The sequence below is a fragment of the Adiantum capillus-veneris genome, chromosome 2 (assembly GCF_014529385.1).
Source record: "Adiantum capillus-veneris isolate H3 chromosome 2, ASM1452938v2, whole genome shotgun sequence".
NCBI lineage: Eukaryota > Viridiplantae > Streptophyta > Polypodiopsida > Polypodiales > Pteridaceae > Adiantum > Adiantum capillus-veneris.
The window spans coordinates 31,161,972-31,234,060 of NC_140932.1; positions in this window are offsets into that span (position 1 = coordinate 31,161,972).

Below are 72,089 nucleotides of genomic sequence, written 5' to 3' on the forward strand. Positions count from 1 at the left end.
CAACCATCGTTTCTTACCCCAAGGGCATTATAAGCACAAGGCTCCAACAAATGGGAGGCCCCTCTAAAGCTCATGATGGCAGATTGGGCAACCATTTGGGAAGAGCACCACAACAACAATCCGCCTCCGTGTCCTCTACCAAAAGATATGTCAAGGTATTCCATATTTTTAAGGATTCCATATTGGAAGGACTTAAAAATACAACACCTCTTGGATCCCATGCACACATTCAAGAATGTAGCCCAAACACTATGGGACCACATGATTGGCAAGAAGGACTCTTTGGATCCGAGGGAGGATTTGAGGCTTTTAAAACGTCTCCCCGTCTCTGCTACTCCATGTTGTGTCCCAAATGGAAATATTGTGCTTCATAAATCACCATGGATACTAGCCAAAAGAAGAATTAGACAAGGTGAAAGGTACCATTTCCTCTATTCGCACACCAATAGGATACATGAGGTCGTTAAAGGGAGCTCTCACAAAAGCAAAGAAAAGTGGAAGCGTTCAATTGTATGGGTTGAAGTCCCATGATTGGCACAAGATGCTTTAGATAATCTTCATACTCCCTATTCTATCTATAGTTTGTGTGTATGACTTTCACTGACTTTCACTTCCTCTGATTTACATTGTAGTTCATTCTGCCGCTGAGTATGTCTATATGTCAGGACAAGAAAGTCAGGGACGCTATTTTTAAACTAGGAGAGCTAGTAAGGTACACCACAAGACTCCACTCAACTACACCTTTTTTATATACACAATAATTGCAAGTAGCACTTAGTGTATCCTTGTTCTATTTCTTGCAGATTTGTGAGCTCCAATGAAATGGAAATAGATGTTATCCCTGCTGCTCAAACACTTACAACAGAAATTGTGTGTGCCATTGAAGATGCATTTCCGCGATTGGTCCTTCTTAGTCAAATTCACCTCTTGTTTGATGTGGTGGAGGAGATAGCTATATGTGGAGTAGTGCACGCATGATGGATGTTCTTCTTAGAGAGGTTTTTTAAGACTCTCAAAGATTTTGTGCGACTACGGTCTCAACCAGAGGCATGTATGGCCGAACGGTGGATCGTTCAAGAGGCATTTGTTTACATATCATAGTATTTGGTAGAAGTTGATCCTGTAATGTCTTGCATGTGGTTGGACGACAGTGTTGGGCAATATGAAAGTATGTTGCAAAGAGACTTAAAGGAAGATATCCCTCCTGCCTGCGACATGTCAAAATTAGAGGTTTGGGATAAATTGTGGGAGGAACAGAAGGTAAAGATGAAGCGAGTGAAAGCGTAGGACCTAGCAGCCTTACCCAAGAGATTAAAGATGGCCCAAGATGTGCAAGCAGCTCCGGGAGGTTGATCAAATGCCAACGGCAGCGGCACAATCATGCGCATAGCTTTGAATTCCAAGTACGCTCATCTTGTTGTCATCCCTCATGAGGCCTTGATAGAAGGTACGAAGGTTGGAGCAGGCTCTATTGGTATCTCTTTCTTTCCAGAACACATTACATATGAGGGAAAATGCTACAAGGGATGGATTGAGGCAAAATTTGACATCTTTCAGACAGAGCAAGGAATGCAAACACTTCACCCCTCGATTTTAAGATGCATTGGCTTTACCACCGAAGCTCCTTGGATCATAATATTTCCATACTACAATAGGGGTATCGTGGGGGACATGATGTGCTGCTTGCCATTTGCCCACGGATTGTTGAGATGCCACATGCACAGGCTACAACACGGTTGGAGGTCATTGCCTGTAGAAAATCTGGTTGTACAAGAGATAGACACGGAATGGATCAAAGTGGTGATCAAGAAGATGCCAGCCATTTGTCACACCTTACTCGATGGCATTGTGGTTGTCCACTTGGTTGGGATAGTGCACAATGACCTGCACCCGTTCAACATAATGTTGAACTTTACTCGTGCAAATAAACCATGTGTCGGCATCATTAATTGGGGAATGATTCTCATAACACCAGTTAAGCGCGCTTCAACTAATTATCTGCATCGAAGCGCACAGTCAAACTCTGCAGTTTTGGAGGCATAAAAAGCAAGGGATGCAGAGCTGGCTAGGCAACCGTGGATTGCTTGAGAAGTATACAATCCACGGTGCACAGATGCATACACAAAATTGAGAGACGTTTATGCATTGGGTTATCTATTCCACATGTTGATAAATTTTTGGAGTGCAGCCATAAAATTTTATTTCCTAGAAGAAGTTTTTTACCACCCCGACCAAGATGTTATGAGAGCCATTCAAATTAAAGTAGATTGTTGGATGAAGTTAAAAGAGCGAGAACAAAAAAGAAATGCATCTGACGTTTTGATATTTTTCAAAGAACATTTAAAGACAGACCCTAATCCTGTCCAACGACCGCTTGTTGAACTTGCACCATCTTTTTATCCAATCTAAATATTTTTAATGATATACATCTGTCTTGTCCCGGGTATTTCATTTTTATTGAAGTGTATTATTTGGTTTGGAGTGGTTCATCTCCTTGAGTCAACTATCTTTAGTCATTTTAAATTTGTCGTGTTATACCGAGTATTTCAAATTTGTCTTGTGGTACAATTGGGTCCAACAATTGTGATTTTGTTTAGTCGCTCATTTGTGGTTTGATTTAGTCGGCTATGACGTCTTATATAGTGGACGAGATGTTGCTACCTTGTGCATCTCTAAGACTATTGAATCGTGAGAATATATATTTGCCAATGATATTGAATATTTATTTATTTTTCCATTGCAGATCCAAGAGAAAATGAACAATGAAGGACAAGTTCGTGGCACCCAATCAGTGCTTGATGATCAACAGCAAGCAGCTGTTAATGCATGCAGAACCGAGATTATGGAGAAAGTTTCAATATCACTGACATGCGTATTCTATACAAATCGATCACTCTTTGTTGTTTCAAGATAAACGCGTTGTGTCAATTATTTTGGCGAACCATGTCGTTTCTTCACTAGTATACCAATCCTTCAGCACCAAGTTTAAGCTATGCGTTGTCGAGAAATTTGCGGTCTTGCCAGGAAAGCACCGGGCTTATGGCTGTGAGAGTTTGTGAGAGAACTCAACAAAAACTATATGAAGGAGTTAAACCATGGATGCCATGAAGACTAGGGTTTGGAAAGAAGTGCAATCAAAGAAGACTCACTCTTTCTCTCTTGCATTCACACACACAAACAAAGAACGCAAAAGAGAATGTCAAAACAATACTAAGATGAAAACATCAAGGCTATGGTCATATCGTATCATGGGTAATATGAAAGGGTTAATGGATGAGTTAATGGCATTCAATCTTGGCTGACCAAATAAGCTACGAATTGTTCTTTGGAATTGTAGTTTTGTGCTTACCATAATATATATATTTTGCCTAGTGATTGGGATTAATTGTGTGTACAAATCCTCTTGGTTCATAGCAAGATAACTACGCTTACATCAAAAGAAAAATTATAGTCTATGAGAGGTAGTATGATGGGATCCGGTGATAGAAGTATTTCATTGAGCCTTTCAGGGCCGAAGAGAAACACTATACGTTGTTGAAAGTGTATTTTACGGCTAATCCATACGTTAATTCTAATAGATCGTACAGAGTGAAAGCGATAGAAATGATCATCATGTGGGTTATTCATCTAGGATAGTATGTGAGAAATGTAGATACGAGAGAAGTGAAGAGATGAGAAGTTTCCCTCCCAAGCCCTATTCTTGCCCGTAGGCAATAAGGATACTGCGGGGAGAGATGTACCTGTAGCAAAGAGAACCTAGAGAGGATGAATTACTAAGAATGAGAGAGATAGGTTTGGTTAAGGAGATGAGATTAGGTACATATATATATGTTGGATTAGAGATGAAAATGAAAACAACAAGAAATCAAGAAAACATCAATGTAGAACACATCTTACTTGAAACCCTTCGGCACCATTATTGATGGGAGAGAGAAGAAGAGGGGAGAATTCAACGTTGATTGATACGCCAAGTACAACACCTTCTTTGATTAGAGTTGATCCTTCAAGGATGGCGTACAAGAATGACTAGTTTTCCTCTAGGAGAAAGTGTAGGCTTGGGCTTATGTTAATGGGGCTAAGTACAATTAGGCATTACTACTCACTCCCTCAAGAATTCCTCTCATCAATGGCTTGAATGCTTGAGTTCCTTCCAAGGAAGAAGAGGTCCCCTTTTATAGGTGAAGGGAACCCACAAGGGTTTACACAAAAAGAGAGGAGCCAGTGTGAACAGGAATTGGAAAAGTTGGAAATGAGCTGTCCCTGCATGATGTGGGTAGACTGGGGTCCAGTATTTTGATCATATCTCCTCAACCGTAGCTCCAAATAAAAAAGTAAAAATATGGGCAGAAACTTCAGCTCATTAGCTACGATTTTCATTTTAAAATCATTCTCCAATTCGGATTGGAACCTTGTGTAAAAAATTCATCAAAATAGAGTCCATTTCTGGCAGCAAAAGTCTTCATGTGGTCCCCTTAGCCTAAACTTTCATTTGATTCCAAAGGACACCTCATGCCATATGAAATCATGACATTGCTCCTTGACAAAGTTTTGTAATCATGCTTGCAATAATGCATTAAAATAAGTGTATCTTTGAAATCATGCCACCTAGTGTCCCACTAGGATTTGATTCTCTCCTAGTACCTATTTAAAAAGAAATATAAGAAAAGTATAAAAAATACATAGAATATATATATATTGGAGTTTACCCTAGATATAGGATCTAGCTAGGGTGTGAGATGATAATGAAATAGTAGAAATAAAGAATCAATGCTTTTTTGCCCCAAGTTAAAGAGGCGGAGCTATTGACATTTTTCCCATAGTATTTTTTTGATGGTAAAGTAAGAATACATTACCCTTGAGATAAATAATAAGATGAGATAGAAAGCTTATTTTTATACTTACATATGCATATGTACATTATAGGAAATATAATTATGTATCTAAAAAAAATACAAGATAGATTTTGTAGCATGCGTTCCCACTATGTACGTGTCACAGCACGACATCCACCCCCTCTAAACCTGCACATCCTCCGGTATGTGCCACATTGTCTCTTTGTAAGATTGTACATCTTCCTTGTCTTCTTCTTCAGTGGATGATTCCAGGGCTTCATGTTCACTTTGATCTTCACCTGTGTTTCTCTCTTCTTCCTCATCCATATCTTCGAGATCATTGTCTCCTCTTCTCTTAAACATTTTAATCCTTTTTCCTGCAATGGGAATCTTTACTTCTGTACCATCTAGTTCAGACAAGCTGTAAGTAGCATTTTCATGCACATGCTTTACAACATACGGTCCAAACCATCTTTTTGAGAACTTACGCATGATTGTATGCTGGTTATCAAGGCTACTATCATACACTAAAACCCAGTCACCTTTGTCAATTGCTTTGCTCCTGAGTCGATGTCGCTTATCAAAATAGTCCTTGTTTTTCAACCTTGCATTTTTGAGTCGTTCTTTTGCAGCTTCAATGTCTCCAGGTCTTCTCTCTAGCTGCCTTATACGCAGTGCAAGGAGATCTTCCCTACTAAGCCCCTCTTGCCAAGGTAGTACATTCCATGTAGGAATTGTATCTTCAATCGGCATCACTGGCTTTTGACCATACATTAGCTCCGCAGGCATGTAGCCAGTTACTGAGCTATGTGTTGTACGATCAGCCCATAAAGCACATGGTAACAGTTTTGGCCACTCACCAATTCTTCCTTCGCAAGCCTTGGCCAAAGCTTTGATGATAGGAGGATGCCCTCTTTCACTCTTTCCATTGCCTTCAGGGTTGTAAGCTGTAGTAAGAGAAAGCTTGATCCCTAATCTAGAAAAGAACTCCCTTGCTTCTTCGGCATCCAGTTCACCTCGATCTGCAGTGATTTTTCCCACACAACCATAACGGCAAATCACCTCATCAAGAAGGAATTTGCACACAGCTTCTGTGGTCTTAGCTCTTAATGCTCTTCCTTCAACCTGGTTAGTTAGGTCCTCTCGTGCAAGAACCAAGTATCTCATCTGCCAGAGTCCTAAAGGCATCGTGACTAGATCCACAACCCATTTATAGTGCATGGCTAGTGGATATGTAGGGTGCAATCCATCACGATGTGGAACATTTGAATACATTTGACAAGTTACACATGACTCTACAAACTGAGATACATTTTTATACATACCCTTCCACCAGTATTTTTCTTTCAACTTGGAGAAGGTTGCCCACACACCCCTGTGTCCAGCCCATAGACTCTCATGAAACTCTTGCATGAGCTTTACTTGAGTCTCTTTTTTACATATAACCCGTTGTGGTGTAGCACCCTTTTGTTTAGGATGCTTCCACAAGTAACCATCCCTTAAAAAGTACCCATATGCTTTCCTGCGTATTCTCTTGAATTCTTGTTCAGACCAATCATCCTGTTTTGTTAGAGTACTCAAGTACCTTCCAATAGAAAGCCAATCACCTTCATAAAGATCTTTCAAGAACAATTCAAGTGAATTAGTCATGCAGACATTGTTACCTTTGACATGAGAGATAGAATAGAATTTTGTGCCTACATCATCTCCCTCGTCAATCATTTGTGACTCATCTTCATACCTTGCCCTTGATAGCATATCTGCCACTGTATTGTCTTTACCTGCAATGTGCTTAAACTCGGGATTTAAGGACTTAATGTAGGCAATCCACCGCAACATAGCAATGTTTGGTGTTGAGCAGCTTGTAATCATCCCAAGAAGTGGTAGACAATCTGTTTCTACAACCACACATGCACCAATTAGGTACTCTTTCCCACTTTTCAAGGCTGTAACCATACCCCATAACTCTCTCTTTATCTGTGGATAGTTTCTTTGGCGAGCACTTAGTACCTTTGCTCCAAATCTTACCACATACCTGTGTCCTTCTTTGTCATCTTGCCCTATTGCCCATCCAATCCCTGTAGGACTGGTATCTACTGTCACAATCACTGGCCTTTGACACTCATAGTCTACCTTTCTTAAAGTCGTTGCTGACTGGAGTAACTCCTTTAGCTTTTTCATGGATTTTACATGTGCTTCTGTCCATTTAAACTTTTGATTCTTTCTAAGCAGCTGATAAAGAGGATCAGCTACATGTGCATAATGTGGAATCCAAATAACATAGAAGACACATGCTCCCAGAAACCTTCTAACCTCAGTGATGCTAGTGCATGTTTCTTTCATTCTTTGGATGGCATCTACCTTTGATGGACAAGGTTTCCTACCATATGGCCCGCACATGTGCCCCACAATGAGCACTTCTTTGACACCAAACATAGACTTTTTCCCTGACAATGTAAGATTCACTTCTTCCAACCTAGACAAAATTTTATCACAATCATTTATGTGATTTACCACAAACCTGCGACATCCCTTGAGATCCAAAGCTTCATCTTTGTCATTTTTTTCACATCCTTTGATAGGCAAATCATCAATGAAAGGCATTGTGATTTGAGGAATAAAGTCACGTAAGACCTTATTCATCCCATTCATCATATGTGCAACCGAGTTGGTTGCTCCCTGTGGCAAGGTACACATCCTTACCAAACCCAAAGGTGTCCTCATGGTTGTCAAGTCTCTGCTTTTGATTGCAAGCTGAAATTGATCATACCCTGAGTAGAGATCCCCCATTGAGTAGATTGCCCTCCCTGCAAACGCCTCTGCAAATTCATCCACAATTGGACCTGTTCCTACATTTCTAATTGTAACCTTGTTCACTGGTTGCATATCTTGGATGAAGCGTAGAGAACCATTCTTCTTTGGAACTGTGAACCACCTGTTTGAGTATGGAGCACAAGAAGGCTCCAAGATTCCCATTTTGATTTTCTCATTCAGTAGCTCTACCAACTTTGGCAAATGAGCCTTTGGAACCGGAATAGGCCGCAGATTCCAAGGCACATGAGGTATTGTGAAAATTACCATAGGAGCTACAATATAAGGATCAACACATCCTATCTCATGTGGCTCAAATGCAAAAGCCTTACCATGCTTTGAAAGCATTTCTTTGAAGCACTTTGTCTCCTCCTGTGTTAGAAACTCCTCGCAACCAATCTGCAACTCTTGAAAAGACTCCTTTGTGAAGGTATGCCCGATCTTTTTAGGATTCCGCAAACTTGGTTGTAAAGAAGCCTGTTCAATCTTTTCCCTGTTGTTGGGTGGTAAGGGTGAAGCTACTGGTTTCACCTTCTTTGCTACACTCTTGTATTTAGTTTCAACATGGACTTCTGGGCCTACTGTTTGGCTTTCTTTAAAGGCTTCTATTACTTGATACATTTCCATAGAGCAAACTTCCACAACTTCATTTTCAAGATGCAAACTAGACCTCATTATAGCATCAAGCTCACCCATAGTATCTACAAAAGAAACTTGTTCACACAAAACCAAAACATTTTCAGTAGGCTCTAGCAACCCACTCTTTTTCATGCACATTTGTACATTATGCACATATTGCTTATCACATCTCTTCAAATCTTCAAGTTTTGTAAAACATACTGATCCATTCTTTGTTACCAAGGAGCTCTTTGAAAATGCTTCACCTATTTTTGGATCAGGCGAGACCCTTTTTCTTTCTGTACCACTGCAATCCCGCTTTACAATGGTACTTGGCCAAAACCCATCATTTCTCTATGATCATGAAACTCTTTGCTCACCTTTGGTAGAGGGTGTTCTCTGAGATTGTCACGATTTCTTTCATGGTTTACACAAACTGTGAGAAATTGGACCGCACGTTTACCATCTTTGCTACGTATCCTAGCATATGCTAAACCATCGTCCATTACCTTTGTTTCCATTCGAACTCCCACAATGTAGGGCTGTCCAAGGATGAGATGATATGAAGATGTATCCTGTACAAAGAAGTTTTGGAAAATCTTTACATCACCTATTGTCACCTTCACACCTGGACATGCTGCATACAATTCACCGGATGAATTGTTTGCCACTTTTACCATCCAACCATGATCTGTGTCCATTGGCCATTTGCACTTGTTGTAGAGACTCTTTGACATTATGTTTATTTCTGAACCATGGTCAATCAAGGCAACAAATGGCTCTTCAAGATCACCTACCTTGACCAAAGTTTCTGTAGTAGCCCTTGCCCAGTGACTTCGTGAATAGTAACTCCTAGGAATATCTTCAACTTCTTCATCATCATTTGAGAAATGCACTTGCTTCACTCTCCCACTAGATTGGTAGCATCCTACCACAGCTCCATCATTCTCCTTATTTTGCAGTTGCATCCCTTGTGTCTTTGAGGTTTCCCCTTCAACCTGTGGACGAGAAACTTCAGCAAGGGTTTGCCTCTTTCTCTTGATGATGTCAATGATCTCCTCATGGAATTCACGCTTTGCAATGCCAAGAACTTCTCCCAAAGTAAACTCAATCTTGCTATTCAACATCCTTTCCTCCAAGACTTTCTTTAAATCTGTAGCAACCTCAATATCAGATTGTAGTTTATAAGTTGGGCCTTTTGTCTTACCTTTCGTTGGCTCTTTCTTCTTTCCTGTTGTAGACTCCTCCATGAGTACTTCAGGTGGAGATTCTCCTTGTGTTGAGGGTGTTTGAGAAGGCATTGAGTCGCTTCTTCCCCCACTTCTAGAAGCTCTTTTTGATGGTCCTTCATCAGCATTCTCACGTCTGCGCTTCTCTTCTACAATTGCCTCATTTTGTTGGCATTTTGTAATGTAGGCATGCACTGACAATGAGTCCACTGGATCATTCCATCCCGTTTCTAGACGTATGCAATCACCTGCTTCATGTAGAATCTCTTTTGTAAGCTTTCCCTTTTTAGCTAATTGCATGACATTTGGCCAAATTTGACCATGATGGTCACTCACCTCTTCATCACAAAAATGTTCAATTTTTACTCCATAAGTAGCTGCCTCAACTGAAGAGATGGCATGCTTGGTTGCCATATATTCAACTAAGGTTTGCATTCCCCCCTTCTCAAAGTTAGTTCTCAAGGGTAGACCTGTCTCTCTTAAGTGGATTTTACCATCCTTAAAAAAGACAACATCTTTTGACAAAGCATCACTAAAATCATCACAATCCCTTCTTACATGGTTTGTACTATCACACCAAATACATCTATTAACAAACCCTTCTTTGGGTTGTTGTCTTTGCCTAGGAAGTGGCCCTGATGGTTAGCCTTTTTCTTCAAGCTTTGCAAACTTCACCTTCAAGTCACGCATTCCCTTCACAAGCTCATCTAGCATGGACTCATCAAACTTAGGAGCGATAAAAGTAGGCTTTACCATTTTGTCAGAAGTTGAGGTGGAAGGACTTGTAGTGTTTACTACCATCTTGTCCCTTCTTCTTTGTCGTTTGGCAAGCAGTGAAACAACACCTTCAACCTCATTCCAGTCGGTCTTTAGTCCTTGCTCAGCATCTTTATCTTCAAGAAGAAGCTCCAAATTTTCTTGAAACTCTTTACCTGCAGCTTGTAAGAAAAGATCTGTCTTCTCTGCATCTAGTGTGGCCCTTTCTGTCCTAGTGAGTTGTGCATAGCGCCGCTCAAATTCCCTAAGTAGCTCTGTTATTGATAGTCCTTGCTTTGGCTTGACTACCCATTCTAAGAATGTCCTTTTGGTCACTCTCTCCGAGTCCTCCATGAAATATTCCTCCTTTAAAGCTACTTTGAGTTCTTCCCAATTTCTCCCATGCCCATTTTTAATTGCTCTAACATGCTCCCTAATTTCTGGAGCAACAACTAGCTCAAAGCTTTGAATCATCTCACCTTCTGACACGCGATGCAGCTCCATCTCCTTCACATACTCGCGTAAGTACTTGGTTATATCTTTGCCATTGAACTGATCCATTCTGTTGACGACCGCTTGTATGGACTTTGTTGCTGAAATCTCCCTTCTTTCAGTAGCATGTTGTTGTTGCATGAACATTGCAAATGCTCGAAACATTTGCATTGTTGCTGGGTCAAAATGCATACCCTGTTGCTCAACATGATCACCCATGGTTACCCACAAACTCTCACCCTAGCAGTTTCGCGTCGGGTTCACCAAAAATATGTCGAGAAATTTGCGGTCTTGCCAGGAAAGCACCGGGCTTATGGCTGTGAGAGTTTGTGAGAGAACTCAACAAAAACTATATGAAGGAGTTAAACCATGGATGCCATGAAGACTAGGGTTTGGAAAGAAGTGCAATCAAAGAAGACTCACTCTTTCTCTCTTGCATTCACACACACAAACAAAGAACGCAAAAGAGAATGTCAAAACAATACGAAGATGAAAACATCAAGGCTATGGTCATATCGTATCATGGGTAATATGAAAGGGTTAATGGATGAGTTAATGGCATTCAATCTTGGCTGACCAAATAAGCTACGAATTGTTCTTTGGAATTGTAGTTTTGTGCTTACCATAATATATATATTTTGCCTAGTGATTGGGATTAATTGTGTATACAAATCCTCTTGGTTCATAGCAAGATAACTACGCTTACATCAAAAGAAAAATTATAGTCTATGAGAGGTAGTATGATGGGATCCGGTGATAGAAGTATTTCATTGAGCCTTTCAGGGCCGAAGAGAAACACTATACGTTGTTGAAAGTGTATTTTACGGCTAATCCATACGTTAATTCTAATAGATCGTACAGAGTGAAAGCGATAGAAATGATCATCATGTGGGTTATTCATCTAGGATAGTATGTGAGAAATGTAGATACGAGAGAAGTGAAGAGATGAGAAGTTTCCCTCCCAAGCCCTATTCTTGCCCGTAGGCAATAAGGATACTGCGGGGAGAGATGTACCTGTAGCAAAGAGAACCTAGAGAGGATGAATTACTAAGAATGAGAGAGATAGGTTTGGTTAAGGAGATGAGATTAGGTACATATATATATGTTGGATTAGAGATGAAAATGAAAACAACAAGAAATCAAGAAAACATCAATGTAGAACACATCTTACTTGAAACCCTTCGGCACCATTATTGATGGGAGAGAGAAGAAGAGGGGAGAATTCAACGTTGATTGATACGCCAAGTACAACACCTTCTTTGATTAGAGTTGATCCTCCAAGGATGGCGTACAAGAATGACTAGTTTTCCTCTAGGAGAAAGTGTAGGCTTGGGCTTATGTTAATGGGGCTAAGTACAATTAGGCATTACTACTCACTCCCTCAAGAATTCCTCTCATCAATGGCTTGAATGCTTGAGTTCCTTCCAAGGAAGAAGAGGTCCCCTTTTATAGGTGAAGGGAACCCACAAGGGTTTACACAAGAAGAGAGGAGCCAGTGTGAACAGGAATTGGAAAAGTTGGAAATGAGCTGTCCCTGCATGATGTGGGCAGACTGGGGTCCAGTATTTTGATCATATCTCCTCAACCGTAGCTCCAAATAAAAAAGTAAAAATATGGGCAGAAACTTCAGCTCATTAGCTACGATTTTCATTTTAAAATCATTCTCCAATTCGGATTGGAACCTTGTGTAAAAAATTCATCAAAATAGGGTCCATTTCTGGCAGCAAAAGTCTTCATGTGGTCCCTTAGCCTAGACTTTCATTTGATTCCAAAGGACACCTCATGCCATATGAAATCATGACATTGCTCCTTGACAAAGTTTTGTAATCATGCTTGCAATAATGCATTAAAATAAGTGTATCTTTGAAATCATGCCACCTAGTGTCCCACTAGGATTTGATTCTCTCCTAGTACCTATTTAAAAAGAAATATAAGAAAAGTATAAAAAATACATAGAATATATATATATTGGAGTTTACCCTAGATATAGGATCTAGCTAGGGTGTGAGATGATAATGAAATAGTAGAAATAAAGAATCAATGCTTTTTTGCCCCAAGTTAAAGAGGCGGAGCTATAGACATTTTTCCCATAGTATTTTTTTGATGGTAAAGTAAGAATACATTACCCTTGAGATAAATAATAAGATGAGATAGAAAGCTTATTTTTATACTTACATATGCATATGTACATTATAGGAAATATAATTATGTATCTAAAAAAAATACAAGATAGATTTTGTAGCATGCGTTCCCACTATGTACGTGTCACAGCACGACAGCGTATTACAACCATTGGCAAAAATGTGTGGAAAGCACTTATTTATTAATCTACTAGCATTTTTACAACTCTTTGTGTTGTCCATGACTACTTGAACGACATGTTTAGGATCAATTTCTTTAATTATATTAATCAAGAGCTTAGAAATGTATTTGCCTCTTTTAATTGCACTAGAACTATCAATCGCCTTTATAAACGTTTCTCCCCTTGGACAAACCATCATTACATTGCTCAACGGTCTTCTTTGAACATTTGACCAGCCATCACTCACAATTGTGCATCCTGAAAGCAAAATATTCCCAAGTATTATTTTGTCAACACACTCTTTGACTTTGATGTAACGTTTGCCCAAGAAAACATTTCGTATCGTGTGATAAGAAGGAATTGAAAATCCTGGGCCAAACTCACCGATTTTCTTCCAAGGAGCCTTCCAATGATTGCTATCTACCATGACTAAAGCACTTCTAGTGAAGAATATTGCTTTGGCGAGTGCAGTTTATGCTTCTTCTAGAGACTACACTCGAAAGATTTGATGTAATGATTTTTGATGCATTTGACAAAGTCCACCTTCATTGTGACGCTTAAAATTTTATCCCCAGAGGATCAGCAGAGTTAATATTTGGTTCGGACAACTCTTGACTTACAGCCACAGAGCTATATATCTGTTGTCTCTTGCCACCCTTTTTGGCGAGATCTTCTCTCAAATGCTTTGCAATTGTAGGTGCCTGAGAATGTTCACATTTCTTACAACTCTTTTTAACGCTACCCAAAAAATAGTCCCTAATACATGGTGCACAGCCTGATTTTGTTGTGAGATAAAAATTTACATTGCCACTCCATATATTGACCGTATATGTTGTGAGCATAATCCCACTCTTTGTCAGAATCTTTTTATTCTTTGGCTTCTTCGTACCACTTGTGTCTGCATTTTGATCCATTGATTTTAGATTAAAACTAAAAACAAAAGAACTAGATGTTTAGTTTTTTTTAAAAAAATCTTATTTTCAATATATATTAAAAACCCATTCACTATGAAAGTAACCAAAATTGCATAATATGAGATTTTCAATGCACGCTAGTCAATCCACATATTGATCACCTATGTTGTGAGAAAACATACACACTGCAATGCACTCTATGCATGACATAATAACTACAGCAATGGTATGAATTTATCAATGCAATCATTATTATGATGATTATTTATTTGTCCACTTTGATTTGCAAACAATAAAACATATCTAATTTCAAATGCTATAAAGAATAATCAACTTCTACACTGAATGATGTTAGTTTCACTAATAATCTTTCATAATACATAACGCACTCTCTATATAAACCAATGCATAAACTAACGCAAATAAATCTTCAATATAATCACACGATAGAGGATTGCTTGTACCCAATGAAGGATTGTAACCTCCTTATGCAACCAATTCAATATATAAAAGCTATTTTCACCCAATTAAGGATTATAGCTCATATAATGTGGAGTGATAGTGTATATCAACTCAAATCTATGAGGGTGAAAAATGCAAGACATGAAGGATCTTTATATGCCCAGTACACTAGTACAGGACATCAAACCCTTGATTATCGACTCGTTATTTACATATGATCATCTTCTAAAACCAATATAGCCCTCATTTGGACCAATGGCTTCGTCGCAATGAGCGTGACTCTACAAATTTTCAATTGTTTTGGTTTCGTACCTTTATGTTCGGTAAATTAGAAATTAAATTCTTTTAGAGGTGGCTACCAAATCAAGAATCACGTTCGGCCCAAAAAATGAACATGTGACTCTGTAATATTAGGTCAATTCACAAGGAGATGACTATACCCAGCACTCAGATACACTCCTTAAAGATTTGCCTAGCTAAAGGTCCGTGATAAGCACATTGTTTACCATATATAATTACCATATTTATGAAAATTGTTGGAATTAGGGTTGCAGAGAAACACACACAGCTTGGAGAAGACGAAGGAAGCTCAAGGCACACGATAGAGAGTATGCTACTTAGTGTGCAATGAAAAGATAGATAGCCCTAGAGTGATGGGCGTATATACAATGCACGGGGGAAAAAACCTCCTAAAGAGGGAAAAAATGCCCCGGCGGTCCTAGTGTGTTCACACACATCACTACCACATGTATATGGTAACAAATCCCCCCTGGAGTGATGCGGTGAACGAGAGCTGGCACATGAGTAAACGGAAGTGCCATGCCCTGAGGACAGGATCAGTCCACAAAGGGTAGTAAGCCCAAAGCTTTGTGGAAAGCTTCAAGCTTCTCACGAGACAATGCCTTTGTGAAAAGATCTGCAAGGTTGTCCTGTGTTGGCACATAAGCCAAGCTGATCTCTCCTGCTGAGAGTCTCTCCCTGACATAGTGGTAATGCACCTCAATGTGCTTTGTGCGAGCATGAAAAACTGGGTTCCTCGCAACTGCCAATGCGCTCTCACTGTCAGTGTAGATAGTGTTGGCAGTGTCCTGTCCAACACCCAAGTCAGCCATAAGGCGTCTGAGCCATACACACTCAACCGTAGCTGTGAAGACTGCCCTGTACTCAGCCTCACAACTCGAAGTGGCCACAGTAGGTTGCTTCTTGCTCAACCATGATATACATGAACTGCCAAGCATGAAACAAAAACCACTTGTGGACACTCGCGTGTCAAAACAACCAGCCCAATCTGAGTCCGAAAAAGCATGTAAGTCTGGCAGCAATGATCCCCCCTTGGGATAAAACAAGCCAAGATGTAAAGTGCCACTAAGGTAGCGGAAAATCCTCTTGACAGCCTGCCAATGCTTAGACCCTGGGCTATGCATAAATCTGCTGACCTCCGAGACTGCAAACTGAATATCTGGCCTCGTGTTGCATACATAAATGAGGCAGCCAACAGCAGTTTGGTAAAGAGTGACATCAGCAGGATCGCCAGCATCATGTAGACTCAACTTCAAACCTGTTTCCATGGGAGTGTCAATAGGTTTGCAATCCTCAAGTCCAAACTTACATAGCAATGTCTCTATGTAACTTTTCTGACACAAGGCAATACCACCATCACACTGCTTAAACTGTATACCCAAGTAATGATGCAACAACCCCAAATCTTTCATCTTGAAAGTAGCATTCAAATCAGCCTTAAATTCAGTAATATGTCTCTCATTTGGTCCAGTGATCAGCAAATCATCAACATAAAGAACCACAATGAGAAATACATCATCCTCACGCTTTACATACAATGTGCTTTCTGTTGGACTGTTACGAAAGCCTCGTTTAACCAAATGAGTGTCAGCTTTCTCATACCAAGCACGAGGAGATTGCTTCAACCCATACAAAGCCTTCTTACATTTGCACACTTTGTCCTCTTGTCCTTTTATGACAAAACCGCGAGGCTGCGTTACATAAACTTCCTCAAATATGTCACCATTCAAGAAAGCAGTAACAATGTCTGATTGATGTACATCCCAACCAAAATGAGCTGCCAATGCACATAGAAAACGTACAGTAGTCATACGACAAGTGGGAGCAAAAGTCTCTTCATAATCTATGCCTTTTTGTTGTGCATAACCCTTTGCAACAAGTCGAGCCTTATGGCGATCGATCTCACCATCCGGCTTGCGTTTCAACTTGTAAACCCACTTCGTACCAATGGCCTTTTTGCCAGGAGGCAAATCACATAAAGTCCATGTGTCATTCTCTATAAGTGCATCATATTTTGATTTCATGGCAGCAATCCAATTTTCTGAATTCTGCGCTTCATCAAAAGACAGAGGCTCCTCAACATCATGTAAACTAGACACAGCCAAAGCATAACAATCTGATGCATAAGATGCATGGCGAGAGCCTGAACGAGTACGACTAGATAAAGGTGCATCCAATTTACTGTCACGCAAAGTGTGCACCAGCCATTTTGGCAGACCTCTAGCCTGCTCATTTTCAGCCCTTTCCTCATCAAGTACATCATGTACATCTGCATCAGTAATAGGCTGTTCTAAAACATTTTCAGAAACCCCCATAGGCTGTACATTTGCCTCATTGGAACTTACATTCGTATTTCCACCACTGAAAAGAGGCAACAAAGTGTCATAAATGTCCTGTGAGCTTACATTACTGTCTCTAGTACATGACAGCAAGGGCTGAACAGAATCTTCCACAAACACTACATCCCGTGAAACCAGAATACGTTTGGTTTGCGGATGATACAACCTGTAACCTTTGCTTTCAGCACTATAACCAACAAAAATACATTTGACAGCCTTATCATCCAATTTTCTGCGCTGCACTTGTGGCACCAAAGCATATGCCAAACAGCCAAAAACACGCATGTGCTCAATAGAAGGTTTTCTATCATGCCATGCTTCATATGGAGTAATAGATTGCAAAGCTTTCGTAGGACACCTGTTAAGTACATAAGTGGCACAGATGATGGCCTCAAGCCAAAAAGAATGCGGCAAAGCTTGACTTTTGACCATACATCGTGCCATTTCCGTTAGTGACCTGTTTTTCCTCTCAGCAACACCATTTTGCAGAGGTGTATAAGGCACTGTACATTGGTGTTTTATCCCACGACTAGCCAGAAATGCATTAAATTCATGAGACATATACTCCCCCCCTCGATCGGAACGGAGGGTGCCCATAGTACATTTTGAGACATTTTCAGCCATAGCCAAAAATTGTTTGAAGCACATAAAAACTTCGGACTTCGCTTTAAGCGGAAATACCCATGCATGCCTGGAGTAATCATCAATGAAAGTCACGAAGTACAGGTAATTGCCCAGGGACGGAGTTTGCATGGGCCCACAAAAATCACTATGCACAAGCTGCAACCTGCATGTGGCCCTAACTGAACCATCCTTTGGAAACTTAGAATGCTGCATTTTACCCAGAATACAGCCTTCACAAACATGTTTGATAGGTGCTTCAAGAGGCGGCAAAGAAGCAACCATATCAGATTTCTGCAAACGCAGCAAACTGGCAAAATTCAGATGACCAAAACGTGCATGCCAAAGTTTTGCATCTGAAATAGCCCTTGAATCTGCAACAGCATTTGCAAAATTTTGTCCACACTTGTCATACAAAGTGAGCTTATACAGCCCACGGCACAAAAGCCCAGATGCAACAATTTCATCACCAAAACTGAGATCATGAACTGTACATCTGTCATCCACAAATTTGACTACAAGTCCAAGTCTAGCAAGTGCGGATACAGACAAGAGATTCTTCTTGATCCCAAGTACATAAAGTGCATCAACAAGTGTGAAGGAACTGCCATTAGCAGCAGTGAGCACAATCTTTCCAACTCCCTGAACTGGATAAGAGGCGTTGTTGGCACAAGTGATTGAATTCCCATGAGGGACAGACTCGAGAGAGGTAAACAATTCACGATGTGAGGTAATGTGCTTTGTAGCACCACTGTCGAAATACCACACATGTGAATCTGCAGCAACTGACAAGCATGCATCATGGACAGCAGGATTGTAAGTGCACTCTGTGCTAAAAGCCCATTCTGCATCAACATCAGCATCACAATCTCCTTTCACAAAAGACTCAACAATGGCTGCATTTGTAGTGGAACCAGCATTTGCAGTGGAACCACCCTCTTTCTTCTTAGCCTCTTTGGCCTTCAACTTAGGACACGACTTGATCAAGTGATCATTGGCTTTACAATAATGGCAACGCAGCTTCTTTTTGCCCTTATCACCAGAATTTCCAGACGAAGTGCTGCCAGCAGAAGCATTAGGAACAGAATTTTTTCCACTCGCAGCAGAACCATAAGAAGTGGCTGCATTACTATTACCACCCTTTCTTTGAGAAGCAATAAAAGTCTGTTCAACTGCACGCTGCCTAGTCCTGTTTTTTCTAGAAAGTGACTCTTGCAACAGCAATGTGCATAATGCATCAAACTTGACAACTTCAGGATTTCGTTGGGTCATGAGTCTCCAAGTACTAGCAAAAGTCTGGTAGGAATCTGGTAAGGCATCAAGAACAGTCTGCACAAGGGAACTGTCCGAAATGACTTCACCTGCAGAAATGAGTTGCTCATTGATATCCTTGACACTAGCAAGGAAAGTGTCCATATCATCTTCCTCATGCATAATCTTCGACTCTAGCTCTTTACGTAGCAAAGCAATTTTAGCCTCATTGCGGCTTGCATAAAGACCTGCTAGAATATCCCAAGCCTGTTTTGCAGATTTTGCTGAACGGATGTGAGGAATAATGGTGCGCTTCACAGACAACGCAATCAATGCATGATCCTGCGCATCCTTAACATCCCAACGAGCTTGTTCTGCCATAGGCAAAACAACTCTAACAGTTGCAATCCTTGCAGCAAGACCTGCAACATCCTCAACATCGCCTACATCTTCAGAACCAGGACGTACATCAATGCCCTGCACAATGTTCCAGACACCTTTTGACACAAGAACATGTTGCATCATATAAGCCCACATAGGGTAGTTGTCCCCATCCAACCTGTCCTTAGCAGCAAACATCTTGAACACATCTGTGTTGTTGTTGTCAGCCATGGTAAATGCTGCACCTGATGTGAAAACTGCCCAAAAATAGGAGAAATGGAGCGGGAACAACCTGTGCTATATAGCACAAACCGTAGAAGACTATAAGGCACCTGTTATGCAAAAAACGGCACTGACAAAAAATCTACACAAAATGACGAAATAGCCTGTGCAGTACTGCCCGTAGTGGAAACGGAGGCCGAAATGAGCCCAAATCAAAATTCTGAGCAGACCGAGCTCTTCGACCTCTCCCAAAATATTTGTCGACCTGCGAACGCTCGCCAAAGCTCACCGAAATCAGAGAAAGTGAGCAGGCGTGTGCTGGAGCAGCTGGCGACTAAGCCCGGGAGGACGTGACCTGCTCTGATACCAATTGTTGGAATTAGGGTTGCAGAGAAACACACACAGCTTGGAGAAGACGAAGGAATCTCAAGGCACACGATAGAGAGTATGTTACTTAGTGTGCAATGAAAAGATAGATAGCCCTAGAGTGATGGGCGTATATACAATGCACAGGGGAAAAAACCTCCTAAAGAGGGAAAAAATGCCCCGGCGGTCCTAGTGTGTTCACACACATCACTACCACATGTATATGGTAACAAAAATTCCTAAAGATAGAACATATCCAATTACAAATTAGGGTGAGTAATCTATTAGCCGATAGGAATTATAGTTTACTAAGGTTAAATAAAAAGTATTCATGGAATATAGACTAAGGATAAACCTAGTTAAATGGCTTCCCTAATTAAATGATAATTATGGGAAATTACTAATAGTACCAGGAGGTTACAGGAGAAATATCTCATCCAATTAACTATCAAGGATACCTACTTACTCCAAAAATCCTTATACTTGGGTAAAAAGGAAGAAAATAGATTATTCAATTAAACCTCTAATCGATTAAGTCTTTTTATAAGGATAAGAAGTTATGGCACATAAAAGGACCCGAGAAAATCTTACATCTGATGATGAGGACGTAGCTCTAAAAAGAACTAGAGCGTCGCACGACAACGAAGCCGCGCCTAGTAGTAGGCCTATGAAGGAGAGTCTTCGGGCGCTAGCACAGCACAGCAGATGGCCGATCAATCCCAGGTGGGTTTCGCATTATTCAATTAATTTTTTTAATAGTTTAAGTTCTTTTATAAGTTAGCATTGCATACGTAAGGAGTGAGAAAGAATCAAGAAAGGAATAATTGACCAAAACCGGAAGGTAAATTCCAACGTGCATTGTTTATAAGGTAGGAAAGAATTGTTTCGGTTAAAATTGGTTGATTTAGGAAAGATATGATTGATCATCCTTAAGACAGCTTGTCTCAAGACAACTCCGACTCCTTGGTATAAATTGATGATAATGATTGGCTTTGTAGCCACAGATAAGTCGGTTACCCCCATGAACGATGAGTTTCTACTCCGTGTCATGTCTTGATGTTTCTACATAAGTTAGGATACCGTTTTTTTAATCCTAGGGGAGCCGCCCGGTTGTATGGGCAACTGGTTTGGTGTATGGGCATGCGGAACCTTGGGTGGGGGTTTATCCACTCTAGATTATGAATAAGGAATGGGTGCCGTTTTTTCACCCTTAGGTGATCTTGAGACAAGAAGAGTACTGGTCATGGTTATTATGGACAATGTTTTGATTGACAGTACCCTGTCTTAAGTTTAAAGATGTCTGTTTGCTGTTTTCAATACTGTTTTCAAGGGTTGTTTTAATAAAATCATGTCATGAAGGATAAAAGGAATCATTATTTTAATTGTGATAAGAACGTGATAGTAATTAAATAACAATAGAATCATTTGTGAGTGCGGGGTGGTAAGTGGGGATTGACTATGGTTGTCAATCATGGACGGGTGGACCTGATTAGTCAGGTAACTATCCATCCCTGTGCACTAAAGCGTTTAGAAAACTTCTTCACTTGGAAGAGGAATCTATCAACGGTTGTGCCCTCACATATGTTAGGGGGGGAAAAGCGTTGGTAGAGGATACCTTAGCCAAAATTGTGAAAGTTATAGGGCCGAAATAGTTTTTTTTTACTTTTAATACGTTGTCGCGTTTTCGCTGCGAGACAGGACTAGGTCTACTTCTAAGGCTATAGAGCCAAGCCATTGTCAATGGTAAAGGTCTATTCCTTGAATTTTTCTCATTTAGAGACTCTGATTTTTATTAGAATTAGAGACCTGTCAATGATCCCATCCCAATCTTGGTATAGGCGGGTTGGGGACCTTACAAGTGGTATCAGAGCCTGGGTTAGTTTGGAAAAATTTCGTGCTGTCTGAAAATATAAAAAGAAACAAGAAAAGTTGATTAGCTAATCTAAGGCTTATGCGTCGATAATTCAGGAAGATCCTGTGGTTGAATATCGCAAGTTCCAAGTCTTTGAGCTTATTTATGAGAGTGCTTGTCGTTCTCCAAACTATTTTTTTGGACAGAGTGTGATGGAGCTACTAATGAAGGCTCGCACTCTTCATTCGACTCGGATAGATAAAGGCTGGGAGCTCGTATGGAGCAATGAAGACGGGACCTATTACATCAATGCTTAGAAGCTGGGATGTCTTACCACGGATTTAACGAAACTACACTGGGCTGAGGAACTAAGAGTGGTTCAGTTGTACTACTTCTTGGGTACAAACTTGTAAGGTCTCTGACCCCGATCAAAAAGAGCACCCTTGTACCATGAACTGAATATAATGGAATAAGTTACTATTTTCAGCAGTTTTTTCAGATTCTGTCAGTGCCATGATGTTTAGAATGTTTTAAAGCTCCGAAATGTGAATTAAAATAATTTTTGTAAAAAAATTCCAAAAATAGTAAGTTTTTGGTCACCCGACCCGTCCAGTTCTAATCGTCTCGAAGAACTGCACCCGTACCTCGAATTTCAAAAAAATGCATTTTCGGAACCCAGTGGCTTCTAAATATGGCAGGTACTCGGGCCAGTACGCCTTAGTTAGAGCTTGCTATAGCAATTTTCGGCATCAAAATCCGACTCGTATGACCCGTTTTAGCCTAGAACTAATTTTCCTAAAAATTGTCCGGGGAGGTACCGGGGGCCCGGGACTGTGTGGGAATAGGTTCCTGCCCACTCCAGATCAGCTTTAGCAGCTAGGGGGCGCCCTCTTGCTGTGGGAGTCCTAGGAGAGTTTCCAAGCCAGTAACTAAGTCCTAGAGTCAGTTAAACTAGCCAACCTGACACTTGGTGAGTAGGCAACTAGACTTGCCAATGGAGTGAACTGAGTGCTCCTCCAGATGCTAATAGCAGGGCTGGTCGATTTTCAGCCTGTAGGAGCCTATTTAAAGGCCTGTACACACACACACACACACACACACACACACACACACACACACACACACACACACACACACACACAGTGCATACACACACACACCTACACACACTCTGGGAAGGTGCTGCCGGAACACACACCTTTTAAGGGAGAAGCAAGGAGGGAGGTGCTGTCGAATTCTCGCCTCAAGAAGCTTGATTAGATCAGAGAATTGAGAGGATTATCAACCCTTAATCACGATAACCACGGTTTAATTAATGCTTTCTGCAAATCCTTTTCATTACCATCTAAATTTCTCGTCTATTATGCTTATTCCTAGTCGTAATTCTCTATAATCACTCTCTAAATTCTCCTTAACCATATTCTATTATGTAACCATCATCCCATAGCTGAATTATCAGCCATTCATCACTCTTAATTAATGATTAGTGCACGATTATTAGAATTTTCTCTCTCTAGGTAGCATAGAAATTAATCGATAAGCTGGTAATTGTGTAGATTGATGAGAATCACTCTTTATATCACGCATTGATATTGTAGCTGATTTAGATCCATCTTTGTTATGCATTAAGATATAATTAAGGTAAGACTAATCTGTCATTTAGTCTCTAAGAGGTGGTTTTTCTCACACCTATGCATGCGATGATTCTGCACCCTCTAATTGCTAGGAAAGAAATTAATCGTGCTTAATTCATCTCACTGGTAATTCCATTAGTGAAATCCTATTATTCTTAATCATGTAAGCCGAGTAATTATCCTTAGAGCCGGTTCCCATAGGATTATGTGTCATCCATAATGATTGCTATATGGAGAAATCTAAACCTCTCATGTAGCAGGCATTGTTTGATGTTGCTAATCTATCATTTGGCTTGTTATGACGCTTACGGACATTAGCTCTTTTCCCTAAGTTAATTACTTAAAGTAGTGAGTTTAAAATGGCCCCGGTTAAGAGGACTCGCTTTGGTGGAGCCCACGACCACGAGGCAGGAAGGAGCAAGGTGAACGGAAAGGGAAAAGCTCCCATGGAGGAACAAATACCGGCCATTTCACAGGCCATCGACGAAGAAATGGAAGAGGTAGATCATAATTTCATTTTAGTTGTTTAATTTAACATTGCACACGTTTAGTTAGGAATGAAAATATCCCCAAACATGTTGGAGAAATCCGACGGAAACCTCGGCATTGAATTCATTGTACATTAAGTTCTAAAGTAGGAAGGAAATGATTGATGGGTATGCTGGTTGCAATTAGGAAAGAATGTCTGCTAGGGAAAATTTAGCTCGACATGTTCATTTTATTTCCAATGTTGAATCAGTCCTGACCCCCCTACTGATCACAGGGGGCAGGGTTCCTCGTTAAGGACTCTTGAATCCACGACATGCTTTCTATGCGGTGGATACACAGGACTTGCTTTCTATGCGGTGGGAACCTACATCTTGCTTTCTATGCGGTGGGAGTGTCCATGACGTGCTTTCTATGCGGTGGACATACCTAGTTGTATGGGCAGCTAGGTGACAACGGGAGGAGTGAACTCTCGCTGGAGGGGGGATGTTGTACCTCCAGAACATTGGAACTTTTATGAATAAGTTTCAGTAGAATTTTTACTGGAATTCTGTCTTGGTGTTGTTTGCAATACTGGTTGAAGGGCTGTCTTAACGAACCATGTCATTCGGAATTAAACAAGGAATATCTATGTTGAACAACCTTTGTGGTAGTAATTAGGTCACACGAGGAAGTGTGAGTGTGGGGGTGGAAAGTGGGGGCTTGGCTCGGGTTGCCAAAGCCTACGAGATGGTCGGGAACTCTCTGTCCCCATAGTGCTTACTCGATATTAGTAATGCTCATTGCCCCTAGAGTGGGGAATTCTTAAGAGTACGTGCCTCTGAAGCATGGGGAAAAAGGCACTCGAGGCTTCTCTCCTCTTGGAAGGTGGGTCTTAGGATCTCTAGATAGTTCAAGTACGCTTCCCTTGCGAGGTGGAGCTAGATCTCTCTGCTAGTAGGCTCGAACTCGACTCACTTTGTGATGATAGATCGTCTGCTAGTCGAACCCTGAACCATTTTGTTTTCTTCCGCAATAGATCTAGTGGCCACCGGGTTCACCATCAGATACGCCATTGGAAACGGCAGGGTGGGGACCTCACACCTGGTATCAGAGCCTAGGTTAGGCTGGGAAATAAAGTCGTATTGTTTGAACATTTAAAAGGAACTGAAAGTATATAGGTAGTTGATCCGAATTCCTTGCATTGGTGTTGTAGGAAGACCCCATGCTCGAATATTGAAAGTCCCAAGTGTTTGAGCTTATTTATGAGCAAGCTCGAAGATCCCGAGTTTACCAGTTCAAGCGAGATGTCATGGAGATACTGTTGAAGGCTTATACGCCACACTCCACTCGCATTGATACAGGATGGGAACTTGATTGGACATTTCCAGGAGGGGTTTATTACATCAACGCTCGGAAGCTAGGATGTCTGGCTACCGACTTGAAGAAGATACGTTGGGGAGAAGAGTTGAGAGTAATAGAGATATTCTACTTAGTGCCTACACGATTGGACCAGACTGTTTCAGGCAACTCCAATCAAACCATCAACGACTGGCTCTTGGAGAAGGTCACCAATGTGATCCCAGCGAACCGAGTCAAAACCTTTGGATTACTGAAAGCGGAACTCCGGCTTGATATCCTAGTTTATTATCCACTCAAGAATGAGTATAGGAACTATTACACGAATGAAGTAGTGCATCATGTGAATACCATCTCCTAAGCGTATTTTATACGCAATCCATAAATCCATGTAATAAGCTGATCATCAGTTATCCTAAACCTTGAGGGGTTTCAATTGTAAAAAAATTTCATCAATAAAGTGCTTTTTGTCTCTGAATCTCTGTCTCTTGATAAAGTAGAATCTTGAATTTTATTTAAAGTCTCGTGTCTATTTTGAAATCCAAGTAATGTATCAAGAATTCGTATAACCCATGTAGGCACCGCCTATTTCTCTGTACTCGACAGCGCAAGAGAAGAAGCTCCTCCTTAAGCAAGCCCAACCTCCGATATTTAAGGGCGAGGGGGAAAATGTGGAGAGAGATGCAGAAGTATGGATGGAAGCCATGAACGACTACTTTGAAGCTGCGGGAACCCAACCCGTAAATCAGACCATGCTTGCGATGTTCCGCTTGACTGGCGATGCCAAGATATGGTGGAAGCAACATTGCAGGGACATGGATATTAAGGGATCTTCCAGTCATGGGAAGACATCAAAGCTGTAATAATGGGACGTTATTTACCGCCTGCCTATAGAACCTTGAGGATGAATGAATTCTTTTCACTTCGGCAGCTGAATTCATCTGTCGAAGAATACTATGCAAAGTTTGTCACTCTTCGGAGATATGCTCCTAAGATGACCTTGGAAGAACAGGTGGCAAGGTTCTGTCAAGGACTAATCAATCCCCTGAATACTCGGCTGGAAGCTCTCACGCCGACGACGCTACAGGATGCCTTGTTAAGGGCCAAACCTCTAGCTCTCAAAGTACAAAAGGCTAATCAGAATAGAAGGAATCATTGGGCAAAGAGGACAAGGACCACTGCTTGGGATAACAGACCAGCCAACCAAGCATATAACCAGCGCCCTATTGTGGCTACCACCACAACCATGGAGTTCCCCGATGTTCGATGCTATGGTTGCGGCGAGCATGGACATTACAGATCCAATTGCCCCAGGAACATTCAGGCAACCAACGCCAATGCTGTAAAGAATGAGGATGCAAGAGAGCTACACAAGACAAGCACAAAGCATACAGAGATGGAAAGCTTCTTCTTCTTCTTTACAGAAAAGTGAGTACAAAATGACTAAGTGCTAAAGATGAAAAGTAGCACATATGTACATGCGGTCACTAAGTGTGAACTCGCTAGAAGCGTACTAGACTGGCACTATAAGTGTAGTCCAGCTGTAGAATCACTGGCAAAGATCCTCCGTGTCCGTCACCTAACGCGCCAGTGAGTAAATGCTGTAAGCGGCCAAGACCCGTAGTGGATGCCAGCTCAAGGTGTAGAGCTCGATATCTCAACACTCCCCCTCGAGCTCTGCATGTCGCAGAGTCCAAGCATAGTCCGGAAACGTCGAAGCTTCTTCGCTATCTGCTCCTCTGTGCTGACGTAGACCAAGTCGATGTCTCCCGCCAACACTCGCTCTCGAACGTAGTGGTAATGGACCTCTATGTGTTTGGTCCTGGCATGGAACACTGGGTTCCTAGCCAACTGCATGCTCCTGAGGTTGTCACAATGGATGAAAATCTGCTGGTCCACTTGCACTCCCAAGTCCTCAAGTAATGTGCGTAGCCAAGCTACCTCGCACACCGCAATTGCTGCACCTCTATACTCGGCCTTTGTGCTCGATAAAGCAACCGTAGGCTGCTTTTTTCTGCTCCAAGTAACAGCAACACTCCCAAAAGAGAACATGAAGCGACTCGTAGATCTCCTATCAACAATGCTACCTACCCAATCTGCATCTGTATACCCATACAATGCTAATGGTGCATCTTCTGCATAGAACAATGCGTAGTCAAGAGTACCTTGCACATACCTAAGTGTGTGTCGTACTCCATCCAAATGTGGCTTCCTCGGAAGTTGCATGAACTGACTCTCCAAGCCTACTGTGTAGCTCAAGTCTGGCCTTGTGATAGTCAAGTAGATTAGACTACCCACAATCTTCCTGTACATGTTGACATCCTCAACAACATCACCCTTCTCTGCACTCAGCTTTGCATTCACATCCAAGGGAATAGAAATTGGCTTACAATCAGCCATACCATACTTTGACAACATGTCCAAAGCATACTGTCTCTGTGATAGCCATACACCCTCTGGAGTTCTGATCACCTCAATGCCAAGAAAGTAGCGCAACTCGCCTAAATCTTTCATTTCAAACTCCTGTTTGAGAAGACCCTTCACATGGTCAATCTCCATAGCATTGTCACCAACAATAATAAGGTCATCTACATATATGGTAATGACCACAATCCCCACATCAATCTCACGTACATAGAGTGAATAGACTATGAGGAGACCTTTGCTCCAGTGGCAAAGATGACGACTGTGAGAGCTGTCATAGCAGTGGCTGCATCTAGAGGATGGATTATGCATCAAATGGATGTAAAGAATGCCTTCTTGAATGGTGAGTTTCAAGAGGAAGTGTATATGGATCAGCCACCTGGTTATGTCGATCCAGGCTACCCAGATTATGTATGCAGACTTCTCAAAGCTTTGTATGGTTTGAAGCAGGGCTCTAGAGCATGGTATGACAGGATTGCCAAGTATCTTGTGAGTATTGGTTTTAGGAGAGCTCATGCTGATCATTCACTCTATGTACGTGAGAGTGATGTGGGGATTGTGGTCATTACCATATATGTAGATGACCTTATTATTGTTGGTGACAATGCTATGGAGAAGACCCTTCACATGGTCAATCTCCATAGCATTGTCACCAACAATAATAAGGTCATCTACATATATGGTAATGACCACAATCCCCACATCACTATTACGTACATAGAGTGAATGATCAACATGAGCTCTCCTAAAACCAATACTGACAAGATACTTGGGAATCCTGTCATACCATGCTCTAGAGCCCTGCTTCAAACCATACAAAGCTTTGAGAAGTCTGCATACATAATCTGGGTAACCTGGATCGACATAACCAGGTGGCTGATCCATATACACTTTCTCTTGCAACTCACCATTCAAGAAGGCATTCTTTACATCCATTTGATGCATAATCCATCCTCTAGATGCAGCCACTGCTATGACAGCTCTCACATTCGTCATCTTTGCCACTGGAGCAAAGGTCTCCTCATAGTCTATGCCATACGTCTGTGCATAACCCTTTGCGACCAGCCTTGCCTTGTGACGCTCAATGTTACCATCATCCTTATGCTTGGTTTTATACACCCATTTACAGCAAATAGCTTTCTTGCCACTTGGAAATGGCACCAACTCCCATGTGTCGTTTGCTTCCAATGCAGCCATCTCTTCATTCATTGCATCATCCCAATGCACATTTCCAACTGCATCCTCAAAACATGTGGGCTCCACATCCTGTATCACCTTAGCCATGTAGGCTTGGTGATGCGCTAGATACCCATCATAAGTCGATTTCTGAACTGGATTTCTGACTCTATTAGATCTGTGCAGTCCTGGGTCACTCCTTTGCCCTCTAGCATCTTCTTGTACTTTCCTTACACCAGGTGTCCTGACGGCCGGAATTCCAAATTCCTCATCAAGACTTTGTTCAGAACCATCTGAATCCATGTCTACATGTGAAAAACTTGATGATGCATCAGCCATAAAGGGAGGTTCATCAACCTTTTCCTTTCCTTTTCGTGATACATTCCCTGTACCTGTTGGTGGAGTAACCTGCGTACCTAGTCTACCATTCCATGGTTTCTCAACAGAGCCACGAGAAGAGGACTCTTGTGGTCCACTCAAAACCTGTGACTGTGGCCTCACATTTTGTACAACCACATCATCTTTTACATCAGCCCCAATAGTGCCATGTGCATTACTGTACCAGTTGCTCATCTAATCAAAGACTACATCTCTGCTCACTCGTAATTCTTGTGTAGTAGGATTGTAGCACCTGTACCCCTTTTGTTCAAGGGAATATCCCACAAGAATACATTTCTCTGCTTTAGGATCCAATTTCCTACTCAACTCATCTGGTACATGCACGTAAGCTATGCAGCCAAACACTTTCAAGTGTGCCAAATCAGACTTTGTACCTATAAACTTTTCCTCAGGTGTTACATCATGCACCGTAGCTGTAGGTGTCTTGTTCATAATGTACACAGCTGTATTTATGGCTTCAGCCCAGAAATGATGCGGCATGTTCTTCTCATTCATCAATGCACGTGCAACCTCTGCAATGTGCCTGTTTTTCCTTTCTGTGACCCCATTCTGTTGTGGAGTATATCTGCATGTAAACTGCCTGCGTATACCATGCATTCGAAGAAAATCGGAAAAATCATTGGAGAAGTACTCTCCCCCTCCATCTGACCTCAATGTCTTGATTTGCATATCTGTCTCCTTCTCAATCATGACTTTGAAGTCTTGAAAGTGACCAAACACTTCACTTTTGTTACGCATGAAGTAGACCCGTACTTTCCTTGTATGGTCATCAATGAAAGAGACATAATACCTGCAACCATGTATACTTGCAGTATCGATTGGACCCCAAACATCTGTGTGCACCACCTCAAGTGGCTTTTTACATACATTGCGCTCATGTGGAAATGAGCCCTTTGACTATTTTCCAAACTAGCATGCTGCACACACTTTATGCATACCATCCACCTTGAATTTGGGCAAACCTTTTACAATCTGTTTTGATTGCATGCTGCGCATTCTCTGCTCATTGACATGGCCAATGCGTTTGTGCCAAATGTCAACATCAGCCACAACACCTATGCCCTGTGAAAATAATGCATCTTTTACCTCAGGCATGTCTACATTCAGTGTAAACATTCTGCCCACACATTTGCCCTCTGTGATCAGCTTACAGCCATTCTAGAAATCTTCTACATAACATCCATTTGGATTGAAGAGAACCTGCAAACCCTGCTCAACCATTTGTCCAAAAGAAACAAGATTCTTTGTAATGTTTGGGACATGAAGTACATCTGCTAAGTATTTTGATTTCCCACTCTTCGTATTTAGAGGTATGTCCCCTACATGAGCAATGGGGTGAGCTGTGTCATCTCCTGTCTGCACATAGCCTGACACATCTGGTTTGTGCATATCTCTAAACCACTCTCCACGAGATGTCCACATACCAAACATCATCTTGGGTGGAATTCTATGCAGTCATTGTATTCATTACATGCTGCATAACAAACATGCACTCGTTTTTACTGTCATCTGCATCTCTGCTAGTAGATGCATAGTTTCCCTGTTCTCTCTTTCCACTTGCTTTTCCCTTTGGACAGTCACGTGACATGTGACCTCTTTCACCACAAGTCCAACATTCTCTGCTATCTGGAGTATGTTGCTGCCTGCTTGATCCTGCACCACGACCTCTTTGACTCCCCCTGCCTTGAGACTGGTTTCCCCTACCACCTGTATTGTTTTGATTTGATTGACCTTCCATAAATTGGCCCCTGCAACCCCTTGGGCCTCGACCACGACCTCTACCTCTACCTCTGTTGGAGTTAGAATAGAAGGCCTGTTCAGAATTATTTCTGCCATGAGAAGAAGATGTGTCAAGTTTCTTCTCCTCAAGAATAAGCATAGAAATCAAATCTTGGAACACGGGGATGTCGTCTCTTGTATTCATGGAAGACCTAAAATGTACATACTCATCTCCTAGACCATCCAAGCATGCACTGACAATGTCATCGTCTTCCACTGAGACTTTAATAGATCCAAGAGCCTCAATGATACTCTTGATCTTCAAGGCATAATCATTGATTGAGAGGTTGTTCCTCTTAACCTGATTTAGCTCCGATTTTAGTTGAAGCTTCCTGGCCTTGGTGTTCACCTCGAACACTCTGCCTAAGTTTCTCCATACAATGGCGGGGGTTTCAGCATCCTGTAGATAGCCCATCATGCCATCTGTGATGCACATAGAAAGCCAATACATCACTTTGCTCTTGCCTTTTTGCCAGTCCCTCAAACCTTTCCTTTGTTCTGCTGTAGCATTTGCCTCGGGAATCTCTGGTTCCTTTTCATTGTCTCCTTCTACATAGTCCCAATAACCTTTTCCTTTTAGGAAATTTGTTATTCTGAACTTCCATGCAGGGTAGTTATTTTTCTCAAGCTTCTCAGTAACAATCTGACTGTAACCGTCAGACATCTTGAGGCACTAAGACAAAATAGCTGCAATCTTCAAAAACCTGCAAATCTGCTGAACCTGCTATTGTGGTACCTGTAACGCTTTCTACACTCAACGAGTGTCCACAATCAAGCGTACATACAACCACTGTACTTGTACAATAAATCTCTGTATACTGCACTTTGGAGACCTGTTCAGAAACTTGTGCGAAACTTGTGCATCTGGTCGTGGATTGCGAACGAAGGGATTGTGATGCTCTTGCTCTCTTAGCCTCTCTTGCCTGCACCAGGCTCTGATACCATGTAAAGAATGAGGATGCAAGAGAGCTACACAAGACAAGCACAAAGCACACAGAGATGGAAAGCTTCTTCTTCTTCTTTACAAAAAAGAGAGTACAAAATGACTAAGTGCTAAAGCTGAAAAGTAGCACATATGTACATGCAGTCACTAAGTGTGAACTCGCTAGAAGTGTACTAGACTGGCACTATAAGTGTAGTCCAGCTGTAGAATCACTGGCAGAGATCCTCCGTGTCCGTCACCTAACGTGCCAGTGAGTAAATGCCGTAAGCGGCCAAGACCCGTAGTGGATGCCAGCTCAAGGTGTAGAGCTCGACATCTCAACAAATGCCATACCCTTGAATACCCATGGGCGTGGCCAAGCTAATGGAAGAGGAGTACGAGGAAGGATGAACAGAGGGTGAGGGTGTGGAGCTACCGCCAGAGTGAATGCCGCAGTAGTACAACCAACTGTGGGTGATGAAGTAGTGGAAAGAGCAACCCTACATGCTGCAATTGACAATCCCAATGGTTGCGAGCAATACGCAATCATTCATACGCCAGGATTTCTCAGAGGTGAACAAGTTAACTTCCTTATAGATTGTGGTAGTACTCTTTCATTTCTTTCACCCCGATGCATGAGGAAGCTAAAGCTAGATAAGTATCCAACAAACAAGCTAGTTGTAGAGTTAGCAAACGGCAAGGAGGTAGTATCTCAACACTCTGCAGGCAAAATTGACTTTGATTTAGGGGGACACCCAACTTCTGCCCAATTTTGTACCCTACCCTTAGGATTCTTTGATGGGATACTAGGGATGGACTGGCTAAAGTAAAATAGGGCCCACATACATTGTGCACAAGGGAACTTTACTTTTACAGATAACTTGGGTAATGAAGCCTTAATCCAGGGGGAAAATGGGAGACCTAAGGCTACTCCAGTTAAGGCCAACAGACTTTTGAAGGGACTAAGGAAGGGTCAGCAAATATATGCAATTAAACTCAATAAGGTGGACCAATCAGATACCTCACTTCGACCAAATTGGTTGAGGGAATATGACGATGTGTTCCCAGAAGACCTTACGAATCTTCCACCACACAGAGAGGTAGATCATGAGATTGAGACTATCCCTGGGTGTCAACCTATCTCAAAAAGACCTTATAAAATGTCACTTCCAGAGGCCATTGAACTCAAGGAACAACTTAGGCAACTCATTGAGCAAGGATTCATTCAACCTAGTACTTCTCCTTGGGGTGCTCCAGTTCTTTTTCAAAAAAAGAAGGATGGGACCTTAAGGCTATGCATAGACTACCGGGGACTAAACCAGGTAACTGTCAAGAACAAGTATCCAATTCCAAGGATTGATGAACTCTTGGACAGGCTCCACGGCGCCAAAATATTTACAAAGATTGATCTAAGGTTAGGATATTACCAAATCAGGATCAAGGAATCAGATATTCCAAAGACAGCTTTCAATACTAGGTATGGGCACTACGAGTTCACGGTAATGTCTTTTGGTCTAACAAACGCTCCTGCAAGCTTCAATCGACTTATGCAGGATATTTTCAGACCTTACCTGGATGATTTTGTCTTGTTTTTCTTTGATGACATTCTGATCTACTCTAAGAACGAGGCAGATCACGAAGAACATGTTCGCAAAGTACTTGATCTTCTCCGAAAACACCAACTTTACGCTAAAGAGAGCAAGTGCACTTTCTGCTCGCCTAAAGTCCACTATCTTGGATTTGTCATATCAACTGAGGGGATTTCAGTGGACCCAGACAAGGTCAAGGACATCGTTGATTGGCCTCAATCATCCACCGTCAGCGAAGTAAGAGGATTTCTTGGAATAACGGGACGGTACAGGATTTTTGTCAAGGACTATGCACGTATTGTTGCACCTTTGACGGAACTCCTGAAGAAAGGAATAAGGATTGAATGGAAGACCCAGCACGAGTCTAGCTTTGCTAAGCTAAAATAGTTCTTGGTCTCGGCTCATATTTTAAAGCTCCCAGATTTTAGCAAGGAATTTGAAGTAGCGACTGACGCTAGCAAATTTGCTCTAGGCGGAGTTCTCAGACCAGTGGCATATACTTCGTGAAAGCTGAGAGATCATGAGAAGAATTATCCTACTCATGATTTGGAACTTTTAGCAGTTATTCATGCGTTGAAGTTATGGAGACATTATCTTCTTGGACGCCAGTTTCAACTGGTTACAGACCACAAGAGCTTAAAATGGATTTTTACTCAACCTATTCTCAATATGCGACAACGACGATGGATAGAGCTGTTACAGGAATATGACATTGACATAAAGTATAGACCAGGAAAGGAAAATGCAGTTGCAGATGGTCTTAGCCGAAAATCCTTTCTCGGAGCTATCTCTATTCCAAATAACCCTATCTGGGATAGAATCAAAGAAGCATCTTTGATAGGATGTCCTTACTACAGACATAGACTCTGTGTACCCAGAGACCCAGCTCTAAAGAAGACTATTCTGTATGAAGCACATGATAGCCCTACATCCGCACATCCAGGCTATGCTAAGACTCTTCATGCTGTCAGGAGGAGTTATTTTTGGTATGGGATGAAAGGAGACATACTTCGCTATGTGAGGCAATGTATTTCTTGTCAGCGGATAAAGGCCGAAAGAATCAAGATACCAGGGCAACTTCAACCTCTTGACATACCCCAAATGAAATGGGAATGCATCAGTATGGATTTTGTTACAGGATTACCTTCTACAGGAGGTTATGACTCTGTTTTCGTGGTTGTTGATATGCTTACAAAAATGGCTCATCTAATACCCGTAAAGACAACCTTTACTGCTTCAGATATTAGTCGGGTATTCATCAAGGAGATTTTTAGGTTACATGGTCTACCCAAGCGTATCGTCAGCGATAGAGATGCCAAGTTTACATCAAAATTTTGGACTTCTCTTTTCCAATCTATTGGGTCACAATTAGCCTTTAGTACAGCATATCATCCACAATCAGATGGGCAAACTGAGAGAGTTAATCAAGTCATCGATGACATTCTCAGAGCCTATTGTTCGCAAGAGCCAAAGAAGTGGCTACAATATCTACCTTTGGTAGAGTATGCTTACAACTCTTTCGAACACAGAAGCATTGGAATGTCACCTTTCAAAGCTCTTTATGGACAGGACTGTTTAGCACCACTGAACTTCTCAGATCCAACCATCAGGATAGAAGCCTCTAGAAAGATGTTAGAGGATATGGAAGCATAGACTAGAGCTATTCGCCAGGACATTCAGGCCGCTCAGGATAGAAAGAAGCACTATGCAGATAAGAACCGTTCGGAAAGAACTTTCAAAGAAGGAGATAAGGTTTTTCTGCGATTCCGACCAAAGAAAATCAACTTATCTCTAGGCAGATATAAGAAGCTAAGCCCAAGGTATTGTGGACCATTCGAGATCGTTAAGGTTGTGAGTGACCAAGCCTACAAGCTAAAGTTACCTACAAACTTGAAGGTTCATGATGTATTCCACGTCAGCTTACTCAAACCCTATATTCCTAACCCTGATCAATTTTTGGACTCAGATCAGATAGTCATGCCAGCACAAGGAGTTGTCGAACTCCAACCTGACTATGCACTTGAAACAAGGGAAAGGAAGTTGCGCAACAGAACTATCACGGAGCATCTGGTAAAGTGGAAGGATTACCCTGAAGAAGATGCAACTTGGGAGGATGAACCAACGCTCATAAAGGATTACCCAAGCATATTCTTGAGATGAGGACATCTAAATTTTTCACGTTGGGGAGGTTGTAAGGTCTCTGACCCCGATCAAAAAGAGCACCCTTGTACCATGAACTGAATATAATGGAATAAGTTACTATTTTCAGCAGTTTTCCAGATTCTGTCAGTGCCATGATGTTTAGAATGTTTTAAAGCTCCGAAATGTGAATTAAAATAATTTCTGTAAAAAAATTCCAAAAATAGTCAGTTTTTGGTCACTCGACCCGTCTAGTTCTAATCATCTCGAAAAACTGCACCCGTACCCCGAATTTCAAAAAAATGCATTTTCGGACCCTGGGGGCTGCTAAATATGGCAGGTACTCGAGCCAGTACACCTTAGTTAGAGCTTGCTATAGCAATTTTCGGCATCAAAATCCGACTCGTATGACCCGTTTTAGCCTAGAACCAATTTTCCTAAAAATTGTTCGGGGAGTTACCGGGGGTCCGGGACTGTGTGGGAACAGGTTCCAGCCCACCCCAGATCAGCTTTAGTAGCTAGGGGGTGCCCTCTTGCTTTGTGGGAGTCCTGGGAGAGTTTCCAAGACAGTAACTAAGTCTTAGAGTCAGTTAAACTAGCGAACCTGACACTTGGTGAGTAGGCAACTAGACTTGCCAATGCAGTGAATTGAGTGCTCCTCTAGATGCTAATAGCAGGGATGGTTGATTTTCAGCCTATAGGAGCCTATTTAAAGGCCTGTACACACACACACACACACACACACACACACATATGCTCACACACACACAGTGCATACACACACACCTACACACACTCTGGGAAGGTGCTGCCGGAACACACACCTTTTGAAGGAGAAGCAAGGAGGGAGGTGTTGTCAAATTCTTGCCTCAAGAAGCTTGATTAGATCAGAGAATTGAGAGGATTATCAGCCCTTAATCACGGTAACCACGGTTTAATTAATGCTTTCTGCAAATCCTTTTCATTACCATCTAAATTTCTCGTCTATTATGCTTATTCCTAGTCGTAATTCTCTATAATCACTCTCTAAATTCTCCTTAACCATATTCTATTATGTAACCATCATCCCATAGCTGAATTATCAGCCATTCATCACTCTTAATTAATGATTAGTGCACGATTATTAGAATTTTCTCTCTCTAGGTAGCATAGAAATTAATCGATAAGCTGGTAATTGTGTAGATTGATAAGAATCACTCTTTCTATCACGCATTGATATTGTAGCTAATTTAGACCCATCTTTGTTATGCATTAAGATATAATTAAGGTAAGAATAATCTGTCATTAAGTCTCTAAGAGGTGGTTTTTCTCACACCTATGCATGCGGTGATTCTGCACCCTCTAATTGCTAGGAAAGAGATTAATCGTCCTTAATTTATCTCACTCGTAATTCCATTAGTGAAATCCTATTATTCTTAATCATGTAAGCCGAGTAATTATCCTTAGATCCGGTTCCCATAGGATTATGTGTCATCCATAATGATTGCTATATGGAGAAATCTAAACCTCTCATGTAGCAGGCATTGTTTGATGTTGCTAATCTATCATTTGGCTTGTTATGACGCTTACGGACATTAGCTTTTTTCCCCAAGTTAATTACTTAAAGTAGTGAGTTTAAAATGGCCCCGGTTAAGAGGACTCGCTTTGGTGGAGCCCACGACCACGAGACAGGAAGGAGCAAGGTGAACGGAAAGGGAAAAGCTCCCATGGAGGAACAAATACCGGCCATCGACGAAGAAATGGAAGAGGTAGATCATAATTTCATTCAAGTTGTTTAATTTAACATTGCACACGTTTAGTTAGGAATGAAAATATCCCCAAACATGTTGGAGAAATCCGACGGAAACCTCGGCATTGAATTCATTGTACATTAAGTTCTAAAGTAGGAAGGAAATGATTGATGGGTATGCTGGTTGCAATTAGGAAAGAATGTCTGCTAGGGAAAATTTAGCTCGACATGTTTATTTTATTTCCAATGTTGAATCAGTCCTGACCCCCCTACTGATCACAGGGGACAGAGTTCCTCGTTAAGGACTATTGAATCCACGACTTTCTTTCTATGCGGTGGATACCCACGGCTTGCGTTCTATGCGGTGGGAACCCACATTTTGCTTTCTATGCGGTGGGAGTGTCCATGACGTGCTTTCTATGCAGTGGACATAACTAGTTGTATGGGCAGCTAGGCGACAACGGGAGGAGTGAACTCTCGCTGGAGGGGGGATGTAGTACCTCCAGAACATTGGAAATTTTATGAATAAGTTTCAGTAGAATTTTTACTAGAATTCTATCTTGGTGTTGTTTGCAATACTGGTTGAAGGGCTGTCTTAACGAACCATGTCATTCGGAATTAAACAAGGAATATCTATGTTGAACAACCTTTGTGGTAGTAATTAGGTCACACGAGGAAGTGTGAGTGTGGGGGTGGAAAGTGGGGGCTTGGCTCGGGTTGCCAAAGACTACGAGATGGGTGGTCCCTATTGGTCGGGAACTCTCTGTTCCCATAGTGCTTACTCGATATTAGTAATGCTCATTGCCCCTAGAGCGGGGAATTCTCAAGAGTACGTGCCTCTGAAACATGGGGAAAAAGGCACTCGAGTCTTCTCTCCTCTTGGAAGGTGGGTCTTAGGATCGCTAGATAGTTCAAGTACGCTTCCCCTACGAGGTGGAGCTAGATCTCCCTGCTAGTAGGCTCGAACTCGACTCACTTTGTGATGAGAGATCGTCCGCTAGTCGAACCCTGAACCATTTTGTTTGCTTCCGCAATAGATCTAGTGGCCACCGGGTTCACCATCGGATCCGCCATTGGAAACGGCGGGGTGGGGACCTCACAAAACTCGAGTATCAGTGTTCCCACTTATCTAGGAGGCACGGGGAAATCCTTGAACGAATGGGTATAGGATAAAGTGATGGAGATAATTTCATATCGAAGAATCTGAACTTTTTCTGAGAATACCCCTAACAATTTGGATCTTATAATTTACTTTCTGATTTCCAATGAGTATAAGAACTATTATACCAACCAGTTAGAAGATTGTAGAAATCTGACTACAAACACCCATCGTTTGTATCACCATATTCCAAATCAGCCAGCTATTCGGATTCTTTAAAGGCCACAAAAATTTATAACAAGTTAGGATGAGATACCTAAGGCTCTTTTGTAAGGCTATCCTTGTAAATATTCACCTTATAAATAAAGAACCAAGTCTTTTGAATTGAATATCTTGATCTTGTGTCTATTCTGAAGTTAAATCTTAGCCGTGTCATAAGTCTTTAAATTGTCAGTCCATCGATCTTACGAAATCATGTAGATACCTGCTTCTGTTCTTTAGACCGTGCTTGTTTCTTCTCAAACAAGCGCAACCCCCCAACTTCAAAGGTAAAGGGGTCAAAGTGTAACGAGATGCAAAGGTACGGATCAAAGCCATGAGGCATACATCAATAGAGGATACCCTTCTCAGGGCTAAGCCTCTTGTAGCCGAAGGAACCAACTCCATAAGGAACTATAATGGATGTAATAACTTTAGGGGAAGAGCCAGGGGAACTTTCAACCAAAGATACCAACAACGTGGTCTAGCTGCAACAGTAAACTTGGAGCAGACCTTCCCAAACGTTAAGTGCTATGGATGCAATCGAATGGGGCACTATAGAAATAAATGTCTTGAAGAGCAAAACCCTCGAACTACTGCTAGAGCCATTCCTCAAAATCAAGGAGATAATCTAAGAGGAGGTAGAATTGGAGGGCGAGGTAGAGGAAGAGCAAGAGGAGCCAGAGCTTATGCAATCATGGGAGAACCAACCTTATGAATGAGAAAGATAAGAGAGCCACTCGCTTGGCCACAATTATCAATCCTAGAGCTTTATGAACCACTAAAAATCAATAATGAAAAACTTGAGTTACTTATATATTATAATGGTATACATGATTGTCTTTTGTAAAATTACTTAAGAAATCTAAAGTTAAGTTAGTATTCAATCAAGAACTTAAGGGTAGGTCTAGCAAATGATAAAGAGGTTCTCGTTAGGAAGGAAAATTTTGAATCTTAGAAATGAGGTAGTTATCAAAAAACCAACTCACATTCTTGTGCACACGATAACCTTCCTTGGAAAATGACCTAGATATGAAAGTATTAAGGTATGAGACTAATAGGAAGCCGAAAAGAACTCTTGGTATGAGACTTTTCAAAACCCTTTACATATTGTTGGTCAACCAGGTTAGAGCACAGAGGGGGTACCTCTGGTGCAATGGTGGAAGCTTGTGCTGAACGCACATTGCTCAGAATGGCAAGAACACGCCGAGCGCGTTCAGATTGGCAAAGCTGAAATACATGATACTTGTCAAAAGTTGATTGCTTTGAATGGTCAGTTAGACCGTGCACGTTCATGTTGACAAGGTGGATATATGGATCTTTTATGGAATTGATTTAACCTGGTTTTTGAAATGATACAAATGGTTTGTAAAGGTTTTTAAGATGGGCTCAACACTAAGAGTTTCTTAAGGAAAAATTGGCTAGCAAGTAACTCCAACCAGAAACTAGAAAGAACTTTTAGAGTAATCAGTAACATTTAATAAAGTGCAAAGGTTATCCCTTCGAAGATGCCACTTGGGAAGATGAATTTCTCTTCTCATAGATTTTCCCAATTTCGGTTAAGATGAGGGCATCTCAAGTTCTTAAGTTGGGGTGATTGTAAGGTTTCTAGTTTCTGAAACCTTAAAGATTGTATAAAGCTTAATCAAACTGATATGATTATTGAAAAAGAAATGTAGAATTGTCCGACCATGGCAAATATTGGTATTATTGGAATCTTAAGCACAGCAAACCCCGGGCCAGAAATTTTCAAAACAGAATTCCGATAAAATCTAGAAAAGTTACGGGATCTGGTTACACTATGAATTTAATTAGTTAAGTAAAATTGGATGGTTTCAGTAATTATCATTAACAAAGACTTTCTTATCCTAAGGTTCTAGAATTTACTAATATTTCCAATTTTCATCATTAAAAATCAGTGAAATTAGTAAAAATCGATTTTGGAAGCTAGGGGGGCTGTGTAGAGCTGTTGAGAACCTGCCCGGGACTAGATTTAGCTGCAAGGGACGTTTTTTGACAGGTAGGGCTGCTTGGGATGCAAGTTATTGCCATTTTCTAAACTGTGAGTGCCTAGAAACCTATAAATATGACCCTTGCTTCACAATTTTGGACAGACTCGGAGCCTTGACACACTCTCTCTCATCTAGAGAAATCACTAGAGATTAAGCTCTAGTTTATTAAATTAGACAGTAATTAGCCTAATCCTTCTTAATTAGCAAGGCTAGATTAATCTATTTTCTTAATAAATTAAAGATTAGGCCTATGTATACTCAAAAAACCTCTCTTAATTAAATATTCTCTGCTGAATGTTGTAATTAAGCTTAGGGTTATTAAGATAATTAATGATTATATCATATTAGGGTTGAAATTGTCCATATTAACCATAAATTAATGGGAATTATATTAATTAAGTTTATATTATGTTGAGATAATTATGAGAGTTGCATTGAACTGTCATTAAGCTAGGAAAATTATCTTATAATTTTATGAGTAATTTTTATAATTAACTTAGCAGAATTATATTATAGGAGAAAATAATCAAATTGATAATGCCCTTGAAAGGTTGTGATGTTCTCCTAGGAGTCCCTTGCTATCATAAGAACAACGTCATGGTCGATTATTGGTCAAAGAAAGTGACACTAACTATTGAGAAGGGCCAAACCATTGTACTTGATGTGAAATTCAAGGGCGAGTTTGTCCCTATTATATCGGTTTTGGCTATTTCAAAATTAATGAAATCTAGTTTGTTTGTTTCCTCGATCTTTTTGAAAGAGTTGAATGATGATCATAGGACAAATATGTCTAATCTAGAAAAAGAACGCCAAGGTTGTCTCCACACTCATGCCATTTTTTTTTTTGAGGGCCTGCCAGGCGAGTTGCCACCAGCTTGTCCTGAGGATCATACCATTGATGTGATTCCTAGAAGCACACAACTGAACCGGCCACCTTACCGTGTGAGTCGATCCCAGAATGAAGATATTATGAACCAAGTGTAAGACCTCTTGGAAAAGGGTCTTATCCAGCCAAGTACTTCATCTTATTGCTCTCCGATGTTGTTGGTTTTGAAAAAAGAAGAATCTTGGAGAATGTGCATTGACTATAGAGCTCTCAACAAAATCACTATCAAGAACAGATTTTTGATTCCTTGGATCGATGATATTCTAGACCGACTACAGGGATCCTCATGTTTCAGCAGGATCAATTTGAAGAGCAAATATCATCAGATCCAAATCACGTTGGGAGATGTTTACAGATAGCTTTCGGACGACCTTCCGTTTATTCGAGTTTTTGGTGATGCATTTTGGGCTTACCAATGCTCCAATGACCTTTAACTGAATGATGGACAAGACTTTCAGAGAGTACAAATCTTTTGTGGGCACTTTCTTTGATGACATTATTGTCTTCTCCAAGGAGGAGGCAGAACATAGAGAACATCTACTACAGGTTTTTCAAGCATTTCGAGATCCCAAATTGGTGATTAATGCAAAGAAGAGTGAATTTTACCTACCAGAGATACACTTCTTGGGACACATCATATCAGCAGTAGGAGTGCAAATGGACCCGGCCAAGATAGAGACTGTCCGCCGTGATTGGCCCAATTTGAAGAATGTCCATGAAGTTAGAAGCTTCTTGGGATTATGCAAGAATGTCATGTCATTGCCTATGAGAGCCGATTGTTTTCAAGTCCGAAATTGACTGCTCAGATATATGAGAAAGAGCTTTTGGCGGTTATCCATGCTCTTACTCAGTGGTGAAATTACCTACTCGGAGCCGATTTGACGGTCTTCACAGATCACCATAGTTTACGCTACTTCTTGTCATAGAAGCATCTATCGGAAAAGCAGAGGCGGTGGGAAACTCGCATCTAACTCAAACTACACTCAAGTGACTGAAATCACCAAAAGCCAATCGCACATCGAAAAACAAATCACACCCGTCACAGCATCAAATGACATCCAAATGTAATGAAACTTCTAGGACATGTTTATAGGACCTAAGCACACATGCTTATGTTCTCAAACCCCACTTTAGGTCAAGTACCAAAAGTGTGATTATTAACAACAGTGGATTTTTGACCTATTCGTTTTTGACCTAGAATGCACCTAAATGCTTGGCAATGATGCCCCAATATCCCGCCTATGCTTAGTTTTTGATTTTGAAGTGTAAATTTCTACTTATGATGAATTTAGGCTGCAACTAAAAGCTACATAATACTGTGATGTGTTTATGTCAATGCGTAGAGCTCTTACCTGTGGTTGCAATGCAACAAACACTACTACAATGTGACAACTGGAGAGGGAGTAGGAAGCGTGAGAAGGAGAGAAGTGAGGGCCGTTAGCTCACACTGTGTATTTCATTTTCCAAAACTTACAAAAATTGGCTTTTATACCTTAGCCAAGGTTTTTGGTGGTCAAAACTAATCATTTGGGAGCTCTAACTAAAGACAGGTAATGACAAGTTGATACAATCTGGAAGCTTGTAGCCCCGACTCAACTATTACAAGGTTTACCCAAAAATAAGAGTTACAACATTCCTAATTTATAAAAAATAATAAGTGTTTTACAATGAGAGCTCCAAAAAAATGGTATTCATGGTATACATGTTAGCTTGCTGCTAACATTCCCCCCCTCCTCGTCTATGTCGTCCCTTGACACAACTTTATGGGCTGAAGTAGTCTTCGGATTGACAACTGGCGAGGGGGTCTTTAAGCGCATTTAGTGCCTTTTGGTATCTGATTTTCTTCTCTTTATCTGGTACTTGCAAGAACTGCATAGTGACTTTGTTTTTCAGCTCCACTATTGAGTAGCCTACAAAGCGTGATATCAGGTTGCTGATCACTGGCCCAAATATTTTTGTTTGCCAAGTGAAGAACCTTGTACAGAACGCTTTCTATAATGCTTGCATATTGTGAGAAGGTAAAAACATACATCTGGCGTAGAAGCCATAGAGGACTTCTTCAGAAGGTTGCCCGCTGAGATCATAGCACAACCCTTTGTTATCCTCGAGGAATGACATCCAAGGGGTTCCTGCTTGCTCTGGATCATGGAAGACTTTGATGCAGGTGAGCAACATTCGGCAGATTTTGTATAACATTGCACATGATAAATCTGGTAGACTTCTGAAGAAGGACATGGCGCCTATTAGGGTTTTCACCATGTACTCTTCCGTCGGTGGTGCATTTGTTGGAGCAGGAAATATGGGGTAATTAATCCAAGTTGGCCGCTTCTTTACAGTGCCTTGTGTGCTTGCCAAGTCCTTACTCTTAGTATAGGATAGAAAGTAGGATCCTTCTGTAGGGCCACATGTGCTCTTGTGAACAGAATCAAGTACCTTGGATTCTTGTTCAATCAGCTCAGCCTCCACTTCAGGTGGTCTTGATCTGCACCCTCAACTTGCATGTCGGTGTAAAGCCTTTCTTTAACTTGTAGCAACTCCACTTTAATCAGAGGGTAAGGCAGGGATTGTTGGTGCCATTGTGCATTGATTTGATTGGGAGTGCGTTGTGTAACGTTGACGGAGTGAAGAACTCTTAGCTCCCAATCCACTGTTGCCTTCCACTGCTCATCTACCTCTTGTGTAATTTTTTCCTTCAGTGCATCTTCCTCAACCTTTGAGAGCTGGACCATTGACACTGTGTTTGTTTCAGTAATGTGTACTTGGAACTCCTCCTCGCCACTTGGCTCTTCAGCTGGCTATGTCTCCATCTCAATGAAAGTAGCTGAGGGGATATCTATCTATGGTTGCTCAAAAGTGCCTGCCTCCTCTTGGGTTTTTGAATGTCCCTTTCTCAATAGCTAGTTGATCTTTTAAGTTATTCTATTTCTTTTAGCAGCTTGTCTTCTCTTTGAACTTGCATCAAATCCATGCCTCTGCACTAAGACTGCTCCAATTTAAGCTCCAGATCAAGGTCTTTATTCTTCTTCTCTAATGCCTTCTAGACCTCCTCTGTGCCTTTGATCCAGGCCACTACGGGATTTTCTCAGATTTGCCATAGGAAAATTGCATGATCATTTATTCTTTGCTCTGAGTACTGTAGGGAGGCATTTGCTACATCTAATTGAACCTGAATCTTTTGAATTAACAAGGTTGTAGTTAGAAGTTTGTTTGTGAATTCTGTTAGCTGTTCATCTTTTGCTTTGTATGCATATGACAATTTTGTAAGCAAATCACCAAGCTCCTCCATTTATTTCTGTTGTTTATCTCTTGCGAGCTGATGTTGTTCAGCTTCCCCTTTCAACTCCTTCACTTGCCTATGTAGATCGATGATGAATTTTAGTCGGTCCTCTATCTCGCCTTTGAGTGCATCAATCAACATTTCTAATTCTTTGGCCCTTGTGCTACAGCTAAGTGCTACTAAGCGAAGTCGTTCAATTATGTCTTGCAGGATCACTTTGGCGTTCGATTGCCAATCCTTGTTTTGTGCCAGCTGAGTTGATGTTTCTGCCAATTCTTGTGTGTCCTTTGGCGGCGTCATGGTTGCTGGTTGCTGTTGCCCTTGTGGTTGTGGCTGATCTCCTACCGTTTTGTCATCCTGAGGCTTCGTGGATGCCTCGGCCTTCTCGTGCTCTGTTGAGGTAGAGGGTGTTTCCTCGGCCTCCTATTCTCTGGGTTGCTCAGAATTTGTGTTGTCCTTTGCTTGAGCAGGACTTTCTGCTCTTTCTAGCTCTTCGTCATGCTCTTTTTGCTGCTCTTGTGTAGACTCAAATACCTCTCTTTTTTCATGCCCTACCTCTTTTGTGTGTTCAGCTTCTATGGCTTTCCTTGTTGGTGAAGGTGGTGGACTTGGCATGGGGTGATCATGCTATTTAGAAAGGGTGAAGAAGGACGAGGAGACACCTCACCCTGACCATGTTGTGCTGCTCCTTGTTCAGTTGTTTCCTCTACTGGCTTTTGCTATTTTGCCTCCTCTTTTACTTTTCTCGCCACTTCTTGGGCTTCCTTTAGCTTCAAGGCTTTTGCTTCTTGATACATATTTTCCAAGGACTCCATGCAATCTTCAACCTGCTTCCTGGTATGATGCTTGGTTCTTGGTCCTTTCAGCTCAATGGGTATCCACTTTGTTGGGTGCTCGCCTTGTGCTTGGCGGCTGCGTTCGTAAGATTGCTTCTCTCTTTCAAGTCTAGCTTGCTTTTGTACAAGTTCCTCCTAGTGTGCTGTCACAGCTTTTCTCTTTATTTCTTCAATTCGAGCTCTCCTTTTCTTGTTATCCGAGCTTTAACTATTGTGTATTTCTAGCAAGCTTTCAATAGACTCTTCATCCGACTTAGATGATCTCTTGGTAGATCTTGTAGCTCAAGGAGAAGGTTGTGCTGACACTATCCAAGTGTTCTGATTTGGGGCGGGCATCAAGTTGTCGGCCATGCCAATAGTTGGGTACGCAATCCTGGTCAGAACCTCTGGGTGCACCAAGATATGTGATTTTTCCTTCTTTCTTTGTCCCTTTCAATGTGGACAAAACATATTGTGCATGGTCAATTGGTTGCTTGGTGGTTGATTTGAGGACTTGCATAAAGGTTATGGCAACCACATGATTTGGTGTTGTATACCTTGGCGGTCTTTTAGCAAGGAAGTGCAAATGTTGATGGTACAACCTTGCGGGCTCTTCCACCTATTTGTGGATGAGGTCAGCAAATGTCGCAGCGATGGTTTCCTTGGTGAAAGCACCTATTGTCTTTCTATCTCTTGCCCTCATTCTCATTCCTTCGGTTGGCAGTCTAAGTGCTTCTGCCACTATCTCCTTATTAATCACCACTTCAACTTTATTCCCTTGTGGGTCAGAGATCTGGGCGGTTCCATCTTCTTTGATCGTGGACAAAAGCTCATAAGCTTTTGGAAGTCCATTCCACACGTCTCTTGTTCATAGAAATCTCTGAGTCCTAGCCTGCGATTGGCTTCTTTGGTCTTGGGCTTTGTGACGACATCATACACTTCTTTTGGTAGAAGTTATAGCTCTGCTTGATGTCCTTCCTTGCTCTTGAATCTGTTGGTGAACACTGTGGTGTTGTGCTCTTCAAGCTGTTCCTTTGAGAGATAGGTCAATTTGGCATTCTTGACTGAATCGGGGTCCAATTGGTATGGCGATAGCTCTTGCAGCTTTTCGTTTTGGTTGAGCTTCTTCTTGGCCTTCTCTGCTGCTTGCATGGCTCCTGTTGAGTGAATAGTGTCAAAGTTAGTAAATTTGACAGGCTTTCTTTGAAATGTCCTTCAGACTGAAATACTGACAATTTTGGTCCAATTTGCTTCAAATCAATTTTTGAACATGCATAGATGCATAAAAACATGTAAAGATCAAATTCATAAAGTCAATACAAAAATTTACAACAAAAGTAAATAATCGTGATTGTTTACAGTTGAGTAGTTTCTTCAACTTTTTGCAAACTTGGCATTACAGGTTTGAAGTATATACCAAATAGATACTTTGAATGAAATATGGGATCATTTGGATGCATAGGGTGAAAATCGTACCAGATTTAAGCTTTAGATCTTTTAAACATTAGATGTAAAGAGATTTTGAGATTCGAAGCTCCAAATTTGTTCAAACTTGGCTAGTGGCCTGAGGGCATCATGTAGTTTGGATGTATGATGGCAAAATAGCAAATTTCTCACATTTTGTCCAAAAAGTAAACAATCGAGATTAATAACTTTTCTACCAAAATTTACATTTTTTGGTATAACTTGGTTCTAGGCATTTTATAGACCTTGTATATGTGGTATGAGGTGATTTGGATCAAAATATGTTGCCCATAACTCAAAATTTGGCTTGCAAGGACTTCTTTGAGTTTTTTGGCAATTTTCCAAGTTATATGTGATCATTTTGGCTCATACTTGAATTTTGGCATGTAATAGGTGTGTACAAATACTAGGTGAGGTGATGATGAAACTTTCAAGTCAAAATAGTGCAAATGTAAATAATCGCGTCTATTTACAGAAGTCACATTTTTCTTGCAAAACTTAAACATTTTGACCTAAGCACATTTTATACACCTAAAACAAGTCCTAAATTGAATTTGGTAAAGTTTAGTCTTGCTGGCATCACTTTGTGCTTTGTCGACTCTGAAATCTCTGATTTTTGTGACTACACTGCCTGTTGAGTTGGTTAGTTACCTTTTAAGGCTATGGACTTGTCTGCAACATAGTTGTGAAGCAAATCATCCAATACTGGCCCATTTGGAGTCAATCTTACCTCGTATGTCGAATTTGACGCTTTGTAGCCTTCGAGCCATTTTCTGCTTTTTGAGGGCTTTGCTTGATTGATTTCACGAAACCAATCATATACATTGTATGTAGACCTTGTATGCAAGCTGTCTGTGGAGTCAGAGCCCAATTTTGGCATCTGCCAAAAACCTATTTTTTCTACTTGGGACCCCCTTGACCCTTTTTGAATGATCAATTGGTGATATAGAAGTGTTCTATTATGTTGGGACATGATACAGTTCAAATCTCATCTTATTTGGTTGAGCTGACAGACTGCTATGGTCGATTTTTGGTTGTAGGTCTTCATGCACTGCTCAGATTCTAGGGTTTTTTCTAGGGGTTTAGACTAGCTACCGGCCATATAAAATGGATCAATGATGAGTAAAGAACTTACCCCTCATGTCTTATGTGAGACGGCGCTAAAAACAGACAACTGTAGACTCTAGAAAGTACACGCGAAGAAGTCATAATGCTCTCTCCAAAGGCAACAAGTGAAAATGAGGTGATTTTAGCCTACCTTGGGTATCTATACTCGGACTTCCCAAACGATTTTTTTCTAAATTCCCCTGTTGGTCCTACTAGGCCGTGAAATCTATTTTAGACTCAAATTTTGTTCCAATCGGATTCCTCTAGCTCATTCTACAAGAATTCTGTAAAAGTAGGTATGGCCGCCTAATTTAGGCTTCTCGCTTCCATCTTCCGATTTCATTGAAATTTTTTTTGCTTGCCGCCTTGTCTTTTTTATCAGCACGTTGTCTTTAGTTTCTCCATCTGAGCTTCTTTGCTATTTATTATTAATTTTTGACCCGTTTATTGAAAAAATCAAAGAAAATAATAAAATGTGATAAAAAAGAAAAGTGAAAATCCAATAATTAAGAAAATCCATTGAAAAACATAGCTCTATTGTTTTTTGTTGGATTTCTCCATTTTTAAATCTCAATATTTAGAAAAATGATAAAAAATAATAAAAAACGACTATTTTTTGATGATTTTTTGATAGTGTATACACTATTTACAATCATCGGGGAGAAATCACAAGTTAACACCAAACGTTTTTCCTCCCTCTTCAAACATTGCCCTTAATTACTTAGTACTCTTCCACCCCTCCTAGATGGCGTACTTTGGGACAACTATGTGCATGGGTTGAACAATCGTGTCTATGCATAGCCGTGGTTGGCTCTACCATGCTTTGAAGATTAATGCAGTCCAAGCCATTATGTTGTGAAAGCGATGGGTCTTGAGTGATTAACTCAAGGGTTTTTGATATCGAGGCTTGTTGTTGCTGTCTTCCAAAGAGAAAATCTTGTAGCTTGTGTGCTCTTTGCTTTATTGTACCATTAGGATAGCACGCTGATTTCCTGAGCTATTGGTAGCACTCTTGACTGTTTTCGAGCTTTTACTTGCCATTGATATCTTTGTTTATCTCGGTCAGAATGGTGTGGTTGAGGTTTCTGAGACTTAACTCTCCATTGCTTGATTGGTTTACAGTTTACAGTTTGCGGAGAGGATAAGTGCTCCTTTTTCTTCCAAATCCATTTCGTGTTAGGTTCCCTTCTCGGAGAAGTGCGTCTCTGTGTTTTAACTCTCAAAATTGCCTTTGGTTTTGTCGATGATGTTTTGGGCACCCAGATTTGAATCGGCTTGTCCTTAAGCTGTGCTTTCGGTACCCAAATTTTCCTGACTCCTTGCATGCTACCTGTAGCATTGTCTTGTTGAGAGGATGGAGAAGAATGATTACTTCATGGTTTTCTTTGCTGATAATTGTTTTTCTATTCCTCCTTGCTTGGTGCAATTGGAACAATGAGTTCCCTTCTTTAAGTGATAGTTGAGCTGATTTATATCCCAATCTAGTATTGCTTTGTATGTCCGCATACAGGGAATTCCAAGGATCATCGTCTCATTCATGTGTTCATCTGGTAAGCATACAAACCGATGAGAACATGAACATCCATATACTATCACGTTCAAGTTGACTACTCCCAATGTTGGTGTTGGGTTCTTGTTGCATCCTTTGATAGTCAATATTCCTATTGTCAATGACTGAGTTGTTGCTTTCTTGTACATGGAATAACTGACTACATTTACTCTAGCTCCTGTATCGATCAAAGCATTTGTGCTATGATTGTTGAGCTGTAAAGTTTGATGCGAAGGTCCATTCCATCTAGCCATTCATCATCTGTTGACACTTCATCTTTGGGAAATTCCCATTGTCGGGAATCTATTTTCAGTGTGTTGATGGAAATACATATTCATTGATTCTTGAGAGCAACTTTCCTTTTGAGCACCCAAAGTTGAGATTCTTCTTGGGCTTCATCAATAACCTGCTATCGTTTTATCTTCCTTTGCTTGGTTACATGCATTATTTCTAGCAATTCATTGGTTAGTGGAAAATTGTACTTCTTTAAACAACACCTCTAATCCAATTAGCCATTGCTTCACCATCTAGAGTGGACAAATTAACTGCCCCACTTGGAGATGCATCTTCAATGATAAAAGGTCCATTTTTCTTTTTCTTAAACTTGGGAATGTGTTGCTTAAGGGAATAGACTAAAACTAAGTTCCTTTTTTTGAACATTTTGGTAATTAGATGGGAATCAAAAAACTGTTTTTGTTTCCTTTTGTGCATAGATGTGAGCTACAACAGTTAGCCTTTGCTCATCTAGCTTCTCTAAATCTTCAAGTCTTTTTGACAATTCATGTCCATACCACTGAAGATCCTTTTCTACCCTTAGTGTCGGCAATAGAAACTCTATTGTTAGTATGTCATCAAGACCATAAACAAAGATAAAGGGAGTAGCATTTTAAGTTGTTTTGAATGAAACTCGATAAGCCCATAGAGAAGCATGGAGATTCATTTCCCAGTCTGTTCTTCCCGAACTAACCACTTTAGTCAAAATCGAGCTAAGAATTTTATTCATATGCTCAACTTGTTCGTTCTCTTTTGGGTGATAGGGAGTTGATTTGTTATGGATGACCATAAATTCATTAAGCAAATACTCGATTACCGCATTGAGAAAATGAGTTCCCCTATCACTGCGATTTCTATTGACAGTCCATATCTTGTAAACACATACTCATATAAGAATGCAACAGTGGTTCTGGCATCATTATTTTGAGTTGCTTTAGCCTCGGCCCACTTGGTCAAATAGTCTGTAGCTACAATGATATATTGGGCCTGGGTTCTATAAGCAAGTGGCTGTATCGGCCCAACAAAATCTATACCCCATTTCACAAAAGCTCTAGCTCCCATCATTGGTCTTAAGAGCATGCTATCTACTCGTGTTGGCATTTTTTCCTTGTTGACAAGCATCACACCTTCGAATATATTCTTTGGCATTTGCAAAAAGTGTTGGCCACCATATGATTGCCATTAAGATTGCTCTTGCGGGGGTCTCACTAGAAAAGTGACCTCCAGCTAATCCAGCACGTTCTTGTTCTGTAATCGGAATATATTCGTCTTCATTTGCATAAAGATGCAAATGTTGATCCTTAACTCTTCGATACAATTGGTTTTCAATAAGAGCATAGTCTCTTGATTCTGTTTCAAGTGCTCTTTGACGGTGTTTACTCATATCCTCAAAAAATGTTCGACTCAATAAGTAAGTGACTAGATAGTTACTCCACTTAGGAGCATGCAAAATTTAAAACAATGTTACATGAGGTATGGGTGTTTGTTTTTTACATTGAGGACAATCCTTTACAAAAGAGCGAACATCACTCCTCATAGTTGGCCAAAATACTCCAAGTATTAAAGCCAAAATACTCCAAGTCTTAAGATCCTTTGCATGGTTTGGTCTTTTGCAAAGTGAAGTCCTACTATGGTAATATGTGCTTGACTTAGGTATTGGTTTTTCTCTTCACGACTAATGCATAAGAGCAATCTTCCATCTTGGTTTCTTTTGTATAGCCTACCAGCTAGAAGTTGATACAGAGCCAGTTGCTTAATTGATCCGATTGTAATAGAAAGTGGTATTTGTGAATCCACTTGAGCTATGGTCATCAATGACACCATATTTTTTGACCATCGAGGTATCATTTCAACGGAGAACAAATAGGCATCTGGTAGATCATCGTCTACCCCTTTAGGTGATTCCCCTAAAACAATCCTTGACAAATGATCTGCTCTTTGATGAGTAGTGCCCTTTTTTACAACCACAGTGAAACCAAATTCCAGAAGAATGATTACCCATCTCACTGTTCTTCCTGTGCTACATGGCTTTTTGACCAAGTACAACAAATCTTGGTGGTCCACAAAGAACACAAACTTGTTGACTAATAGGTAATATCTATACTTTTTAACGGCATAGATCATTCCTAGTCCTTCCCTTTCGGTGGTGGTGTAATTGTTTTCCGCCATGTTCAACTGTCGACTAGCATAAGAAATAGGAAAGTCAATTTTCCCGTCTCCTGGTTGAGCTAGTATACAACCGATAGCAAAACCGGAAGCATCTACATGTATGTGGAATATCTTATTCCAATCTGGTGCTTTCAATATTGGAGCTGAGGTGAGAGCTTGTTTAAGCTTCATGAAGGATTCTTCACATGCCTCGGTCCACTCAAAGTGTGTAATCAAGCTATACATGGGTTTTGCAATTATAGCGTAGATGTAGATGAACAGTCTGTAATATCCACAATGCCCCATGAAGGCTTGTACCCCTTTGACTGTTGTTGGTCTAGGCAAATTAACAATGATATGAATTTTTTCAATATCAGCAGCTATGCCATTTTTAGACACTATATGTCCAAGATTTTCTCCTTGTCTATCCATGAATGCACACTTTTCAGGATGAAAGCAAATCCTATAAAGTACATTTTTCGAATACTTTTTTGAGGTGTTCAAAAAGATCAGCTCGGATTGATGAATGTACGCATAGATCATCCATGTATACTTCTAAGAATTTCCTTAGATATTCTTTAAAAGCATGACTTATCAATCTTTGAAATGTGGCAGGAGTATTAGTTAACCCAAGGACATAACCCAATAGGCAAAAATACCCCATTCCACTGCAAAGGCAGTTTTATGCTGATCTTTTGGGTCAACCAGAAGTTGATTGTATCCCGAAAAGCCATCTAAGAAGCTCTAAGATTCTTTTCCTGCAACTCGTTCTAACACATGCTCAGTGATTGGAAGAGGAAATTTGTCTCTAATGGTAACTGCATTCACTTTCTTGAGGTTGACACACACTCGTAATTTTCCATTCTTCTTGGATACTACCACAATTGGAGACACCCAATCTATGTGTTTAGTTTCATAAATGAATTTGGCTTCCTTTAGTTTTTCAATCTCTTCTTTAATTTTCTTGGCAAATGTTTTAGTATATGTGTATGGCCTTTGTCTACTTGGTTTTGCATCATCTCTCATGGGTATGGTATGTTGACAAATTTTTGGACCAACACCCTTGAGATCCTTGTAAGACCAAGCGAAGATATCTCGGTTTCTTTTAGCAAGCTTAGTAAAATCTCTTCTTCTTCGTGTGTTAGGTAATTTGCAATGTAGGCAGGCCTAGGGTCTTCTCCTGGTACAACCAAATCTATCTTTTTTTCATTTTTAGGCCCTTCGTAGGACTCACCCTGTTTTTGTAGTTCTCTAATAGGTTGTTTGACAATGATGTTTTGATCTTGGAGAGTATACTTTCTGTAATGGGATGGAACACTCATTACATCTTTACCGTCCTCTTCTGTGGTTTCCATTTTGGTTGTATATATCTCCTTTAGAGATTTTTAAAACTCTTGATACTTCTTTTTCTGCTCAACTTGTGTCATGGTTCTCCTTTTCCTTTTTTTTTGGTTTTGCTTGAGTATCCTTCCTCCTTTTTCTCGGTGTTTTTGACATTTTTGGGTTTTCGTTTGAAGGATATCCGCCAATGATTTTGTCCTTGACACAATCATGTGTATCTATCTACATCAGGAACTGTGTTCTACTGGAGACTGATGGCATAGGTCTAACTTTCATGTTTCTAGTGTCCCTTTTTTATCTATACCATTTTTGTCTTCTCGATTTTTGGTTAGGAAAGTCAAAAAACTTTTTCTCCCCTCCTTTCATGAGTAGCTTAGCTCTCACATGTTCTTTTTCTGACCCCGAATCTTCTGAGGTAGCTGAGTGTTTGTCTAACTCATCTGTTGCATCGTAGTAGAGGTATGAAAAGACTTGATGAGATTTCATCAAGTCTTTGGGTTCCTCAATTTCATCTTCAATGTGGAGGGATGAAATCATTTGGATGGGAGTTATGTCATAGCCGTCCTCATTTCAAAATTGAGTAAGCATTGACATGTTCACACATACATCCATTGTCGCTAAACTTTGAGTCCACTCAAATGGCTCAAACAAATCCTCTGGAAAGGGTTCAGGTACATAGGCTTTGTTGGTGCAATCCCTTTCTAAAATAAATTCTTCTCGTTTCAAACTCCCATTTTCTGAAGCTACGCACATCCAAATAGAAGTGTCTTTGTTCAACCATGATGGAAGCTTAGTTTTAGCTCAGGAGACTGAATCAAACTCTTGTATGGGCATTTTCATGACATCTCTATAAGTGTGATCTTTTAGATAAACCCTTGTTATAGATCCAACTTGCTTCAAGTACAGATAATTGTTTCCCCAATCTTGGATAAGTTGTACCTGTCGCATGAAATGTCTTCCCAATATGATTTCGTAATTGAGTTTTTTCCCAAAGTCTACTATGGCAAAAGTGTGTTGATATTCAATCCCACAGGAATTGACTATCACATTTTCAAGCAGCCCTAATGGTCTTTCAATGTGTCCATCAGCCAATTGCAATTTAATTTGAGTTTTTCTAATGGATGGCTGTCCCCAAGATTCCCATTCTGTTTTTTTGTGGCTATGTCTACGCCTGCTCCACTATTCAGAATAGCCATGTTTTCAATGTCATTATATTTCACTAGAAGGGTTGTGTTTCCTTCTTCCCCTTCGTAATATTCTCCGAATTTTTTATCCCCACCACTTTGGATTTTTCTTTAGTGTCTCTTACCACAAGCTCCTTAGGTTTCACCATACTTTTGAGCTTGGGTTTTTGCTTTTCTAGCATTTATTGCGTGATTCTTACCAAATTTTGATAAGCTTCAAGCTTAGCTGCTTCCATGTCTGGAGAAGGATAGTTTTTCCATTTGTTTTCCATGTTTTGGCCTGCTTTAAGTCCTGCTTGGTAGGCTTCCAAGGCTGCATTAATAGGCTCAAAAAATTTATCAACCAAAATTGATCCTCCAGATTTTACAGTTGTTTCTTTGATTTTGCTTCCAGTTTCTTTCACCTTTTCCTGGAATAGATTCTTTGATTTCTCCTCAATTTTTAGCCTTTTGTTTCTGCCTTCTCATCTCATACCTTTTACTACTACCTCTTTTGGTCTTTTGAGAGGTAATTTTTGTATTCTTTGAATCATTAGAGGAGTTATGTTTCTTTTTCTTAGCCTGGGCACTAGTGATTACTTTGATTGAAACAATCGGTTCACTCTCAGATGAGCTACTAGGTATCACTTGGACTACATTTACTATTGTCTTACCCTTGTTTAAAGGATTTTTAGGACAATCTTCCAGGAAGTGTCCTTCCTTTTTGTACCATTGTATACAATAAACTTCAACCGTCTTGAGGTTCTTATCAGGCTCTCTGCATTCATTTTTTGAATTATCATCTGCACCACAGTTGTGACAATTTCTCGTTCTTGTCTTAATCATGGGTCTTATCGTGGGAGGTATAACAACTTGATTAGCTACATAGTACATTGGTGCAAGCTCTGGTGAAGCATAATTCATAGATTCTTCCATTGGTGGTGGATGTGAATTATACCAATCTCCTTCTACCATTACTGTAGATGGACTAGGCTTAATACGGGGTGTAACAGGTACTAGTGCTTGTTCATCTATGACTCCCTCTGAATGCATGTACTTTACAAGTACTACATTATGTCCTGGTTACGGAGGTTGTTGAACCAACACAGGTTGAGGTCTTTCCATAACCATCAGTTGTCTTTGAGTTGGTGCCATGTTAGGCTGATATTTGTACATGGGTTTTGTGGCCTCATGGGTATGTACTGAACATTTCGATCGTACTTTGGCCGAAAATAGCACTCATTGGTCTCATGGTTGGTCCATTTACCCTCGATTGCGCACCATTTTTGTGGCTTAATTGGTTGTCCCTCTTGAGGTATCCCTTGTTCTAGTCCCCTCATAGGTGCTTTTTGCATGTTGTTCATCATGTCATTCATCCTTTTGAGCATGTCTTCTATGGCTGAAAGCGGTCCTGCAACAGCCATTCCCACTTGTGCTCGTTTAGTGGATGTTGTTTTCTCACTTTGGTTATCCTTAGTAGGGCCATCTTCTTCATTGAAAATATCACAATTGTATCCTAAGTCAATAGCATGTGACACACACTCTTTTGCAAGTATCTCTAGCCCTGGACATCTGGCAATGTATTGTTTCATTCGAGTTGCACAATCCCTAACAGACTCACCTTGTTTCTGTTTAAAGCTGTAGATTTGAGCTAGAGTATTGTGTTTGATCCCCATTTTGGAGCAAGCAGCTACAAATCCTTGAGCTAATGTGTTCAAGTCCATGATTGACCTTGGTGGAATGTTTTGGAACCATGTCAATGCTTTTCCTTCTAATGTCATTTCAAACCCCTCGAATTGAATATCGAAATCAAATATGCATTCTGATCTTAGCACTTGCTTAAAGATTGCTAAATGGTCATATGGATCCCCAGATCCACTGTATTTTTTGATCCATTTCTGAAAATCAGTTGGTTTGATGTGTGTATTTGGTTCAACTCCCGGTCTCCTGGCAGTTGGTCCTATTCCGAGTCCTTCAAACCAGTCTGTTGGAAATAGTGACTCATGTAGCCCTAGACTGGCCTTAGTGTCACCCGGTTTTCTGCGTGATGAGGTGATTTTTGGTTTTTTTGACAGATCTTTGGTAGATCCTTTGGTAGAAGGCGACTCAAATAGGGCTTCAAGCGATACCCGTTTACTTTCCTGGAGTGCTCTTTACCATTCAAGTCCATAAGCTGATAGTAACTTGAATTGAAAGCCTTCTTGACTATGTATGGCCCTTGCCATCTTGTTTCAAATTTGGCATCAAAACGATTATCGAGTCGATTGTCATACCTTAGCACAAGATCTCCTTCATTGATGCCTTTGTCCTTCAGTTTCTTGTCAAGCTTCTCCTTTGTCTGTGTGGCTTTCCTCTTATAGCACTCGTATGCTGCTTCTCTTTTCCACTCAAGCTCAGCTAAGGTAAGAAGTCGATCCATCCATGCTTCTTGATCATCTTGTGCTAATTTGCCATGAAGTCGCATCGTTGGAATGTTTAGCTCAATTGGTTGTAAAGCCTCTTGACCATAGACCAAGTGAAATGGTGTGAACTCCGTGGCTTCCCTATATGTGGTTCGATACGCCCACAAGGCACCATCCAAGAAGTCATCCCACAACTTTGTCTTGTTTTTCACCATCTTTCTAATGATGCCTGCAATGACACCATTAGCTTTTTCTACCAAACCATTTGATTGGGGATAGTCGGGTGTACTATGACGATGTAGAATGTGAAGTTCTTCACAGACTTCTTTGAGCAATCCCTTTCTAAACCCTGGACCATTATCAGAAACAATCTCCAAAGGTGTGCCAAATCTACAACAAATGTGAGTGTAGACGAATTTGCTCACTGTCCTCTCATTTACCTTTGCCACACTTTGTGCTTCCACCCACCTAGTCATATAGTCTACAGCCACTAGAATGTAGAGTTTACCATTTTTTGTCCTAGGCAAAGGACCCATAGCATCAATGCCCCACTTTTCAAAGGGTCCATTTGCAAGCACGATTTGCCTTGGACCATAAACCAATCTTCTATTCCCATTTACCTGACAATTGTGACAACTCTTACACCAATGTTGGACATCCACATGCAGACTTGGCCAAACATACCCCGCAAGCAAAATCTTCTTCACAGTTAATTCTTGGGCAAAATGACCACCACATGCTTCTTCATGCAAACCTTTTAGAATGGATGGAATTTCCTCAATAGTTGGTACTCTTCTGCATACTTGATCCCTCCCTCTTTGATAGAGGGAGCCTTCTAGGAAGAGATATGCGCTTGCCTTCTTCATGAGTCTCCTCTTCTGAGCCTTCGTGAAGTCTTGTGGAAACTCGCCCTCCAAAATGTAGCTAATAATGGGAGTCAATGACTCCAATCCCTGGTATCTCGGTTGCTTGACAGTTGCTGCCACCATGATGACCTGCACTTCTTTCTCAACACATGTAACTACTTGCTGTGCAAGTAAATCGGCATCTTCATTCTGTTTCCTAGGAATATGATATAGTTGCACTTCTTCAAATTGATTAAACAATCTACGAATGGCATGAACTTTTGTCCGTAAGCTTTCATTATTGCATGCCCAAATGCCTAAAATCTGTTTAACAATGAGAAGTACATCTCCCTTTACCATGAGGCGTTGTATCCCTTGGCCAATGCACATCTTCAAACCATGAATTAGTGTGTCATATTCTGCTTCATTGTTGCTAGTTGAACCTGGTAGATTGACCTTCTCTTTCATGACCACCTCTCCACTTGGGTTGAGCAACACTAGCCCTCCCCCTGCTTTCCCTGTGGCTCGTCGAAAAGCTCCATCAAAGAACAGGGTAAAAGCATTGGGAATACTTTTTGGTGGTGGCAATGGTAGGGTCTTTACTTGAGGCACCTTAATTTCCTTCTCATGTATCCTATAAGTGAGAATCCCGGCCAATTGTGCACGCACACTATCTTCTACCTTGAAAGAGTATTGGAACTCTTGCAACTCCATAATTCACTTTGAGATCCTAGTACTAAGATTCATTTGAGATGACACCCAAGGGAACAAATTTTCTGCAGTGAGAATTACAAAAGGTTTTGGTAGCAAGTAGGATTTAAACTTCCTTATCGCAAACATGAGAGAAAGCATCATGAGTTCTGCCTCCGTGTAGCCTCTCTCCAAAGCATTCATGACCCTACTAGAAAAGTAGATGGGTCGCATCCTGGTACTGTGGGGATCTTGTTGTAATAAAACTGCACCAATTGTTTCCTTCCCAACACTAGAGCTAACAAAGAATGTGTACTCCCAACATGGAGGCATGAGTGTTGGTAGCTCTGACAAAATGACTTTAATGTTACAAAAGTACTCTTCAAGGTCATCAGACCATGCAAATTCTACTTGTTGTGTCAGCTTTTGCAAAGGATGAAGCAACTCCGAAGCTAAGTGAATAAAACGTGACATATACTTTACTTTTTGAATGAATGATATGACCTCTTTGAGATTCTTGGGTGAGGGGAGCTCAATAAGAGCCTTTGCCTTTGAAGGATCCACCTCAATGCCTTTATAGGAAACCTTGTGACCGAGCAAGATCACTTCATCCTCACCTATGTGGCACTTGTCGGGGTTGAGTTGACCTCCCATGTCATAGAGCTTCTTTAAACCTTCTTCTACCCTTTGTAGATGCAATGATTTTGAGCTATAAATGCAAAAATCATCAATAAAAACCCTAATGGACTTTCCAAAGAATGCTTGAAACACCATATTCATGAAACGTTGGAATGTTGCAGGAGCATTTGTCAGACCAAATGGCATGACTCTAAAAGCATAACAACCCCAAGGAGTGATAAAGTTTGTTTTCAATTGATCCTCCAATGCAATCCCTATTTGAAAGTAACCTGAGTAACCATCGCACACATTGTACTTCTCATGACCAGCTACCTCATTTAGTATCTCATCCTGGAATGGGAGGGGAAAGTGATCTCTCTTTGTTGCCTCATTGAGGGGACGGTAATCCACACACACCCTCCACTTGCCATTTTTCTTAGGAGTGACAACAACGGGAGAGACCCACTCTGAATTCTCCACTGGATAAATGAAACCTGCTGCTAGAAGCTTTCTTACCTCCTTGAGTAGAGCCTGCTCCTTAACGACTTCTAGCCTTTGTAGCTTTTGAGCCTTAGATGTGGCCTCTGGATTCAACTCAATCTTCTGTTGAACAACATCTACTCCACGCACATCGGTGTAGTCTTTAGCAAAAAGCCTCGGAAATTTCCTTAGCACACATTTGAACTCCTCTCTTTCATCCTTTGTAAGTGTTGTTGATAGCATACCTTCCAGCATCCCTTCATCTTGAACACCTTCGTTCTCTTGAGGACCTACCTCCTCCAAGCCTTGACAAGAGGTCTCTTGGTTTCTTGGCTTAAAACTTACCCCCATGACTTCGATGGAAGACTCCTCTTCAGTAATGCTGCCGCTACTTTCTTCTTCTGAAGTGCTATCGGTCCAACCTTCTTCCGTCTCACTTTGAGATGATTCTTCATGGAGCTCCTCTTGGCGTTGCTCCTTCATGTCAAAGACAACCTTCTTATGATTGTCATTCGTGCAAATTAATTTCGCACTCTCCCAATCCTGTAAAGCTCGCATTTTCATTAGCCATGGTCTTCCTAGGATAAATGGATAACCACTTCCCTTGGTCGACATAACATAAAAATCCACCGCTTTCTTAATGCCAAAGGCCTCTACAAAGACATTTTTACAAATGCCTACACACCTAGCCTTGCTATTGTTTGCCATCTTGACTTTGATTTCAGGTGTCTCCTGGATGTGCATGCCTAGTCTTTGCATGAGTCTCTCTGTCATGATGCAAATTTGTGCACCCCCATCCACTAGACCTTTCCTAACCAATCTTCCTTTGATGTAACAGTCTAGCACCGGTGTAATGTCCTCATTCATTTCAGCTTGTGCAATTTTTACAACAAGAAAACTCTCTTTTACCTTTCTCCTAGTGCTAACTGCCTTTGTTAAATCCCTCCTAACTTGTGGGCATAATGCAAGAAACTGAGGCCATGAGATATCAGGACCCTTACCTCGCATGTCTTCCAACAGGTTGTATGGAGCCATACCATGTCCAAGAGGGAAGTCTTGGAGACTGATACGACATCGAGTCCTCTTAGCTTCCTTGGTCTCCTTTGCCTTCTTGCCTTGTCCATGGTCACTCTGTGATGTGACTCCTTCTTTCTCTTTACCTTTTCCTCGGCCACGCTTAATGCCATTGGCTTCCATGTCAACCTCATTTGAATTTGTCACCTCTACCACATGCACATTTGGATCTGGCAAAGGTGGAACTCCTTCTACCCCTTGTGGAGGTGGTCTTGGTCCATTTGGTCTTTGTAGAAGCCTTGGTTGTTGACCAGTTCCTTCACCTGCATTCATCACTGGGTAATTCAAGTTAGGTCTCCCTGGCTCCCCACGGGGCCAAGGACAATTATACATCCTATGTCCAGACTCTCCGCAATTCCAACATTGCAAGACTCTCCTAGGTCGTGGATCTCGCTCTTCAGACTTCTTTGCTTGTCCCTTTGGACCTACAGCTTGTGCAAGGTGAATTGATAGGCTGCTTAAAGATTTGTTTTAACTTCTCAATTACTTCTGCCGTTACCTCAGGAAGCTCCCTCGATGTTGATGCTTGTGACTTACCTTTGGGTCTAAGACCTTCTATTGGAACCTCTCCCCTTAAGCACTTGAGTTTCCTATATTTCTCAGCAGCCCTAGTTTCTGCTGCATCAAAAGTAGCAGGTGCACCCGCCTCAACTTTTACCTTAAGATCAGGAAAGATTCCGGCTATGAACCTCTCCTTCTTTAAAAATTCTGCACCATCACCAGGGTTAGCAACATTTCGTATCCATAGAGCCCAAAGACGTAGAAACTCTTGCTTGTACAAGTAGTAGTCATCTAAGTCTTTTTGCTTATGAGAAACAATGTCTTGCCATAGTTTTTGAGTGTTTTGGGGATCAAAGAAGTATCTCTTAAAACGATTCAAAACTTCTGTGTAATTCCCCTTAACTTCCTCAGGCAAAGAGTCAAACCAAGTACTAGCATCTTTCCTAAGGACCACCTCAAACATTTCTACACGTTCTTGATCGGTTACTATCCTCTTGATACGGCAAGACATCTTGAAATTTGCTAAAAATAATTCTGCATCCTCTCCAGGCTCTCCAAAGAAAAGAGGATATCCAGACATTTGGCGTTGGCTCTCCATTATTATGAAAGATTACAACACGAGTTACAATAAGGGATACAATAGAGATTTAGAACCACTCGCCTGCAAATGAAGAAGTAAGAAAATACCACTCTAGGTTTTCTTCTTCAGCTATCCAAGCTTCAATAAGGTCTCGATTTGTTTGATCAAAACAAAAAGGTAGACTATTGATGAGCTCTAAGAAGGGTTGAAATTCTTCAAAGCTAAGGCAATAAACAGAAATCTCTGGAACTTCATTTTCTGGATCCAAAAGAGCAACCACGTCCCAAGTGATAAGCAAGCGGTTTGTATAAAAACTAGATCTTCATGCTCGTCGAAGGCCATGAGAAAGTAGCAATTGACTAGGAGCTCCTTTCCTTCGAGTTCCACACAGTCGGAGTGAGGCAACCTTCTCACAATTTCATAAAGAACATCCTCATCAAGTCCAATCAAGTTTGCAAGATTTAAAGACTCCACTTGTGCTACAAAATTCCTGGACAAAAACTCCTTAGGATTATGGTTAAATCATTCAAAAGCATAAAGAGATTTACAATGTCCCTATGAACAAAGTGTCATAGAAAGTAGAGAAGGATAAGAATTTATACAAATTTGCAATCTTATCTATGCTCTCTTTATTAAGACAAGCTCTGAATAGCTCCCTATCTCCTTTGTTGAAAGCGAAAGGAAGACTATTAATAAGACGCAAATGAGGGAAAAATTCACCAAATGTGAGTCTATGAAGCATGAACTCTGGCCGCAAGTTTCCTGAAGAGTCTTTCTCAATGGTGAAATGCACTCGCCAAACGCCAAATTTCACTCTATTTACCAATCTTAGGGCACACACTAGTTGGATGAATGCGCGGTCTTCCTTAGTGCCCAACAACAAGAGGAAAATGGAATCCACGCGTAGGACCTTCGGTCTTAACTTCACCACCCTCTTGTTATGAGGGAGACGCCTTACTACTTGCTCCTGCAACTCAATTGGTAATAGAGCTAGATCTCTAAGGATTGAACTTTCACTGCACACACATTCCCAGTTAGAACAAATGATCGTTTTTTTGTTTCTTGTAACAACTTGGACAAAGAAAAAACAAACATACACACTATTTTGCCGGGCTGCACTTCATTTTAAAATAAAATGAACACATGTACATCAAAAGAAGTGTGGTAGTTGATGAGAGGTAGAATGACAGGGTTTGGTGATGCAAGAATTTCTCCTGCTCTTTGGGCACCAAACATGAACACCATTCGTTGTTGAAAATGGATCTTTCTACTAATTGCAACGTTTATTCTGATGTGTGGAGTAAAATGAAAGGGAAAAACCTCTATTCCTGGGCCATTATCCATGGCCTATGCATGTCCTAATGCTTAAAACAAAACAAAAATATAGACGTCCAAACTAAGGTCATACCTAATGAGAGGCAAAATAAAAGGATTTACTGAAGCGTTTATCTCGGCCAACCTAAGAGGACCTAAAATTCTACGAATGACACGTTGAAATTGCAACTTAGTACTAACAATTATGTGTACCTTTTGCCTTGCAATGGGAATGAAGGGATCATACAAATCTTCGTGATTCATGCAAACTACTTGACTATGCTAAAGGTTGATTCTACACAAAAATACACAAGCCGTCCTCAGTGGGGGCACCAATTTGAGGCGGTCCGGGGCGGGCAACAAGAAGAGTGGCCTCTAGACACCCTTCAAGGCTCTCGTGCTGCTCAATGGGGCTGGGGCACAACACAACACAAACCAAAACAACAAACCCACAGCCAAATCCCAACTACACAAGGGGCACCACCTAGTTTAAGAGCGAACTAGGACGCAAAAGAGGAGAATCGTTAGAGCAACCCACAAACAAGCAAGGAATTTACACTAACCCTAACACCAATGGAATACTCTCACACACTAAAACACGAGAGAGAGAGAGAGAGAGAGAGAGAGAGAGAGAGAGAGAGAGAGAGAGAGAGAGAGAGAGAGAGAGAGATAGTGCTCGGGCTGCTTTGAAACGTATCGGCAATGATCAAGCAAACACAACTATATATTTAAGAAAGAGAGAGAAAGGGGGAGGGGGTGCTTGTTGCATTAATACCTTCTTACAAATCTGTCATGACAAATCAAAGTGAGATTAGTACTTGTTCAACATAGCTTGCGTAAATTTCACCACAACACATCACAAGAAAAGCCACCCCAATCACTGTCTTAAGGCCAGGGGAGTCATCTCCACCCTGTCGCCCTCTTACAGTATGTGGGATTTATGGCTAGATTGATGACAACACGAGAGACAAGCTATCAAGAACTTAACAAAAAACACCAAGACACTTACGCATCATTGTTGTCCATTACTTCACGTTGGAAGGGAGACAAAGTATCCAAGCTTAGTCCAAATCCACCCTCCTTGATTCAGCGAATGTTGGGCTTACACTAGTAGGAGAAATGATAGATTTCCTACTCTCAATTGAATGATCACTCTCTCTCTTACAATAACATAGAGTTCCCTTGCTAATCCCCTATTACAACACATGCACATGCATAAGACAATGAGCTTCCACTCAAGAGCTCCTTCTAGAGAGGTTGAGCTTGGCTTCTCAAGCTATAGCATAGTGCTCTTGCTTATGGCTCCCCCTTTGTGCTAGCTACACCCTCCTTTTATAGCAATTTTGAAGGCTAGGGTTACTCCTCTAACCATGGTTGGGTTAGATTTTCAGCAATTTATCTAATTTCTTTTGCTTGGAATTATCAAGAAGTAGGTGAGGAAAGAGAGAGGAGAAAAATGGAGGTGATAGGACTTTTCATAGTGGGTTAGTGTTAGTATTAATTTACAAATGGAATTGGATATTTACAATGGGAGTATCCATGTAGGATACAAATAAGGAAGAAAAAAAACTCTTAAGAGGTAAGAAAAGGTGGCTTTCTTACAAGGTTGATGCTCCAAGTGTCTTGAGTAGGGCCGATTTTGACGCCTGTTGACGGTCCACTAGCTTTGACGGTACATTTTTTCTCCACTCTTGACCTTCCTTGAGAGACAAGGTAATTGAAGCTGAGTAATCAACCACCATGATGCTGTCTTTTAAGAGAAGAGGCTGAATTTTGTGGTTTTTTTGATAGATATGGGTAAATTGGAGGAGGAAAAATGAGACTAGGTGGTCAATTTTGGAATGGAATTGTGTGTGGGAGGTATGAGTTCACCATGGTTTCTCTTATTCTTCAAGGTTGAGGAGAAGGTGAGTAGGGTGCAGAGAGGAGTGGTGAGAGAGGTGGGGATGATGAGTGGAGAAGTGTGTGTGAAAGAGGAAAATGATAAAGTGGAAGAGAGAGTGTGGCTGCATAGCATGGGAAAACTAGGGTCCACTAATAAAATCATAGCTCACAGCTCGTAGCTCAAAAAAATATGAAAACATTTGAGGCAAAAGTTCAGTCCACGAGCTACAACTTTTGTTTGTATCACCTTTTCAAATTCGGAGAGCAAGTGAACTTTAAAAATTTAGCAAAACCGACCGTTTTTTTCCACTGCACAAGGTCCTTGTGGGGTCCTTCTTTGGATGATTCTTTTGAATACCTCCAAGTGTGAGCCCTCTATAGTGCATGTATGCATGCCACCTACCCTTGACCTTATTTGGTAGGTCTATAATTGAAGATATTGTTGAGATCATGATATAAGTGAATAGTACAACTAAGAAAATCAAATATTGAGGGGTCTAAAAAATATGTACATGTCAAATATAAATAATATAGGTGGAAAAATATAAAGGGGTCAAAATAAATCTCTCATTATAAGTCTACCATAAAAAGATGAATATTTTTGGTGGTCTAATTTATGAGAGTAATAGAGAATATATGTAGGAAGGAAAAAATCACAATAGTGAAAAAAATATACACATAAATAGAACTAGTTTTTTTGGATTTTTGTTGGGGTGGAGTTACACCAAATATAAGAGAAGCTTACATGAAAATATTTCTATATGGAATAAAGAGTATGAAAAATGGTAAGAAAAATTGTGGTAATGGTGAGGCAATGTACAGAGCATAAATAACACACACCTAGGTAGAAATATTTAAATAAATACCAAAATAATTATGAAAAAATCTTTTATTTAGGCCCTATATACAAAGAAATATTTACATACGCATGGGCCATAATATACTTATATTTTTTATTTTATTTTATTTTTTTTGGCTCAACTAGCCCAATGACTAGCTAATTGAGGGTTTTTTAAGAAGATATGGGAAAAGTCCCGTGACTCACGCACGCCTATGTACAGTGAAATGGTAGGGATAGCCACAGTGTTTGGGTGATTTTGGTAGGGTGAGGTAACTCACTGTGGCAATTACAAAGAGCCGAAAAACGGCTATCAATAGGAAGACATTTCGGACGTCAAATCACAAAATGTGTCTGAGACTTCTTACGGGATAGTGTGCAAGGAATTGCCTTGATTCACACTTTCTTCAGTGGATACTCTACTAGAGGTTTCTCCAAGTATGCCTTGATTTCCTAGTGTACAACCAGATCTAAGGTTCATAAAGACTTGTGAAGCCCTGGATTGAGTACTTACCTTTGGATTGACTTGTTGTCAATTTCTTCCACTTGACTAGATTGCACTTTCTGTCAAGCTACCGATTCCTTGTATGCAACCTTATTCCTATACAAATTTGATCAAGTTAGCTTATTCTTTCACAAAGAAAATATAGTTTTTGCTAGCTATTATGATTGGTCTCTGTGTATCACTTCAAATTGAGCTAATTCAGCCAGCAGTTGCAATTTTCAAACTCGAGTTTGGCAAAAATCAAAGGACTAATCTGCAACTCAAAAACTGAGTGATCATGTGCTAATTTGGATCCGATTGAACCCAAAATTTCCCGGTGGGCTTGTATTATGTTGGTCTAACACTCTACAAGTTCAAAAGTAAAAATGGTGTCTTTGTGTTGCAGTAGTAAATAATCGTCATTATTTACTTTTGTTAGTTTTTTGCACTTTTTGACTTGATTTGCCAATTGTACAACCTGTTTAGGTCTTGGACAAGTTTCAACAACTTTGGACAAAATCTATTCAACTATTTCGTGTCCGCAGACTCTGATTTTGAGAATTTGGCTTAAGTCTCACTTTCGTGATCCAAATTTCACAAAAATTGATTTGTGTGGTCTACTTGATATGCTTAACCTTGTGGTATGGCCAAATATGCAAGATTGTCAATTTTTGAAGCAGATATAAATAATCGTGATTATTTACTTTTGTTAGCTTTTTGCACTTTTTGGTCCCAATCTTGACACAAATCTGTTAAGTACTTCAACTTAAAGGTCTCTAGCCAAGTTTCATCAAGTTTTGACTATTTTTGGTCAAATGGTCATCAGTTTTGTGTCCGTAGACTGACTTTGCAAGTTTGGTCACAATTTTCAATCCAATGATCCAAATCTTACCAAATTTGGTTTGTGGGCTTATTCCAACATGGTAAAACCAGTGGTATGCTAACTTGATGAAAAAAGTTAAAAAAATGAGACAGATGTAAATGACCACGATTATTTACAACTGGCAACTTTTTGTATCTTTTTGGTCAAATGAGCATTTACACATGATTATCACATCAATATAAGTCTATGAATCAAATTTCATTGAGTTTGGACGATTTTCTCCCAATTTTACAGTCAAGTTTCAGGACGTCAGTACAAACTTTAGTTTTTACCCAGGTTTTTGCCAGTTTGTGATCCAAATACTAGTGCCTTTACAAAAGTTGTTTATACACATGCAATGAGTCATTGGTATCAACCTTAGTCAAATTTGAGCTGAAAGTAAATAATTGCAATTATTTACAGTATGCCCAAAATGAATAATTTTTTGCATTTTTTTTAATGGACAATCTTTTCATGAGTTGTTTTAAGCCTACGAATCAAGTCAAAACTTAATCTGGCATGAATTGTCAAGAAAAAGAAAATAATATGAGTTTTGGCCAACTCTTGAAGTTTTTACCTCATATTGTCCTTGAACTTATCCACTAGGCATAAAACTTTTAAGCATACTCTCCAGTCAGATTGAGTGGTTTAGAGTCTTTTCGTGCTATTTCTAGGTAGACTGATATTCTACACTTCAAATAATAACTCACAATGATTCTTTCGGAGAGAGCAATGTCTTGAATTCCACCTCGGATCCTACTTACCCTACTCCTAGGTTCTCATGCAATGGGGTTGTGGAAAGTGTTCACAAACACTCCTTTTCTTGTTTTTCATGGTTTTTTGAGCATTGATCTTAAGACTTGTCTCGTCTATCAATCATTCTACAATCCTAAAATCCTAAAGGCACTCGACAAGTACGATCACTTCCAAGCTACCTCTACACAGCAAAAGACGACAATCTTAAGCTATGCGGTTTCTAGAAAAAAGTTTTTACTCTAGGAGATTCTAAAGGAAGTTAAAGAATAACTTCACAAGACACTCGTGTTTTTCCCTAGTTTAGGTCTCTTCGATCCCCGACAACGGTGCCAAATGTGGGATGTGTGTCTAACCTCACTATCCTATCTTATTGCAGTTTTAGTGAGAACCACGATTAAATTGTCAATCCATGGGACAAAGCTGACTCGACTAGTGTTGCATGAAGGATACAAGAGGTTTTCAATCTCTTGGAAAACAACTAACAAACTGCATCTAACTCAAACTACACTCAAGTGACTGTAATCACCAAAAGCCAATCGCTCGTCAACAAACAAATCACTTCCGTTATAGCATCAAATGACATGCAAATGTAAGAAAACTTCTAGGACATGTTTATAGGACCTAAGCACACATGCTTATGGTCTCAAACCCCACTTTAGGTCAAGTGCCAATATCGCGATTATTAACAGTACGGTGGATTTTTGACCTAGTTGTTTTCGACCCAGAATGCACCTAAGTGCTTAGCAATGATGCCCCAATACCCCGCCTACGCTTAGTTTTTGATTTTGAAGTGTAAATTCCTACTTATGATGTATTTCGGTTGACAGGTCAGTGATGCCAAAAGCTACAAAATACTGTGATGTGTTTACATCAATGTATAAAGCTGTTACCTGCGGTTGCAATGCGACAAATGCTATTGCAATGTGACAACCGGAGAGGGAGTCGAAAGCGCGAGAAGTAGAGAAGTGAGCATTGTTAGCTCACGCTGTGTATTTCATTATCCAAAACTTACAAAATAACTTACAAAAATTGGCTTTTATACCTTAGCCAAGGTTTTTGGTGCTCAAAAACAATAATTTGGGAGCTCTAACTAAAGATAGGTAATGACAGGTTGATACAATCTGGAAGCTTGTAGCCCCGGCTCAACTATTACAAGGTTTACCCAAAAAATAGGAGTAACGATCTTTCGTATTTATAAAAAATAAGAAGTGTTTTACAATGAGAGCTCCAAAAAAATGGTATTCGTGTTATCCGTGTTAGCTTCCTGCTAATAGGTGAAGCCCGTTCATCAAGATGGAAGAGCATCTGAAATTGAATGTCTTTATCTTTCTTCAAACACTACAAAATCAATAAAAAATGGCACAGTAATTGCATTCTGATAGACATATATAATAAAAAATCATATGCAGTGAATAGACACACAGATTGATTGGTAACAGAATATTAAACAAATTTTTAGGAGTAAACATTAAACTGTAATATAATCAAACGTATAAGCACTTGTAAAGGTCAAAAAATAAATAAGTCTAGGGTCACTAATTTAATGGTCGAGAGACACTACAGTGTGTGTATCTCTGTGTGTGGAGTGGGCAAGTGGATAGTCTCTCTCCGCTCACTTCGTCGGTGTGTTCCCTGTCTCGGCCAGGTGGGTTGTGTAAGCCGAGGGTGCCCCATAGTTTGTGTGTATATCATCCCAAGAGTGTGTGTGTTGGGTCGTTATAAAGGCATTCTGTGTGTTTCCATCCCGCTCACATTCTTTTGGTGCCCCCACTGAGGATCTTCTTCGAGTACCTTCTGCTTCGAGCTTCAAGCTTAGAGATTATAGGTTACAGGTTACAGGTTACATGGACAGGTACAGGTAGCTGGAGTAGAATGATATACTAGCAGTGGAGTCACTTGCAGTTGTCGTGGGTACATCATTTAGCACGTGCTTGAGCGCATTGTTTGTTGGTATTGTACGTTACTTATGGAAACTGTCATTGTACGCCCTTTTGGAGCCATACTTGGTTTTATTTGGCAGTCCCAGCCATTTCTGAGACTTGGTTTGGAAGATAGTCATTTCTGAGACTTGACTATATGAGATTTTCATAAGCCTTCATGAGAGGGTCGATAGCGTGAGGTTTTATTGAGCTGGGGGATTCTCAAATGTGAGATCCTTTCGGTGATATAGGTAGCTAGAGCACCCTTTTTGTGACCTCGCCATAGGCTATATACTAGTGATTCCTACTTGATGCTCGGGGTCTATTGTTGGCAGTTTATGCATACATATACAGTCTATATTTTGGGTTCTCACTGCTCTACTTCTGGGGAAACTCTGCCAAAAATTTTCTAAGTTGTGATGACTCGTTTTTTGGTCTTTTAAGCCATTTATTCTATTATGCTGCTGAAATTTTGGCAAAATCAGAGGGTAAGACAGGTGTGCTTTCTTGGGAGCTGCACGGTTGAATTTAATGGATCATCAAAATGGCCCTCAATTCACTCCTTTTCACTTAACTCAGAGAATCTAGATAAATGTTCATGTGTCGATGAAGATTTTTATTCAGCAGCACATCGTCTTTATGTTCGGACCAAGAAGATTAAGACAGATACTAGAATGCCCTTTGCCTGTTGTAATTCCGATGATTAACTATGAAAACTCATTTGATGTGCATGTGTTTGTCTTTATCTAAAGACAAGCTCCATTGAAGTTTCTAAGGATTGAGTCAATAAAAAGTTTTGGGTTCTTGCACGTGTATTCAAAGGGTTCTCAAAGCATCGTAACTTGGGTAGACATGGCTTTCTCTTATCCGGAGTTTCATGGAAGAAGTGATGAAGATGTAGAAGACTTTTTGGAAAAGATGGAGTTTGCCTGCATTAGCAACCAGATTCATGACGCAACGCATATGTTACGTCTTCTACAGCTTTGTTTGAAGAGTGATGCACGAGTTTGGTCCAAAGCATTTAAAGAGGAGTTGCGTGTGGTTGATCCACCTGTAAGATTGAGTTGGGATAATCTAAGGCATGGATTGAAAGTAGAGGTTGTGAAGATATGAGATCCTGATAAAGTGTGCCAAGAAGTACAAGGTTTGCTGCAAAAGGAAGGTGAGCCAAAAGATGCATACATACGTAAGTTTTCATTGGCATGGGAGCGGATGTGCAAGGCCTTAGCACCACAAGTACCCCGGTTTAACATGATGAAGAAGGACAGGTTCTTGGCTGGTCTTTGGGAGAATATACGTTGGAGAGTGGAGCTAAAGAAGCCTACGACATATGAAGATGCATTGGAGGTGGCAAGGAACAAAGAGTGGAAGCTGAGGAAAATGAGCCAGCTAGGAGTAGAGTCTTTTCCCATGAGGTCTGAATTTCAGCCTATGGACTCTTTACAAGGTCGCATGCCAGAGGTTCATCATGAACGAGTGGTTTCTGTTACTCCTCAGGTTATACCAGCAGTGGTCACTACAACAGTGCGAGATGATGGGCTAAGGCAAGACATGAGGCAAGTGGTAGATTTAATGAAGAATCTCTGCCTAAACATGTTAGGTCAAGTGGAAAATAATCGAGGTCGAGGGAGGTTTGCAAATCATCCAGGAGGTGAAGAAAGACCTAGGAATGGTGTTGGACAAAGCAATGGTAGGTTTTGGAGGCAGACACCCAATTGTTATAATTGCGGAGAGTTGGGCCACATCAACCCGCAATGAGATAAGCCACCAAGGATGGGTGGAGACATGTATCCATTGCCAAGACAAGTGCTAACTAGGTCAAATGATTATGACATCGAAATCACGGGAGAAGAAGCAACCAGTGGATTAACCCAGGAGGAAAAGGGAAAGACAAAAGTCATAAGTGTAGTCACCTTGGAGAAGGCATCAAAGCTAGAGGATACATTAGTGATGCCTATTGGGCAGAGGACCATAGAGGACAAGGAAGGAAAAGTACTCCAAGTCCTAGTAAGAAGAAGGGAAAGAGCCATGAAGGCGAGGATGTCAAGGCCAAGAGGAAAAGAAGGGCTCGTCGCAAGTTTCATGTT